General features: G+C 37.7%; 1 long non-coding RNA gene across 1 annotated transcript; it reads left to right on the forward strand.

Annotated features, from left to right (window-relative positions):
• The first annotated feature begins 319 nt into the window (after positions 1-319).
• LOC126640666 (uncharacterized) lies at positions 320-16,936 on the forward strand. Its single transcript, XR_007629112.1, has 4 exons — positions 320-500; positions 4,536-4,748; positions 7,180-7,356; positions 16,834-16,936. It is a non-coding gene; the product is annotated as an uncharacterized LOC126640666 (long non-coding RNA).
• Positions 16,937-72,089: the final 55,153 nt, after the last annotated feature.

Below are 72,089 nucleotides of genomic sequence, written 5' to 3' on the forward strand. Positions count from 1 at the left end.
ACAGTGGTAACAAAGCTGAACACGGTGCAGCAGCAGGCAGGAGAGAGCAAAGGAAGAAATGGGACATTCTGTCTGATCATGCCACTTTGGGGCCTGAACAAAAACCACCTCAAATAGACAAAAAGCAAATGCTATGTAATTAATAACAGGGGAGAGAAAAACCTTAGTGCATTTTAAAATATAAAAGAAAAATGTTCAGAAACTACCCTACTGGGAAACACAATTTCAAAACTGTTATCTAAAAAAATCTGAAACATGCAAGGAGTCCTTTAAACCTGGATTATTATTATTTTTAATCTAGCTGAAGGTGCATATTTTGTACTTGGCTTTGGGACAATGGGTGGAAGAGGAATGAAATAATTCTAAGTTGAGAAAAAAAATCTCTTCAGAAAGAAAAGTTTCTTCACATGCAGTAATAAACATGAGTGAAAAGAATTGTGAACCTGGAATTTCCAGCTGAATCAGTGACAGAGATGCCCTGAGAAAAGAAGATTGTAAAGGTAAGGTGTTTTTAGTGACATTTCTGATACAATTTTGCTACCATTCATCAGAGCTTTCTTTAACTTGATGATCTTTTCCAAGAAAAAATGTCAAAATTTAGCACTGTGCATACTGTGTTTTTTGGATGAACTTGAAATGTGCTGAGTAACTACAACTGAAGATGGTGGGAGTTGTACAAGCTCAGCATCTTTTGGGATCTGACTCTGTGTACACATTCACTATGCAAACAGCTAATCAAGTTTCAAGAGTGATAGAAAGAAAAGTTTATTCTCCTTCCTCCAAAAGCAGTTAATTTCCAAGGATCAATTGAATCAAACACTGTATTTATGACATCCAGTTCCTCACTTAATCAAAACTAAACACTAATTTTATACTTCATACCTCCAAAAAGGAGGGTGAATAATTTATAACGAATAATTTTATGAATTTGGCCTTTTTCTGTTCATGAATTATCCACAAGAGATCATGACTTCTCCGAAGTACTTCTGCTCAGATTGATTCACTGAGTAATTCTTGGTCCACAGCAATTTGTTGTGAGGTTTGATATTTAACATTCCAACTGTTCTGATTGGACTCATTGGGAGATATTATAATTGCCAATTCAGCTTGTAGATGTCCTAAAATGATGCTTTCAGGCTGACTCATTGCAACTGCTTCAGCACTTTTTATAACTTGATATATTTTTTGTTTGTTTGCTGTTTTTTAGAAAAATGCTCTCAGCAAGCTTATTTTTGGAGTCATTGGATGCAAAAGTGCCATAACCTCGATGAAATTATCTGTTAGTGATCTTGATGGAAGGCATAATAAGTCTGGAAAGTAGCTAATGCTTTGAAAGCCTCTCTGTAGGACAGGGCATTGTTTGAAGCTGGGGCAGAGCAGATCTCTCAGCCTCTTTAATACAACACTTGTGACTATCTAGATCAATATCTAGAAGGTCAGTGGGTGTGTCCCTCATCAAAGCTGTTCTTTAAATCACTTTGCAGCACGATGGGTTGTGGTTACCATAGAAGTAAGCTAGCAGATGCTCTTGTTCCCATAGGCATTCACATACTTAGGATCACCTGTGTTTACTGTGTTGGCTCCTTTGTGCTGCTGCTTATGACATCCTAATCCTAACACAAGTGTACAGTGTTTGGTTGTCTGTGAGGAACTAATAAAGGCTTTGACAGATGTCAAATTTCAAGACAAATGGGTGGCTCTTAATTCACATTTTGGCTTTTTATAACAGGAAGAATGAAAACCCAGTATATTCTGGAACACATTCTGGAACATATTTTTACTTCTACTGGCATTCTCCAAGTCCTATCATGTAATAAACCATCATATAAAACAGGTTGCTTAGATATATATATTGTTTTATTCTTTGCTCAATCCCTTTTGTGATATGAAAATATTTCTTAACAGGACTGCCAGAGCAACACAGTAGGTGATGGGGAGAATAGTTAATATAAGATTCTTAATTTGTTGATAAGCTCCGTAGAAACAGATAATCACCCTTGTAGTTGTTGAAGATATAATTACATATAATTTTTATCCCTAATGGAAAAGGCAAGGTTTGCTGATTACACACAGACAAAGTTTGTGTCAGACTTTTTCTTTTTAGAGGCTCAGCGTATGACTGAACTATGTGTATATAAGAAGTAGAGTCAAACCTAGAAAATTATGCAGATACCTCAACATCTCAGAACTTGAGGCCAAAGATTTAGACAGTTCCTAAAGGCTTATTTACATTAAGGTATCTTGGTCTTGTGCCTTCATTTATTGGTTTGCCTTTTGATCAGTTCCACGCACACTGTGTCTCACCTAAAAAATCCAATGTGCAGGCTGGAAGGTGTAAAGACCTTCCCCGGATCTTCGCTCGCGAAGACGGGCCATTATATAAAAAGGTTCTGTGTTAGAGTACCATACCAAAAATTCTGTTATGTACACCATATAAAACCTAAACTATATTCTAGATCATGATCTTGGCAGGCTTTCTGTCCTCTCTTTTCATACATTCGTAAAGCACTGCCAGGAAAACCTGTGGGTATAGATTTATGCAAAACAGTTTAGTGGGAGGTAGGAGGGTGAGTTCATGGACTAGACAACCTCCTTCAGCCTATTACTTTACGATTCGGTGAAATTAATCTAATTTAAACAGAATAAAACCCCAAGGAATCAGATCTTCAGTTTGTACAAATTAACATTTTTCCTGGTCCCCAATTTCTCTGTGTTCTGGAACGGTAGGAAAGGTTTTTTTGCTCATATGGAAGAGAATTCAGCTGTTGGAACAAATGCCTCCTCCTAAACTCTAAACCTACTGTGATTGTTTGAGTGTGATTGTCAGAGTGTGATTGCCCATGTTTAGAGCACAGGATTTCTTGGTACGGGAGCTGTTTGAAAAAAATGATATATGTACATGTTCATGCATATGAGTGGATGCACTCACATGTAAATGAGAAAGTCAGGGAGAATAAATTTGTGGTGTCCAGAGGCCAAAAGAGACAGCTTTGGATTAGAAGACCAAGGAGGTTTTAACCAGTTAATATTGAGAACAACTGATGTGTGGCAAAGTTAATGTATCTTATTTAAAATGGAAAGATTTCGTTATTATTATTATTATTACTATTATTATTATTACATTATCTTCTATAGATGGCTAATGGAAAGTAATATGAACAGAATTACAGTCAGCTCCCTGTCACTCCCAATACATGCACTCATATGCGTAAATGTGTGTGCACACATCAAAGGAAAGCCTGAAGACTGAGACCATGACTGTAACTACTGGGCTTTGGTCTGCACATGGGGAATAATGAAACTTGACTATTTTATGTCAAAAATCAAAGTTTTCCAAAGCATATGAATGGAATAGACCAGTCTGCCAAAACATCTAAGAGAACCGTCTCTGCAGAGCTATTATTTCTCTTTTTTGTTATCTGCAGACAATTCCACTGCACATGAAAAAACCCCTGACTCAGGGGCATCAGATCAGAGATCACCTTTTTTGCACCCAGCTGGTGAAGCTGTTGTAGTACTCTGGAGGCACACATTTAACCAAAGTAACAGGGCAATGATCACCGCAGAGATCTGGAACTTCCTTCTTTCTTCATTTAAAGAACTAAAGTTGCTATTGTTACAGTGACATTGATCTAATTCTTTTATACAGAAAGAACACTAAATAAGATAAAAATGTCATTTCTCCTTTTACAGAAGGGTCTGGTTCAAATAAAGCAGTTCAGCAAACTTGTTAAGTGTCTACAGCCTCAACAAACCTGAAGAGTGTGAGGCTGTACAAATCATCACATGGAAGTGTGTAATAGGGCCTGGCAACAGTGGTTTTTATTGTTTATAAGCTCTAATAAAATCTGGAAAGCAAATGTCAAAAGCATAAATAAAATCGTATGTAAATGTACTGGTGATAATATTAGGACATTAAGAATAGCACTTTAAATATTCAAGTAATTAGATACTAACTAATCCTCATAACACATCTGTGCATTGGGTGGATAAGCATTACATCTCTAGTGAATGTGAAAACTGGAGCAGAAACCAGAGGTGATTTGAGCAGAGGGTGGGATGTCAAGTTTTTCTGTTGCTAACCTTCCTTTGTTCTGGATCATGGTGCCTAGAGTGCAGGAAGATGTATGTTCTTCTGTGTTCTGGCATTCAGGCTGTGTGTAGGAAAGTTGTCTTGACAAAGGCAGTTTTTTCATGCTGTTTAAAAGCCCAGTGATGGTGGTATTCCAGAGTGCAATTGCTCAGATTCTGGTTTTGCTAGTCTCAAAGTAACCATAAGCAGTTTTAGTGTGGACTTCTAGTTGTCCCCACAACTTTTAGTATCATATCACGCATGGAAAGGATTATGAAATAGTACTTATCAAATATTTTCTTCACTTCTTACCCAAGCAAGTACACTTTGGTTTAAATTGATTGATGCAACTGAATTGTGTGTTGGGTCTATACCAAATTAGAAATCAAGAAAACTGACGAAAAATGCAGAGTGAGGAGGGAGAACCCATTTAAAAATCAACTTATCTCATTTTCCCCAGCAGGGCCGGTGGCTGCAGGGTCTGCATGCGGTGGATGTGCTCTGTGTACAGAAGTGACTACCTGTGGTTGCAGTTTGGCCCCATTCTCCTGCTTAATGTAACCATATCCTTTGCTTGGGTAGCGTCTGGGTGAACATCTGTAAAAGGTCAGGCATGGGATGGTTTCGGTCTATGCTCGAAGTTTAGACAACTCTTTTACAAAAATGGAGAATGCAGGTAGGATTACTTTTCATCCTTAAAGTCTTGCTGCAGAGTTGGAAAATAGATGATGTGCTGCTGTTGATTCCTAGCTGCAAATATTTGAAATGTATTTGGAAGAATATAGGTATTCCCTGACTGAATGTTAGCACTTAGCAAGCATGGATCATTCTCATAACAGGGCTTCCATTTTTAATTCTCAGTGAAAAGAAACTGTTATTACCACTGTTCAAGAAATATCTTGGAAGAAGAGTTAAAAACCTGGATATATTTCTAAGCTTTTAAAGTTGGAAAGCCTGTGGTTGAAACCTTATATATTAAAATTCAGTCCTTCTGAAAACCTTGCCCAGGGGAAAATTTGGAGAGAAATTGAGGCTCACTTCTGTATTCTTATTGTTTTTAGCATGGTTGAAGAAAACAAACTGCTTAGCAACCAACTATTTAAAGATGCAAAAAACTATTTGGTATTTACAACACACACATGAAGTCCTGAGTGTGAGTAGCTTTCAAAAATGTTTGGGGTTTTTTTGTTTTATTGGGGTTATATTTTTTATTTATTTTTTATTATAGTGATTTCTGATAAACCTCTCACAGACCTCTCCTAATGTAGGATTTAGATGAAGGAGGATTAGATGAAAACAGTGTTGGTTTTGACTAGTCCAAGAGATCATTAGGAATGACCTTTGCACAAAACAACACGTGGCAGAAGACTTTATATCAGAGAAAATAAGAGGAATACTGAAGAAATAAAAAGTATTGTGTGATGCCTCCAGACTTGAGACAAGGCTCCTGGACTCCATGTAAAGTGTAATTTAGCCAGTGCAGGGATTTAAAGTGAGGAGTAAGTAATAGCATTTTCCAAGAAAAGATATAATGGAGTGAGGCCTGGAAGAAGGAAGCTGTAATGATCAAGACAAGAGAATTGAAGAGAAATGAAAAAGTATTCAAGTGGAAAGAAGAAAACAGGAAAAAATAATTTCAAGGTTGCAAGAAAGAACAACCTTATTTGATTAAATAAACTTTTTCCCAACAATCATGTGCCCTGAGATTTCAGGTTTATTTTGCATGGAGTCCATGCTCTAGACAGCTCAGCTGCTTTTTGACCTTTGTAATATAATAAATGCCAACTATGTCAACTCGATTTTCTAGAATGTTCTAGAAACTTTTTTTTATTCTCCGTGTTTCCTATTTTTCTTCCCGAAACCTCTTGTTGTCCAATATTTGTTAGTAGAGAAGCAGTGGTTTCCCACCTCTTCAGCTATCTCTGGGTCCTAGTTATTTGGTTTTAAAAATATGTCGCACAACAGTTTGTGAGTAGTAGGGTTAGATGTGCATAGGACCAGCCAATGTGTTTTTCCTAGTCAAATGGTTCTGAAGTCTGCACCTGGAGTACAGGCAGAAATAACAGCTTGATGAACTCTACTCATCTTGTCAGAGGACACTGACTTTTTTTTCCTTTCATCTGTTGTAATATTTCATCAAAATGGCAATTGGAAAAATGTGCTTCACTATTTGCAAGAAATAAAAAAAGATGTCAAGGCTTGTTAATGTCATTGAGCAAAACTGTGTGGCTTTTAGGATTATATAGCTGCAAGTATTATGGAATTATTAATTTAAAAATCTATATATGAATAAAGCATCTGGTGACTGAATAAGAGTAATTTCTCTCACATGGATAATTTAAATACCAGCTGTCTCCATCCTAAACCATATTTTCTCATAAAAGCTTTTAAAGAGTCTGTCTGATGGTTGTGAAATTCCAAGATTTATAGGTAGTGTAAGGTCTGCCTATACAAGGATCTGAATCTTGGCTCATAACTAAAAGCCACCTCCAATGAACGGTTCAAAGCAAGTGCAAAAGACCCCCAGGAGAAAACAAACAATTAAGCTTTACAGACTGACTCCTCCTAAATGTCTTGTCAAAACTGTAAAAGGTTCATTTTAATATAGGGGATAAACTCAAAGGGGATAAAAGAAAATGTGAACATTTTCCTTTAGTTATCTGCTGGACAGGTGGAAGAATCTGACACTCTCTGAGATCATTAGAGTAAATCAATATAATTGATAAATTGCCATGTTCTTTTATGATGGCTTTACCTGTACTCTTCATCTTTATCCATTTTCTTTCTGATATTAGTGACAGACTAGAAAACTGGCCACGAGCTACTTTTGAATAGTCCTCTAACTGTCCCTAGATACTTTTTAATACACTTCAAAAGTACTTTCTTCTTTATTCTAACACACATTTCATACTGACTGTATGTTGAATTATTTTTCACAATTTGAATATTTCAAAAAGTCTAATGAAGAAAGAGAGAAAATCTTCAGATAAACCCAGCACTCTGTGGATGTCGTCTTTCTGAGATCCTTGTCAGACAGTATAAAGTGATGGTCTCTGAGAGCTTCTTCATTCAGCTCCTGAAGAATGGGTTTCTTGTGGTGCTTTCAGAATGCAAGAAAACACAGCTGGTCAGAAAACGAAATTCTCTTTGGGAAGTTGCATCAACACTTCGAAAATTTGTTTGGAATTATAGAATAGAATCATAGAATCATCGAATCAACTGGGTTGGAAAAGACCAGATGAAGGATTTGGGGTCCTACAAAACCACCCCTTTAGTTTTTTCAGGTGAGTATACCTCTGATGCAATACAAAAATGAGCCATGTTAGTCACCACATGCCATAGAGTTAAAAGTGACTATGATTCTAGGATTTGACTATCTTGCATCAGTAAAAGCCACTGCATCAATTTCCAGCTAGGTTCTGACCTCTTCTCCTTGTGTTTCTTCAATTTCTCAATATTTTCAGCTCACATGTCTGAGTTCATCATGCTATGAACAATGTCATTTGAACCTGAAATTGTTAAGTCTATGCACATTGTTCATAATACTTGACACACTATGTAATCCAGTGTGTTTCCAGTAAACAGGAAAAAAAAAAAAAGAGAAAATCTAACAGATTTCCTGCTAAAATATCCTGGTTTAGGATTAAGATTATTTCACTTTATCCTCCATAATTGTATTTCATAGTCTAAAGAAATATCTACTGACTAAAATAGCTAGTAACTAATTGTTGTGTGGATTTTTGCAGATTTTTTACTTTGCAGTACATGCAGAATTTTTATGTTCTCATTCAGAACAAAGACAAACCTTAAAATCACAAGAATCTGCTTTCAAATTGTAACTATTATATAAAATTAGAAAAGCGTGTTGAAATGTTACTAGAGACACAACCCATGTCTTTTGGGATCTTCAGTCATGATTTGAAGATAACAGGCATCAGAGGCAGAGCAACTCACAGTATGTATATGTGGTTTCAATTCAGCCTGCTTCCAGCAACATGCAAATTTATGCTTGATTTCTCTTATTTCTCTTCTAATTCTGAGTGGGGAACAGGAAAAAATTAAACCCAGAGGGGCTTCAAAAAGATTCTTAAGATTTTAGAAAAAGTAAAGTCTTGATTGATTCTCCTAACCACCTTGAACACAGAACTTCCAACAGAAGCCTGTGTGTTTGTACAGCATATCAGTTACAGCAGCACTGAATTTCTTTTTTGAGATGCTGATGTTTTAGCACGTAACTCAGAAGTACTTGCTCTTCCAAGTGTCAGTATTCAATGACAGGAAAGAAAATAAACTACTTTTCTTAAAATGTAGTGTTTTAATTGAATGCACACAAATGTTATGAACCATAATTCTATTGAATTTTTCTAAGTGCTTTCTGCAAATCATAGTGTAGTGACATTTGCATTTTACAAGAAAAGTGCATTAGCTGACTTTTATATGGGAAAGAGAGGTTAATTCAATTCTGGGCTGTAATGGAGGTTAAACATAAAGCTTTAATGTTCTGGAGTTCATCCCAAAATAATAATTCTGCTAATGAAATAACTCATTTGTAATTCAACCAGACTAAATGGAAGTGTTTTTAAGAATTGATTGCTTAACACTTATAATGCAGCTTAAATCTTTGGACAATGAAGCATGCTTTAGAATTGTGAGGGTGTTTCAATATCGTCCTAAACACCACATATTTAAAAGCATGTCTTCAAATTACTTTATAGTGCTGAATTATCATTTTTTTGATGGACCACTTATAGATCTAATATGTACCCTAAAAGTACATGGTATGATGACTAGCTAACGCTGAACAATCTTTCCTGAAGTAATTCTGATTGAATTGGTTATTACAAAAAAATATGCATTGCAGCTTCAGCTCTTTTTTTTCTTTTCACAAATCATTCGTTAAAAATTTTTGAGCACAGGAGCATATATATTATTCATAAATACTTATTGTATAGTCTCAATTAAAAAAGAACCATACTATAGATTGTCTGTGATTCATTGAGCTATTCAATAGATGGATTGTTTTGTGTCATGTTTTTTTGGTGGCATGTCTAAATCATGGAAGGCAAGTAGTATGTAACAAATCTGTTGTTCATGCCTAAAAGTCCTGACTTACATGATGTTAAGGGTATTAGGGTGAAAATTTGTCCCTTACTAAAAGCATCTGTGAGCAAAAACTTTTCCACAAAGTCGCAAATGACTCCTAATTCATGGAGAAAGTATATGCATGCCTGAATTTGACAGTGTTTCATTGTAGAAAGCATTCTTCAAAAACCTAAAAATATATATCTACCATGTCTCTCCCCAAAGTAAAACCCAAATCACCAGATCAGTTTTTTTCTTTCTGCCACTACCTACCTCCACATGCCAAAGTGAAACCCCCAAAACCAAAGTCAAACCCAAACCAAAGGCAGGTCAGTGCAGGTTATCACTCAAAGGTACAGACTGATGTCTATCTCCAAAAAAGAAAGTCTCTTGGACAAATCTCAGGACAATGGTGGTTTCATCAATGAGAAATGCTCAACACTTTACTAAGTAAGCGTCCCTCAAGGGAAATAACGTATTGCATAGGTAAATCTGGGATTGGAATATATGCATCATTAAGACCACAGCACTCCCTGACCATGCTGCTGGTGGTGCTCCAGGGAAGGAAGAGTCATGCCCCTGCTCTGCCATTGTGGAGCATCTGCAGCTTATCCTGGGCGAGAAACTAGGGCTCAGACACTGATAGCTGATGTCCCATTTTTTTTTGTCTGTTTTGTGAAAGATTAAAGAAATATGAGCATTTAAACCAAAATGCCTGAAAATGTTCAACTACTCTTCTAAATTTTCTGTCATCTGGGTTTTTTTTCCTCATTCCATAGACTGTCAGATATCTTTGTGACCAACCACCACATTTCTCTGTTCACAAGTCACATTGTACCTCTGCTCTTACTCCTTTCAGTAGTATTAGTGGAGATACACAGCTGTGATAAATCACTTCATCTCCCTGTAAGCCTTGCTACATTTGAATGGTATTTGAAGACTTAGATGTTAAGGGCAGAAGAACTTGTTAGGTGATCCAACCTACAAAGAAGATTCCACGTACCCAATCTGGATCCAGTTTGTGCCCACGCATTTTAGAGTACCTGATTAATCACCTTTCTAATGTTCAAGTCTAAACACTCTACCTACTCAATAGAGATCAGTGGAGGCTTTTCTCTAGAGGTGGTTTTCCTCTGCCTGGCTGTGAGGATCTGAGTTAGGTGACCAACCCTCCTTTCAAAAACCCTCCAAAGGTAATTAGATTTTTTTTTTTTTAATGAAGGCTGTGTCCATCTTTCTTATATTAGGAAGGCTGTTTTGTCAGGCTTGATTTTATACATAAATTTAGGCATAAGCTATAATATTTATGCTAGCTGGACCACTTTTGACTCTTAAAATGAGTGGCTTTCTGTATTTCTCATCATTCAAAGTTCAGTAACTAACTAGAAGGAAATCAAGGAGATCTGATCTTAGCAGCCATAGGACTAGAGCAGATTTAAAACCTCTTCCTCCTCCTGACTGCAGAATCTCTGCTCCCCTTGCATGGTGGCTGATCGATTGGCATCCTCCATGGGAAACAGCAGCATATGGCAGAAATCTCCCTCCTACAGACACAAAGCAAAGCTGGGCATTTGCCACTGTAGGAGCAGGGGAATAAGATTAAGGACAGGAAGACTGCTGCCCAAGCCAGAGAGCTGGCCTTTTTGAAGAAAAGAGCCTGCAGGCAAAATAGAAATTTCTTATGGATCTAATTCCCAGGCTGGCTATTAGCTAAATACACTGATTTAAAACCTAACTTCTCTGTCAGAGCAATGTGTTTCACAAAGTCATCTACTCATGATCGGAAGACATCAAGAGATGAAGATGGACTTTTCTTTACATTTTTTCCCAGTGGCTAATCAGTTTGCAATTACAAACTGGTGCATGATTTTATATTTGGCTTCATTTCTAGCTATGATTCTTTTTATATCTGTCTTTGTTAAAGAACCTTTTAGCACTTTCTGGTTTTTCCCTTTGAAAGTATTTAGATACTGCAATTATGTCACTCTTAGTCTGCCCTCTCAAAAGCTAAATTACTTGAGCTGTTAAATTTTTACACTTACACACATTTTCTTCAGCTCTCAAAGTCAATTTTTATGACCTTTTACTTCACCTTCTTCTGTTTTCTGATGTCTTTCTCAAAATTTGGCCCCTAGAACTTTCAGTGGCATACCAATACCAATACCAATACCAATACCAATACTAATCCTACTTCTGCTGCTTACATATTCAGAGATTATAACAGCCCATTTTCCTACAACAGTGGCCAAGTATTGAATTGCTTATCGGCTGTCACTGCGAAAGGCATTTTGGAGTGGTATCTTTCCTACTCTATGGATGGCATATGCACTCTTCCTTTCAGCCATATTATTTTGTGCTTGGATATAATTAAACATATTTTGTTTGAGTAAACCCAAGTCTTCTTGGGATTGCTATCAAGCATCCCATTAGTCTTTGCCTTAGATGACAATTTAATCAAGTGGCACTGTATATTTATTCCAATTCATTAATGAAAAAGTGGAATAGGATCAGACCTATTTTTAGTCATAGCAAGGCTCCTTTGGAAAAACACCCATCAGCAAATATTCATCATTTGACAAATACTTCTTGGTCCAACCTAGCTCTTATCCCACCTAATGTGTACCATATCCTACAGCATCAATTTTAATCAGAATGTTCTATAGTGCTACAGCAAATGCTACAAAAAAGCACCAAGCATCTTGGTCTCTGAAGCTACATTTAGTGATCAAACAAAAACCCCTCAAGGGAGGAAATCAGATTTCCTTGGTATTCTATTAAGTTATTTTTGTTGTCATTAAGTCTTTATTTCTCTATCCTAGTACTTTATCAGCTAAATCCTTTTTCATTTTTTTCTGTAATTTTCTTTGGGTTGGTGTTGTAGTATACTGAGGACAACCATAAAAATAAAACTGGGCACTTCATGATGATGACTTAAATTCAGCTTTTTATTGCTTCATCCAGAATATTACATCTTGTTCTCACACAGCTGCACTCACGCTCTGCCTGTAGAATCTTACATACCAACACTATTCTTAGCTTTATTATGTATATATTATTACCAGCCTTCACATATGATTGGATGTTCACTTCTTATTTACATTCTTTCCTTGCTGCTAGGCTCCACAGCCTTGCTGCATCCTCCAACAGGTTGGTGCCTGGCTAACTGATTTACTGAGCTCACCACTGCTGAATGGTTTTCCATTTGAACACTGATAAGCAATGTTCTTCCAACTTTGTTGTGTTGGAAGCACTCAGAAATTGTATTGCTTCAACAAAAAACTAAACCCCTTCCACAAATGAATGAAAAATACCCCAAACGCATGGAATAGATGTCTTTTTTGATGAGTCTTGTGCATATTTTCATCGAGGTGAAGATAATAAATAGATTATTTATATTTTTATTTTCTTTTGATCCAGTGCTTGTTCTGTTGGTTTTTTTGGCTTTTTTTTTTTAGTATGTGCTCTTTAACACTCCTCTTGGTGACCAGTATCTTGCAGAGTACTCCTTCCAAGTAAAGAACAGGAATATTTTGAACATTCCAGATTTCTAATGGTCAGTGCTTCCATTTTCAGCTTGGAAATATTACCAACTACTTCAGATTCTTCTCTTTGTTTTCGCCAAGAACAGATTATGGGTGCTGCCAAATCCATTTGCTTGACAGAGGCCACAGCTCCACGTCCCCAGGGCCAACTGGGGGGATGTGTTTCCTGTGGCTGGTTGGAAAGAACCCCCCTTACTGGGAAAAAACATACTTATGTATACAGACGTGAGTCCAGCAGCAAGGATCAGGTGCTCAGCCTGTCCTGTCACAGTTCATATTGTCCCTGGTCTCCTCTTGCCACATACAAACATACATGGAAGGCTGCACTCCCTAAAAGGTCCTTCCCAGAATCCCACCCTTGGCCCTTGCCTCTGGGGGTCCATTGGCTTTGTGAGGTGACCCCAAAGCCTTTCCTGTCAGTTTGTCTGGGGGTACACAGGTTGGCACCTCTCATGGGACAGACTCAGGAGGAGACAGGACAGGGGTTTTCCCAGGCTTTTTATCGAGTGCCCCCTCTAACCCCCACCATTGCTTCTCTGTGCTCACAAAGGTAAGTCTTAGTCTTAGTCTTTAGCTTAGAAGCACTAAAAGCTTCTGATTGCACAGCTGTTGATAGGCCTGGGTTCAATATTGCCTCTTCATTCTTCCTTTCCTACTTTCTGGGGTACCTTGTCACTTGCTACCTTTTTGCTAGCTATCTTCTCATACATATAGTATCCCAAATGTTTTGTTGGTTTCTTTACTATAAAGGTGAAGCTTTTGACTAATTATTTTTCAGGTACTTAGATTTTCACTTGTTCTGTTGCAGCTACCTTTCAGTTTTGTTTGTACTTTGTCTTGGCTTTTGGAAATTACCACTTTGGAAGTGCTGCCTGTGTTATCCGTCTGCCAATCTACAAAGCCCTTTGAAACTGTCCTCTTTTTGCCCATGTTGAACACAATTTGATTGCTACCATTGATCTTTAGATAACTGCCAACTATCAGTTCTAATGATTTGGTCATCTTCTTTGTTATACAATAGTTGCCTCATGTTGGGTTTAGAATAGAGACAATCATTAGATCAGAAACTCTACTGATGATTTACTGTAAGCTGATTGAAACCTGCAGCATGCATTTGGCAGGCTGAAGCTTCCAAAAATCACACCTCTTGCCCCACATCACTGATAAGTAAGGATGAGTTCATCCTATTCTGTAGTTTGATTAGGTGATCTCCAACAACTCCTCATCAGAACCCACTCTCAGGTTTTGTTAGTGATCCCATCGATCCATGTATGTTCAGGGTCCTGCTGTTCTGAGTTATCAATAACTCTAAAGCAAGTAATTGCCTTCTAAAATGAGCACATATCCAGCATCTTTTCCTTACATAGCCTTTCCCAAACAGGTTAAAGCTGTGATTTTATCATTCTAAACAAGAAAAGAGTCCTATCAGGTTTCAGTAATGCCAATTGTATTGAACTTCTTCTCATCAACAACAATTTTAAATTATTTTTGTTTACCACCCGAATTTCTACTGATGGTATAAAAATAAGAGAAACTTCTATTATTTTCATTATCTTTGCAACATTACTTCAAAATGTTTGGAATATTCTGGATTTAAGTTGCATGAATTATTTTCTGAATATCTTTCCTTGCATGTCTAGTTTTTTAATTGTTCAGATAGTTTCTAAGAAACAAATTGTTTACCTTACTTATGTGATAAAGGTAATCTACAGACTGTCTACTTCATTTGCACCTAGCAATATTCTCAACAATTTTCTACCTTTTTTTGCCCCTGAGTTTAGAAATATCTTGGAGAAGATCACTTGAGCCTATCTCTTTATCATCTCGTATCCCAGACTTGGACAATTTCCCTTATACGTGAGAAATTATATCTTACACTCTTTATTATTTATACTTATTATATTTTATACTATCCCTTGGACAGATGTCACCAATTTTTTGACTTCTAGTCCTCCTTACCTCTGAATGAACTGGACACCTTTCTCAAGATGATATCCCTGATGAGGGCTGTTTTCCTTTCTGAGCTGAGTATGCAATACAAGTACAGTCCAGTACAAACATTCCCATGTTCTGTCTCTTAATTAAGATGCCTAGATAGTTTGATTCAGAATATTTGATAATCTTACACTATGTATGAATTAGGTTGAATGCTTCCAGGGAATCTTTCTTTGATAACAGAGCTAGTAGATGTTCTCTTGCTTTATATAGTTTGCCCTAAATATACTGAATGTGTGCTTATGACATAATAGCTGTTTCGAAAGGAACAAGAAGAAATGTGCACTTTGGAAGACCACAAGAAATTTCACAACACAGACAAAAGAAGACAGATGGACTAAATGAGAGAGGGAGTGTGGTTTCTTAGATGAAACTGGAAAAAAAGAAAAAGAGAGAAAGAAAAGGTCCAAGATAGTTACTTTTTTATAATTATATTAATAGCTGTGGAGATCAGTAGAGATATGACTAATTTAGATTTCTATAGAAGGTGTTTGCATCCAAATCAGACACTCTAGGCTCCCTCTCTGGTTAGTGCAGATTAACAGGTACTTCTAGTGCATGATTCCTCTCATCCTAAGGCTAAAGTCTATATTTCATCAGGTGAGCTGAGTCTTAAAAGCACTCATTTCTCCCCATGGATACCTTAGTTGTGAACACTGAGGTTCTAAAGGTAGATGAGATGAATTCTACCTTCACTGATTAATGTCCAAACACTCAATTTTTTGAAACTGTGGTGCTAAAACCACAGTTGAAACTTGGTACTAAACAGCTCTTCCTTAAGCATTTAAGTTATCTAGGACCTTCGCCCATAGCAAAGCCTCACTTCAGTAGAAGTTGCTCAGCCACTGAGATAAAATTTATTAACAATACGTTATGTCTTTGTCTGTTTTCCAAATGACCATAAAGTTACTAATTTAAAACCATAAATTACATTGTAATCTCATGCATAGCTAATATTTTATTGATTGTTCATAATGCATATTGCACATTTAGATTGCTAATAAATTCCTGATTCGTACTAACTACATTTATTTTTCTAAGTGAACAAAAATGTCCGTAGGAGAGCCTTCAGACTTAAATTCTTCTAAATAATTTATAGCACCTAATTTTACTGTAATTTAAATTTTAGTTTCTGGATTTTACCTGTTTCTAGCCCATAGGTGAACTGTGTTCTGTGCCAGCTTCCTTATTAATTTATAAACATGAAGTCGGCAATGTCACAGAGACAAAGGATGCACATTAAAGTAATGTCTCACAGCAGTATGACTTCCAGCTGGGGAATTCAGTGTTAGAGTTGTTACAACTTCTTTCTGCAAAACTCTTAGAGCTCTTTCTCTTGAAGCAGCTTTTTCTACCTGTTACTGCATGAAGTGCTGCCTCAGTTAGGAGTCAGTAGGTTCCTCTTCTTTTCTGAGAGTTAGGAAAAGGACTCTTACCCTGGGTTAGGCAGCTCAGTTTAAATACAGGACAAACCAGTTTGTCTGTGGAGATTGGTCACTAAATTTTCTAAGACAGCTCACAGGGAAGAGAATGCATCATCTGTCAGCAGCCTGACATACCATAAGGATGTGATGAGAAAAGGCTCTAGGAAAGCCTGTGAGAATGAAAAGTATATTAGAACATGCCAGCAAAGCTGGTTCTTACTGTTAGGCTTTCCTCAAGCTAACCATACTCTGTTGACTTTTGATATGTTTATATTTCTCTGTTGGATTGCCCCTGGGGATTACTGTGGTGACAATGCTTCAAGCATCTGCTCGAGGGAAACCTTTTAGGTCCTTCCTGAACACTTGGGCTAAGGCTGTCCTAATCATCACAGAGTAAACTTGTGCTTACAAGTAAGGGCTCACCAGCTCTTGTTCATATCCCAGATTCATCTGTACCAGAAGCTCGCACAGGGCAGGGAATCTCATATACAGAGCTTTAGCCTCCTGAATGACTTTATGGCACTTGATATAAGATTTTTTTTGTGCTTCGTCTGGATTTCTGGATCCCAGCACACCAGCAGGACCCAAAGATGGCTTGGTTTACTCTTGACAAAAGAAAGGAAGAACAGAGTATAGGCTGGGACAAAGGCGGAGGGAAAGAGAGGTCTTGGAACAGGTACCAGCAACAGTAATAATGTTTTCTTCATTTCTTTTTCAGGTCATCTTCTCCATCTTTAAAAATTAACCCTCATCCAAAATTTATTAAAACACTGAAGAGGAACCAGTGTCTGGCATCCAATACAAGAGATCAAGATAAGGTCTGTTTCTGTATGAAGAGTATCCTGCTTCGGTCCTGGCTCCAGTGGGGATCTGCACATCTCTAACACATCTCTAGCATCTGCCCTGCTGCATGGTACTGTGATTAAGCAGAAGAAGCCTTGGAAGGCCTGTTTTGCAGATAATCCTGCATGGAAGTGATAGGCTTGTCCCAGCATCTTAGGAGCACTGAGATGATAGAAAGCCTTAAGTTAGGGACCTGCTGGACCTTGGTCTGACCCCCACCGGTGGTGATGGTGGAGTGGGCAGACAGATCTTCTCATCATGATCCTGTATTGAGACTCCTCTTCCTTCCTTCGGCCATCATTTTTCTGCATGACACTAAAAAGACACAGCAGGTTTCAAACAGAAACCCCATCTATGACCAGATAATATGACTGTATCTGCTCTCTCCTTCTTTGAAATAGGGTGTTTTATAGAAGAAGCGTAACAGGGTGAGTTTGAAGGATGCCGAGATTGAAAAACAAGACACCGTTGAGAACTCAACAATAAACCCAATATTTATTACAAAAGTGGCCAAGTAAATGGGAACCCGAGAGAAAGAGAACAATAAGAGAATATGACACCCTACTCATTCAGGTGCAACAAATGAAGTTATCTTACCCACTCCAAATATCATAGAATCCTCTACAGCAGCTGCATCCTTCAGAGGGGTAATGGCTCACACGTGCAGGCATCCCTGCTATACACAAGTGGTCCTTTGTGTGAAGCAAAAATCCCTCGCAAAAAGCCAGATGATTGCTTTTATACCATTAACTGATTGCGTCTGTCTGGGCAGATGTGACCAGTACTGCCCAGACAGAGGTTCTCAGTCCAACCCACTTGGTTATATAAGTGTACCCTTTCAGTGCACGTATGAATACTTTGGAATTCCCCTATTACATGTGCTGTTTAACTCAAGGGGGCTTATCTATTTGGGTCTGGGGGCTTTACTTCATCTTCTCTTCTTCAGTTTCTCCTTCAAATGTCCTCTATAGACAACATGCCAATCACAGAACACCAATTAAAACAGTTTATACAAGAAACTCTCTCTTCAAGGATGAAGCTCCCGTTTATCAGTGAACTTGGCAGGCAAAAAGCAAAACCTTCGCAGATTGCTGGGCCAAACACAGACCAAAAAATATCAACAATCCCTGATACAGGAGGGCAAGCACATAAACCAGGCTGAGATGCAGGTAAGTTGGCTGGTGGTAGAGATGGATCCTAAGGTGAAGGGAAGAAAAAAGGTGAAGGGATCTGTGTTGGGGAGGGTGTTTTATTTTCTAGTAAGGATTATTTCAGTTGAACACTCCTCTGCTAATTTATGGGAAATGTTTTAGGATAAAAAAACTTGGTTACAGCATGCAGACTGCTAGGATAGATGCTAATTGACTGGGTTACACATATTTATATTGTGCGTCATCTTGACTAAATGATTTGAGTCATTTCTGGGGACATACATCCAGTGTATCAGATGGAGCATCCTCTGAGCATCCCTGTGACTGACTGCTCCTGAGTCAGAAGGCCTGCAACGTGCTTTCTGACAGGGCAAGGTAAATGCCATCAGAGCAGACTGAGAAAGACTGTGAATAAATAAATACAGACTTCATAGAGTGTGTAGTGATATGTGTGTATATATATGTATCAGATAATGTCTGCAGTCTGTGTGCAAGATGCTTTTTCAGTTTTTTTCAGCTGTGTGGCTCTCTTCCTAGCTGTGAGACAACCTTTGGGCAGTGACTTTTCTTTTATGTGTTTTAATAGGGAACCTTAAATGCTAGCTCTGGTAAGAGCAAGAGGAGAAATGCACCCTCTGGGAGAGGTGAAATAGGAATTAGGCATCCATCAAACAAGAGTTCAAGGTGAGCTGAGCATTTGTGGATCATAATACTGAGGATTGTAAATGACTCACTGATTATAGTCCACTGCAATTGCAAGTGATCATGTAACAGCCATGAAACAGTCATTTTGCTGTTATCTGGAGATAAACTTGTAGATCAGGACTTAGGAGCATATGAAAAGCAATCAAAAAAAAGCAAAGTGTTTTTTACAGTCAGAAAGAAGGTAAAACACCATCAGTCCTCTGAATTCTGCTGTTCTATGATTTTGATGCTGCTAAAGAGCAAAACAGAAGCAATATTCTGCTTCCTGAACAGCCTCCACAAAAACTCTCTAGCCCCACTGACTGGAAGGTCAAACACTGGTACTCCCTGGCTGATGGATGGGGAATTATTCCACAGAAAGGAACTAGTGATGACACTACCTTTGTTTTCCTGTGTGTGGGTGATTTGACTCTCACAGATGCTACATTTGTTTAAGTGTGACTGTATGCAGGAAGGTGTCTTTCCTCTAGGACCAGTTGTTCTTGCACTTAACAGTTTTGGCTTGTGGTGACTTTCACTGAGACTTCTTCACAGAAGAAGGGATATCTCTAGTTTCTCCTAGGCAAGAGGCCAGGGCTCAGGATAAGATAGGTGGGAAGCTCATAGAAACATCTTCTGGTGTAGAGTCCAAGGCACAGGGAACAACTTTTATTGCACAGATGGTGTTTAGCTGAGCTTTCCTTAAGTGCTGTGTGAGATCTGGGAGAGGGTTTGTACCTGCCTGGTCACTTTGAAGAAAAGTGTGGGTGGGAGTTTGAAAGAAGCTCAAAATGTCTCTTAGAAGGACTAACGTTACCTATGTGTGTGAGGGCACTAGTATCTTTCCTGAGCAAAAATTAACATGAGGTGTTAACTGTAAAGATGTTAACTGCAGGACTTGAAACTTAGTACAAAATGTCCTGGCTAGTCCTATATAGCTTTTCTGTGTCATACATAAATACTTTGCTTAGAGAGTTTTAGTTTCTCACTAATATTCCTGTTTGAGCTCTGACTAATATTCTGCATACAGACCTATTCTTTCTTGATCAAATTTTATCATTACCAGAGGCGGATACTTATTATGCTGTGTCTGTTTTTATCTCCACACTTAATTCATCATATACTGTATTATTTTCTTATTTTTGCCATTTATATTCCATTGTGCATGGTAATTCAGGTTTTCTTTATATGACATGAATAGCTGTAAATGTAGGCTCTATGGACTTTTGCAGTGCAAGAGTAAAACCTAATTTCATTTCTATATAGCATGCCCTTTCTGAATTTCACATGAGAAATACTTGCTCTTGAGCTATCTAAATGAGAATACTTTGGTTTGAGTCACTGTGGCAGGTCACTTACTCATGCTACTTGTCAGCAACACGTTGATGCAAGCTGAAATGCATTGCCTTCTCATTTGTTTTTAACCTTAATGAAAACTTGTGTAGGAAAGGTATGCTGGCATAGCAATGAGGAATGACTCACTAACATCCTCTCCTATCCAGAAACAAAATGTCAGTGCAGCTGCTCAATCTTCATTTCCTTATATAACCAAAGGCCAGTCAGGTCTTAAAATTTTCTTTTCTATAGAAACTCTACTTTTCCAGAGCCTCTTTTTTGTATTCATGGGTGTGTGGGGATTATACGGCTTGAATTTCAGCAGAACAGCACAAAACTTTAAATCTTGCTCTCCTTTTCCCCCCTTACTTCCTCTCTGAGTCAGACAGACTAATTTATTATGGTGAAAGTAAGTGGGTTGTTTTCACCTGACTATTCATAAGGGCATATCATGCCAAAAGGAGCACACTCGACCATAATAAGAAATTACCAGCCTGTCCATTTCTGCATAAATACAGGTATTCATATTGAAACAAAGAGGGCATAAGTCATTCTGGCAGCTGAGACTTGCAATATACTGTGTGTGCTTATTGACAAAAGTATTTAAAAAAAATACCTCCCCTCCCCTGGTTTCTATAGCAACTGAACACTACATAATTCTAAAGCTAAAGGGTCCTGGATTTATCAAGTCTGGGCAGCTTAGGTGTCTTGAGTACTTTTAGTGCAAGCGTTGTAGTTACACACCTCCCCTTTCCAAGTGTGTATCTTAAAGTACTGCACAAACTTGGTGTCAAAGATGAGTTGAGGCTGTCACCCTGGCAGCCTCAAACTCCTCTGCCAGGATCTGTGGAGTGGATATGACAGCATCCCTATAAGCCTTTTCTTATTTTAATCCACCATCCTGATCTTTGGAGCACTACAATGAAGATCTGTGGCTTATATTCATCTTTCTTAAGCATCTTAAATTCTAAGTGTGTTTCTGCAGGGCTGGTAACACTTTTAATTTTTTTTTTTTTAATTCTAGATATGCATTATTTTGTTGGAGGAGGAAGGACTCTAAGTTTAGAGAACAGGTATATTTTTACAAATTTTAAAAACAAATAAGCTGCAGCTCCCACATTCTCAAATTCCCAGCACAGGTAACATACTACAGCTTGTTTTACCAGGGAAATAGTCTGCAGCAGAGATGTTAATTGTTCCCTGTCACGCACTGAATCACTGCTGGCAATAAAGTCTTCACGAATCCTGAAGCTTAGCAGAGGACTGTTCTGCTTTTGAATATATTTTGCTTCTAATAAATTTTGAAACTTTTTCCTTAAATATGTAGGACCTTTAGACATTGGAGCTTTACAATGAAATCAGTCATGGAAAGCATGAATCAACCAACATGGGGTTGATAATTCAAAAATCTTCAGCAGTTTCTTTTCAGTTCTATTTCATTGTTGATATTGTATGCAAAATATAAATATTTTATACAATAGTGGGAAAAAATAGATTTTGACAAAAAAAAAAAATCTTCGAAATAATTCCAGTGTCATGAACTGGCATTGAAGAGTTTTATGAAAAGAAAAAAAAATTGGAAACAAACAAACAAAAACGCTGAGAAAAATACCCTAAAGAAAAAAAAACCAGACTGATCTTAAGTCCATTATACTTCAAAAAAATTACTTCAAAGGGTTTGGATTAGATCCATGCAATTTTTTATTTTTCTTCAAGAGTTGCATGTGAAATGGCTAACTGAAGATGTGACCCAGGGCTTTGAGTAGCTTTGATTTTGTTCTTAAGCAAAAGAGGCTGTAGGTATTGAAAGTCAGATGCTGCATGCCTCTTGAAGATTGTGCTACTTTTCTGCATATCAGAAAAAAATATGCATATATCTGTGCAGAAATGTTTTTCATATTGAAACAGATCCTGCAGGCCAAATAATTTCAAGCTTTTTTGAATAAATCTTTAAATATTTCTTTCCTCTCCATTAATGTTGTAGGATTTATTTATTTATATATTTTCTTGTGTTAGCATTGCTTGAGAGAAATAAGCCTGCAGACAATATCCTAAATTTAGAAAATATTTAAATTTTAGAAATCATTGCATATGTGATAGGGTTAAATAATGAAATTCAATTCAAAATATAATGATGTACTTATATTTTTGAGTGTTTTTGAATAAAGTAATCTAGAGGGTGTCATAGTAAGGGAACTAGAAAATGACCACTGACAACAATAGAATGAGGTTAATAACAGAGTTTGGGGGAATTTTTTTTGGTAAAATTCTTCTTGTTCAGAAAATAAAGATTTATTAAAATGGAATTTATTTTAGGAAAATACTGATATTGGCAATGACTGTGTTGGGAAGGAGCGATCCCTGAATTTGCTGAGCATTCTGGTTGGAGGGAACCAGCCAGCTGTTCCTCAAATGGGATACAAGAAAGCCAGGTTTCTAGGTTTCTCATGTCACTAAGACCCTTGCATGATGTCTTTCAAGGTCTTCACAGAAGAAAACCACCTCTTCAAAATAATTTCAGAGGCTTTGGTGTTTTGCCAACATTAAAATAAGAATACATGTCACCCTAACATTTTTCGAAGACATTAAACTATTTCTATTTGAGTACTAGGATAACTGTGGGTGTTCCTAAGTTCAGTGATAGTACAGGTTGAGTTAAGGACCCAGAGGATGGGAGTGTTTATGGACTGACCAGAGCATCATTACTAGGAATTTTAGTACCCAGGGAAAATACACCACACACCTCTGCATAAATACCTTCTTTCTAAATGACTGTTGACATACCTTCATCTTTACAAGATGATATTTGGAGAATAGCTTTCATCTTGGTATTTCAAATAGCAGCCAAATATTCTCCACTGTCACCAGAGAGATCAGGGTGTTGCTTCTTTTTATCTAGAACCATATAAGGGACTGATGCCTGAAACAGGACATTGACCTATGGTCTCACATTTACTAGAAACAAGGTTTTGAAATGTCTGACTACAGTTTTGTTGGTAAAGAGATGCAACCATGTATTGGTCTATAAAGATAAACCAATTTTGATATGATATGCCCAGAGAAGTTATGGATGCACCATTCCTAGAGGTGTTCAAGGCTAGGCTGGTCGGAACTCTGAGAAACCTAGTCTAGTGAAAAGTGTCCTTGCTCATGGTAGGTTGGAACAAGTTGATCTTTAGGGTTCTTTCCAAACCAAACCAGTTTATTATTCTATGATTCTATGATATTGCAGCAACAGTGTACTCAAAAGAGAGGGCTGGCTGGAAGGGGAATTTAAATTGGACATGAATATTCAAATTTCTATCTGGATAGGTAGAAGCTGGTAGAAATATTATGGGTGGTGTGTATGGCAAGGGTGTTCAGTGGGTATGGTGTTATAGGAAGGAAGAAATGAAGACCTGTTGAGTGAACTAATTACATGAAGCAGAATTGATGGAAACTCAATAAGCAAATGCTCTGTGGTTGCCTTACATTGCTCCAGATGGGCCAAAAAGAGTCAAAACTTTTTTTTCTGATTTGTCTAGAAAATTTCCATTTAGAATAAAAATGGCTTCTTCCTGCTATTTTGATATGAGAATAGCAGAAATAGTAGGTTGTGATGTTGTCTGACTTACTCCAGGAAATACTTAGTCTTACAAGCATGCACATGGATAGACAAAAGCTATGTTAATGTTTAAGGAGAATATATGCATTTTTTTAAATAAACATTTACTACCCAGGCACTCTATATATTCTGAAATCGAGCAATCCAAATTCAAGAGATTCTTAAGACTTAGACTGTCCTTAAAAAGAAAAAAATATCCAAATTTGTGAATGTGGAATAACCAAATAGCTCTAATGATGCTACAAAGGAAAATTGTGTTCATGTTGGTAATGAAATGAAAAGGATCATAAACTGAGATGAAGAAAAAGTCGAAATAACATTTTTAAAACATCACTTTTCTCTTATCTGCATTTTAAACATTTAACTGTCACAATTATATTCATGTTTGTTTCATGATGTCACAACCTTACCATATGCACATATTAGCACATGTCTGAAGAATATGGAATAGCAAATAAACACCAATTAACATGTGAGTTAATCAGTATTCAATATGTAATTGTCCAATTTAACTCCTGCTGCTTATAAATCATCAGAATGTATTTTGAACATAGTTTTTGCATGGAAGCACTCAAAACTTAATGAAGCATACTTCAGCCTATGGGGTGTTTCTAGGTTATTTCTGTGGACTGTCATCAGCCATTTACTTATGAGTAATTGACCTTTTAAAATTGTATCCTATTCTTTTTCCTTCATGATTATGTGACAGAAGAGCTCTAAAAGGGAAGGTAAATAAGATTTCACTGTGGTTCTCCTGTGGTTTTGGCATATACCTTTTGGTAAGCAAATGTTACAATAATATTAGAAGTGTGTGAGACTTCTATTCCTATGAATGCATCAGTTGTATGAGGTATTTGTTGAAGTCAGTGAATATCTAGTCTTTATTTTAAGGAAATTTAGGAAAAATCTCTTATAATTTATTTACACATAAATATCAGTTCAAGAAAGTTTTGGTATGTTACTTTCATGTTCTGCAAGAAAATAACATAATTTTGAGAATTTCTTTTAGTAGGACAGGCCACGTATCTATATTTCTGTGTTTACTCTTGGACTTAAAACATCAGTTAACATCTTGTCAATTAACACACTTGCAAAGGACCCATTTATCAGACACATTCTCCTCAAATATTTAAGGGTGCAGAGTAAGGGGAGACCTGGTATGAGTATTTCTAATGGGCTCAAAAAGAGCAATAGAGAGATCTGAGAGACTTACTGCCCTCTAGTCATTAATAGGAGCTGGTACCAAGATAAGGTATACTTTCAGGAGCTGTACTTAAACTCGGCTATGTAGGCAATGTTTTACGTGGCATGAGTTATCTGTCTCTGTGCCTGATATGAGAAGAGAAAAGGGCAGCAGGATGATTTAATTTATCTATTTTTAGTCAGGAAAATGCCCCAAGAAGTGGCTTATTTTCTTCAGATCAGGAGTGCAGTTAAGTTTATGTAAGTACATATGAACATTTATGGATACTCTTTTTAAATGAGCCTTGTCCTTACTGCAGGTTTGTGATTCTCAGCAAGCCAAAACTTTCATATGGGACACCTGTTAACAGACCCCATGGTTTGGTTTTGTCAGACCTTATCTCATCCTTCTCCGTTTGAAAGGATGCAAATACTGCACAAACACCCATGTTTTCTGTCAGAATCAGATGCACAGCCATCTACTGCATTTTAACCCTCCTGTTGCCACACTTGTTGGGATGGAGGACGCTTTCATCTTTTTAAAGCAGGCATGTGTTGGAAGTAGGAGAACATTTCTTTGGCAAAATTGAAAGCAGGAGACTGAATACTCTGTCTGATGTGAATGTACAAGGTATAATACCTAATCTAAAATCAGTGTAAGGCCTATGAAATGTAGAAGTCAGCATTACCCGTAAGAGATTACACAACATACTTCTCAACATTGGAATTGCTCTTTAATGAAGCTAAACCAGCTGCCATAGAACCCCAGTTAATGAGCTGGTTTCAATTTCTTTTTTCTGTATTATTTTTCAGTTGTAACTGACAATAAGGGGGATAAATGTCACCTTTTTTATAACTATATTTATATCGTATTGAGGAAACAAAGGTATGACCTTTTTAGCTGACCTAAGTCAAACCTAGATCATCATCTTTCTGGACAGAGGAGATTGAAATATCATCCTTGTTCAATTTCATAAAAGGTACAGACTATCATCAATTGAAACATGACGTTTGTTTGGAAGGAATGAATATCAGGTCCAGTCTTTCACGACAAAATCAAGGAATTTTAATGTGACCCTTTAGAGATCACTTTTCCTCCAGAAAAATCACAGCTACTATGGAGTTGTGAGGTTGCAATGTGACTTTGTGCATGGGCAGCACAGCTATGTATCAGTAGTACAGCTGTGCATAAAGAAACGTTTTACAATAAGCAGACACTAATGCATGCTTGTTTTTAAAAACTACTGAAATTCCTATGGTAAGGCTCATTATTTCTATGTGGATGGCAAAAAGATTCCCAGAGATGAATAGCAGAACTGTGAATATTAAGGAAACAATTGTGTTTTGCTCCTATTATGAAAAGTGCTGGGCAACACACAGAGAACACACAAGTGTTCTCTGCATCAGCTTTTTCTAGATACCTGTTCCTGAACATCAGCAATTTGTTATGACAGTCTTTGCTATTCTGCAGGACTACAAAGAATCAGTCATTTGTCAATATACATTCATACAATTACATACTGATGCAGTCACTTAAAGTAAATTGTGTGATGCAGCTGAAAATTAATCTGCTATTTGACACAGTAAGTACTCCACACAGAGTCCATTGATGCAGCTTCCTTAAGGCTAAAAGAAACATTATCTTTTGGAGTAATGCACATTCATTTTGCTTCCTCCCATGGCATACATTTTAGAAAATGGTGTTGAAAATAATTGACATTCCTGTATGAATGCATGTAACTGTCACAAAGCTGATGCTTTGTTGGGACTTTTCCTAAGAAGGTGGCCACTCTGGGAAAGAAGATACAGAAACAACCCCTACTCTTTACTGTTACTCGCTGAGATAGCTTGACCTCAGGGCTGACAAAAGTTTATTCTATTTGCTGTGTTTCCTCTTCAAAAAGAGTTCCCTTTTTTCAGGGAACAAAAGGTTTGTGCACAGTGTTCTTGCTTCAACAAGTTCAGGAAAGGGTTTACAATTGAACAGCTTGGCAGAACACATATTTGTCTGGTTAGATGTAAATAAAAGACTGAAAATTATGGGACTATCAGAGCACACAGGCAAGCTGTAAAAAACAATTTGCTGACCTGTGAGTTTCTCAGTCCTTTTGGATCCTTTTCTATCTTTTTGGCATAATGACACAGCTATAGAGATGTTTAATCTCTGCTAATTTAGACGTCATTCAGAAAAAGGTGAGATCTGAGATATATTTTCACAATGTGGCAGTTTGCATGTTTTGTACAATCCTAATACAAGTAGAGTAACTAGGAAAAACATAGTGGAACATCAGGTTATCCTTTATGTTTTTCATTCATTACTGCAATACAGTCTTCATAGAAAAACTTCACCTTCTTATACTTACTGATTAACGTTGACTTTAATGGTGCTACTGGAATGTCTCTTCCGTGTTGTATCATTAATTGTGCAGGTTAAATAGAGTGAGCCTTCCACAGCTGGCTTTGTAGTTGCATTTAAAATAAAAACATATTACATATGTAATTGCAAGTGATTATTTTTACTGCAGATTACTAGAATCATTCACTTGTGGAATAGAGAGGGAATACTTATATAAGAAGGATTATAGGTAGGGTTGCAACATATGTACAATATTAATAAAAATCTTCAAAGGCAGAAGTTCTGTGAAGGTTATATGAAAGTTATCTCACTCTCTTTAGTAGCACTTTTGTAGTAAAACTTCTCAATCAAAAGAATGTTTATAGGAAAATTGTAACACTATATAATAATGAAAAGTAATAGGAGCAAGGAAGAACTGTGTGCCAGAGCTAGTGCCATAAATCCCTTTTGAATAGGGTTCTTAAGGTAAGAGCAGATATGTTAATTTAGAAAATGCATGTCATGAAGTTCTTCTAGCTTCATCTATTCACAAGATCTTGGATACAATTTTAAATTTCCTACAAGGGAAAAAACAATATGCAGGAAAGGACAGATGATGCCAAATTTGGGAAGTGCTAATGTAATGCCAGAAGTACACAAGTACTGCTAACTGTTTACTAAAGCTGAACATAAAGAAACATGGCATGATGTGTGATGTGCTACCAACCCCTAGCTGATATCTGTGAGGCTGGCAAGTTGTAGTGGTGCTGATATCAAATGATAACCTATAGTGAAATGATCCATTCTTTAGTATAACTATTGTAGGGCTTACAGTCTTGATGCATTCTCTAGGGTCCCACATCCAGGCAGAAGTTACCTTTTTTCACTGTGCAGTCTCATTGCCTATTCAATTCGCTACAAATCTATATGGTTTGTAGTCTCATTCCCTATTAGGTTAGATGAGGATTTAGCCTATGCCTAGAAACAGAGGTAAGAGGAAAACAGCTAAGAACAGAGGACCAGTAGGGCCACATTATGGAGTTACTGTGTCTCCATAGATTCTTGTTTTAAGAAGAAAACAAGCATAACTGAACTCAGATGAGATAATTCTCTGCTGTCCTGTGGGTCTAAGGAAATGAAAATGTGAAGAGTGTATATGTGCTCTTACAAGGATTAGAAACCTTCATCTACAGTCAAATTACAAGAAATAAAGTGATTCTTGAGATTTCTATACTTTTTTATTAGTCTTCCCATTTGTAACAGGAAGAAACTATTACAGCAGAGGGGAGAGCACAGCTGAAGGGGGAAAAAATGGCATTACTCCACTGCTCCTCAGGGACATCACATTGTAGATGTGAATGTAGTGGAAATATTAAAAATAGAACTGTTGTACAATCTGTTAAGAAAGATAACATAAAAGCACTTTAACTTCAGTAAGCACACAGGACAGAGATTCATGTGTTTTCTTGTACCTTTATTTTCACAGAATCACCGGTTCATCACTGAGGGTGAATAATGCTAAAGTAGACCCTATTGCAAGGTTACCTATAATAGGTGGGCACTTTTACAAGTTCAGTAGACCTTTTCTCTGTCCTGAGAAACATGCAGACCTTTCTAATGTGTTTTTCAGGCTCTATTGATCATTTTCAGGCAATATTCAGAAATAAGCACTGACTGTCTGTTACACAAGACATAAACGAAGAGGGAGAATTTCAAATGCCAGGTAATAACATTATTCCACATGAATTTATTTTTTTAAGGTTCCCTCACGAGAAAACACTGTAATAGTAAGAAATAAACCACTCCGACATTTTAACTATCTGCATTATACTGATGTTAGTCACAGTTTGCTTTGGTTAAGATAAGACACCAGTTTCCATTCTAAGCCTGTGGGATTCAGTGGGGTTTTTTTCACCCTATTGTAGCCTAACAGAAAGTTGTTTCTTTCTGTGTAACTTTGTTCATATGCTGCAAGAGGTGCAGATGAGTCTCTGGGCACAAGCCGTGCTGATTTGCTCCTCAGAACCCTGAGCACATCCAGCTGTCAGGATCACTGTCAAACTGTTACAGGAAAAACTGTGAGCTGGAAAGAGGGATGTTCTTCCTTTATTTTTTCATCAAAATGTTCTGTTAAAGTGTTTGTGGAAGGGGTGAAAAGTACACAGTTATCTTCTGAATTTTGTTCATTGACCTCTGCTGAATGGCTGGCTGGAAAGGCATCTAGTGACCTCAGGATGCTTTGTGAAGTTAAGGTAGACAGCCTTCTAATGAAAAAGACAGAACCAAACTGAAGAGCCCATCTGCCTTTGAATTAAAGTTAGGCAATGTTGGTTGGTAGGGTTTTTTTTGTTAAAGAGACAAATGGATTCCTCAAGCAAAAATAAATTAACAAAAATAACACACAATCCCCCTCAAAAAACCCCAACCCAAACATGCAATCAAAAATACAAATGGTAAAGATTCTCAAAATATTTAGCTTATTTAAGTATTAAAAAAGAGGGTTTTTTCAATACATTTCAAAATAATGTTAAGAATTCTATAGGAATAAAGGAAATCTACTATCTGTTATTTTCATTTGAAATTTTCTCTAGCATGCACTGAAAAAAAATACAATTTTTGAGTATTACTTGCCATTTTAGGTTTCTAAACTTTTAGATACTGGAGACCTACCACGTCATAGATTCTGCCTCCAGCTCCAACTACTAGAGGAGAAAGTTTATTTCCCTAAAACTCCTGCATATGTTTTGATTTCTTTTATCAAACAGAAATTAGTTTCCTTTGTACAGTGATATTGAAGAATGTAATGCAATAATGTTACTATTTCTATTATTTGACTTACTCTTTCTTATGGAGGAAAATCCAGTCCCAGTTGCCATATGTCAATTTTGGGATTACCACAGGGTGGTTGCCCTTGTGCTGATTTTAGTTGCAGCTATGGATAATGATTATGGGCCACATTTCTCATTGATTTAATTGCCCTCGTTTTGGTAGCTTTATATCAGGTCTTCATGGATTTACTGTGAGACTTTGCACATTTCTGTGATTTATATTAGAGAAGTCGATAGTTCCGGAAAGTAGTAATTTTACCAAATATTAGAAAAATATGAAGTCCTTTTGATTATTGTAACACAACATTATGGTAAGGGCTAGAGTTTTTTTATACTCATATATACACCAAAGCATGTCCCCACTGAAGACAGACATTTTTAGAAGCTGGTAGAAGATCATATACAAATGTTGTCAGAGCAACTTTAACAAAGGAAAAATTGCGTTATTGAACAAGTTTCTTCCAAATATCATAGGAAGAGAATGGCAAAAGTGTTATCCCCCCTGCAATGCAAGTAGGAAATCTGTCTCCCAATTCAGTAACTTTCTGATCACCTATGTGAAAGGCAAAACTAGACAGAAAATGATGACTTTAAAACTTCTCTCATTATTTACAGTTTGGCTGATGTCTTGAAATGCGATGTGATTGAAGAGCTGGTTAAAAAAATGTTTTATGAGTAACTGTTAATTTTGGGTACAAATCTGAGTGCTGTTTCTTGACGTAACCGTAGCTATAAACCTATGAACTAAGAAAAGGACAAACTCCCCCATATTACCAATTGCTTATTATGCTTCCATAATTTATGATGCTGAATCATTTCTGTAACATAGTGAATAGAAAGCACAACCACCTGCAATAGATTATGTTGATTCGTTTTGCTGGCAGATGTGAGAGAACATCATTGCTCATTAGATGGTAAGCCTAATTGGTTTTCTCTAGAATTACACAGACAATAATCTATTAATCTGTTCACACACAGGGTGCTTAATTTCCAAATCCCTGAATTATTGTTTAATTGTTAACATTTTTTTCAGATAGTAGTTATTCTCTGGGGTTGATTTATAATAAAAATGTGGCTTTGTCATTTATGTGGGAGGGAATTATGGATGAAAAGGTCACATGAGAAATACCCACTGTGACCTGCCTCCTCCATTTGGATTCAATACTCTTCTTGCCTGAGAATGGAGATTTTATAGACAAGCAAGTGATGGGGAAATTCCAGGGAGCAGGAAGGAATTGGAGAGAAGGGTCAAACCCAGTCCCAGAGTATTCAATAACAGCTGACTAGAATCAGTGACTTGAGATTACCCACCTCACCTGGTTTCTGAAGTATCCTGAAGCTGGGGGACCTTCTAACACAGAAGTTAGATTCTTAGCTACTCTAAGCTCCAGTTGAGCAGGGACTGTTTCAATGCTCAAGTTCCCTCACTTCCCCTCTGAAATGCTGACCTGTGGTGAATGAGTATCCTTGCTGCTGACTGGAGGCAAGCCCACACCGAGGGTGAGGCAGGAGGTGTAATATCACCAAGGTCACAGCTGTAGGGCTCAGAGAAACTACAATCTCCCAAACTTTTCTGTGAGGCTCTGGCCCTGCTCATTTCTCTGCTTGGCTGATGAAGCAGCACACAGTCTACATGCTTCACATCCCACTCCATGGAGCAGTTCAGAAGTGGTACTTGCTGAGAGCCATGTGGGGATGACGTTCTTTGAGGTCAGTGTGGAAGAAAAGGACTTAGGAGTGGGATATGCCTTCCTGTCTTAGTCCTGTAGTAACAAGAACACAGGACTCAGAGGGATATCCCAAACCATCAAAGTCATTCTCCTGACACCAGATGTGCTCTAATAAACAAATCAAACTGCTTCTTAAACCAATGACACAAGTTGCTCTTGCTGTGCTTAATGAGAAGTTCTTGCAGAACCTCACTGCCTGAGCAAACATTCCCTGAAATGCCTGTTAAAATATGCTCTATGCCATTGGGAAATTAGGTAGCCTGTGTCTCTGCTGTTATGGATGACTGATCTTACTGTAGGATCTTTACTTTTCAAAGAACTCTGAGATCCTTTTAGAAGACCATTTTCTCAAGAAACACAGACTGTACTATGTTTTTCAGGGAGGTCCACGAGTCTGTTTCTTACTTTTGTAAATGGGGTATTATAATGTTTTCATTTGCTTCTGGTGGAATTTTCTTCCTACTTTCTAGAGGTTCTAGTGGAAGTCCATTGTAGTAGGAGTCAGCTTCTATTATTGACTGTGGTATTTTTTGCAGCAATGGATGCAGAGTATGTAAAATAACATGAATCACCCAATAACTTTAAACAGTGTGTAACAATTCTATATCACAAAGGAAGAATCTATAAAACATAGTTTTTTGAAAAGAATTCCTTGGCTTTCCAAAGCAAGTCCTGAGAAATTTCAACTCACTTGCATGCTAGTTACCAGTTAACTTTAATGGAAAACTTACTTTTAAATCCCTGAGGCTGCTCTAAGCATTTACCTCCTATCTCCCCTGCTTCTCCCTTACACCTCCAACCCATGGTTCTCTGGCAACAAAAAAGTAGCTCAAATTTAGATGTTGAGTCTGTATTTGTCATGGGTATAGTTCCTTGTGTTCTCTCACACCAAGTTGGGAAAAAATCCTTCCAAGCTGGAGAAAAATATGAGGATATTTTTTGTTAGAGAAATAGTGTTTCCAAATAGAAATGGGAAACTGGATCAGATATTTGGATCATATGAAATCACCTATCAGTGCTTTTTTCCAGTTTGTCATTGTATGATCTGACTAGGTCAGAGACTGCTTTGGTGAATAGATTAGAAAATAGTATTATCAGGTACAAAGGACACAAATAATTAAAAATATCACAATTTTCAGAAGAATGTACAATGGAAAAAGTGGAGCAGCTCCTGCACTGGAGTAAGAATGGTTTATTGGGCTTTTTCAAAGATTCATACTTAGGACCACCTTGATTGAGCTCAAGCAAAATGCCAGAAGTTTGTCATAATAGCATCCAAGATAGCCATTAAAATAGGAAAATGAAACAGAATAGACAAATGAGAAATGTGCTACAGTTCTAAAAAGTTATTTTTGCAAATACAATTCAAGCAGATCCTGCCAAATATTGAAGAATAAAGCTCAGAACAGGATAGACCCCACATTTTAGGGAAGCAAAACCAAACTCTTCAGCTTACCAGGACCTTAGAATTCATGAAGGTCTCAATAAGAAAGCACAGTCCAAAGAACTACAGAAATCTTTGTTAATTGTTTTATGTTGCAAGCCTGCAAATAAGGATTGATACTAGAAAATGCCTGAGTAATTTAATTGGTTAGACTAGTGCCTTTCTGCCAGCTGGCCTGGCAGGATACAGAATTTTATGGAACAGCTTGCCATGCCATTTGCAGGACTGTTCTCTACAGATGTCGACACCTTAGGTGACATCAATGTATCAGCTTAGAAAATGTGTAACATGTATGCATAATATGTGTTCGTAAAGGAATCTGAAGTCCCAATAGAAGCAGAAGAATTTCAGCCATTTCATACTCACTATGAAACAACTGCAAAAAAAACTCCACGTGATTTCCTGACTTACTGTTCCATATTTCTAACAACAGTCCCTACCTTAAACCAATCAACTGCTTGCTTTTGGTTTAAACTTATTTTCACATTCAAAGGAATAGAAAGGCTGGATCCAGATTACTGTTTTGGTTTAAAGCAACAATGTGCATGCCCTGGTTGTATGTGGCACTGCAACCCCTGTTGAGCAAATCCAAAGCAGATGCATACATATTAAATCAAATGTATGGTGAGATGTTCTGTTCAGGGGACCAGACTAAGGTTAGCATGAGGTAAAAACTTTCTATGGGGGGCATCAGTACCAATGGTTTTGATTTATGGATCTATCCTTATTATACCAAAGTATTTGATAGTGGATGTAGACAGAGTCAGAACTGATTGGTGCAGTTCATTTGGAGCAGTAATATCAGGTTCACTAATCACTCACTGGTAGGAAAATAGATTTCTGAGGTCTCATACTCCTTTGCCTTGTTCTAAGAGACTACACTGCCCTGATGTTATTAATGGTTAAATTAGAGGACAAGTGTTAATTATTTAGATAAAATCCATAACTGTACAACTGAAGCTGACTTTTGAGTCTTGTGCAAAAGGACTGACAACACCTTTTTCTTTAACAAACATACGAACAGAGTACTGTAGCTTACTGCAATAAAACTTGTTAATTAGTATGAGAAGAAAAAAATCACAGCCATACAACAGACATAACACTGCCAGACTGAAGTATGAGGGGGTTTTAGGGACTTTAAAATAGAAGATTAACTGAAAACATGAAACATCTTGTGATCTTGATATTTGCTTTCTTGATTAGAAAATACTTAGTATTATCAGGTTCAAAGGAGACAAATCGTAACAAATATCACAGTTTTCAGGAATGTATTATGGAGAAAACAGAGCTGGTGTGCACTGGATAAATCATTATGGTCCATTTACTTCACAGTTACTATCTTTTCTCTAAAATTATGTGGCTTAAAATTCTATTTTTCTTAAAGCAAACAAATAAAAAGTGATGTTCTCTTGTTTGTGCTTTCAAAAAGATGCTAATGAAAAGGCCAAAATCCTGACAACACTGGAACCAACTCAGCAGTATCATGTGGTCTCAGACTGGAATCTGTCCAGTGCCCTGACCTCATATCCCAGCTATAGCAAGTTACTGTAGGAAAAAGCTCCTTTTCAGTGAAAGTAACAGTTTGTTCAAGCAAATAATTCCCATTGAGAAAGAAAAGGGGTAGATTATGTAAATTGTCCCCTCTACATAAAGCTCAGAAAACTTTTCTGTGTGGGAGCAGTCTGCATGGACTGAGGTCAAGAGCAGCATTTGCAGCAAGGAAGCCTGTTGGAAAGGTGGGCAGTGATCACACAGCTAGCATGTGAAAATTACTCAGGATGAAGAATCAGTTTTACATTAGACTTACTTTATTATTTACCTTAAATAATATTTATTACCACCCAGTTGCTGATACATAAAATGTTCTGCTCTCTTTCCTGGAACAAAGGTCCAAGTAGAATTATCCTGGCCATGTTCAAACCCATGTTTGTGTTGATGGAGTGGTAAAGGCTGCCCAGCTACCACAAAAAGGCTCTATTAAGCCCATTTACTCTCCAGCACACTTGAATTAAGCATAAGTGCTGGATGACTTGTCGGTGAGTGAACCCAGACTCCCCAGTGACCCTCACTGTTACAGTGATAGGAAGCAGCTGACACCTCATCAGTGTGCTCACAAAGCTGGTATTTGGAGAAGCAGATCGCTACCCCACTGTATCCTGCTTCTGCAGCTTCACCAGGGATCTGGATGGCCAAGTAGCCTGCACTCCTGAGGGCAGTTAGAGGATTTACACCCTGGAGGAAACACCTTCCTTTTTCCATAGAAATATGTGTAGGAAAGGGATGCTGCACTTTTAGAAGAAGAGAGTCAGCTAGGGGTTTGTGGTAAGTAATTCACTTTGACTTGTTTCCTCGTATATATGTTCTATATACTGTTTTTATTTTAACTGGAAGAGTGGTGTTCCCACTGAAGTTGAACTGTGATTTTGCTCAACTGCGAAATAGGAGGAAAAAGTATCACTTCAGGTTTAAGGGTATTAAAACCCTGGAGTTACCTGAAATAACCATGGTAACAAGCTCTGAAGTAATGGCAGCTGCTCATATTACCATAGAAACAGGAGTTAAGAAGTGGAAATTACCTATAATTTATCTCTGTTGCTTACAGTGACAATAATATAACTTTTATTTTATGAAAAATACATGTGTTTTGCCTATAGTAACTGTCAAGAAGATACTAAAAAATTATTTAAAGATATTTAAATAGAATTTTTTATTATTTTGTCACCATGGTTATTTCTTATTATTAGTCTCCACAAGAGTGACATGCCAAAAAGAGGAACAATTTCAATTTCATAGGTTTTGATATAACACAAACAAATTATAAAGTCAGATTATGTTAGTCTTAAATAGGCCAAAAACGCTTGTTGAAATTCCTAATAAATAGTTCCATATCTGAGCTGCTGTGTATTCTTACTGCGTACCTGGTGAAGTGGTGATAGGTGCAGCAGAACACAAGTTGATGGTACAAGTCCTAGATAGGTACAGGCCCTTTCCTTGGCTGGTGGACAGGTGTGGGTAGAACAGGGAAGAAAGTGCAGCGTAGTGAAGTCAGAGAAGTGAAAATGAAGCACAAAGCCCCTGCTTTGGGTAAGATCCAGCATCTTCTTGTTCCTGTGTTTTATTTGAGACATAGCTGGTGAACACTGAAAAGGAAGATGTAGTGATTCGTCTGGCAGCCTGAAGTCATGAGCTATCACACTCTTTCCTGCTTGTGATAGCATAAGATGTTAAGACCTCAAAGTCACAGTCATTCAGGCATTAAGCTGATTTCAAAAACTGGGAGAATAATTTTGACCTGTTGGTCTGTTCCCTCTGTTTTACATGCCTCAGAGCATAGATTCTTCTTTGTCGTGTAATGTGCTACAGCCAAATTCCTAGATATTTTTAATTTGGGTTAGGTGCTCTGCATGGTTTGGGATGTTTAAATCAGAAACATATTTTCTTTCTGAGCTTTTATTAATACAGATTAGCAATTTCACTAATGAGCCTTTCTTTTACATCAGGGACACTATGATCTGCTATTTATATCAGCAGAGGATAAATTTAGCTCTTTGTTGGCTGAAGTGAGAGCAAGCTGAATGTGTGCGTATCTGGCAAGGCTGGATGGCAATAGAGCTAGTGGGCAGAGGTCACTGCGAACACCAAAGAGGGAGGACCCCTGGGTAAGTGCACGCTTGTAAAATGTTGGAGGATCAGCTCTAAATGTTGATGAACTACTTCTCCATTAGCACAGAAGAGCCCTATTCTACAGAGGAAATCTTAACTGAAAAATTGAACTAAGCTAATGCCTCTGGACTGCTGTAATAGTCTTTGCAACAGCATGGATTGAGGTGAGGTACTGAATGAAAAAGCCAGTTCTTGTTGTGCAGTCTCAGGCACTTAAGGAGAAAGTTTGACAGAGATCATATCATACACAAGGTCTCTATGGTATGGACTATATGGTGTGTTTTTTTCTTTAAAAGCATACAAATCACACCTTCCCTGCTGATCCTCCACTCACCCCAAACAGCACAAAACAGAAAATCCCAACCACCAAAAAAAACATCTGCCCCAAGTATCTAATGTCGTTGGTCATCAAGCAAGCATTTATGGTCACGAGCATACCACAAAGGTGTTCCTTGTTAAGCTATGCTAATACTGAAAACTGTATAATTAGGAACCACTGATTATTAAGATTATTTAAATCTTAATAACAATAACTGGCTAGGAGAGCAAAATTTCACTCTTCCTATTAATGTATACAGATTTGGTGTTAGATCTAATTGAATTCCTAATGGGAAGAATAATTAGCAATTATTCAAATTCTTTAAACATACTTAAAGAATACCATTAAATAAATATACGGCAGCAGGAAAAAATAGTGACCAAAGCCCGTATTCATTTTAGAATAAAAGATTCTGCTTTGATAATTCCTCTGGCATTTTAAAAACTGCTGGTATTTATGCAGTAATGAAAAAATATAAACCAGCACATATTTCATTGCAGAGGAAATAAATGAAGCCAAGTCTGAGGAGGCTTGTGTTTAATCATAAAATGCACAACATTTGTCTGTAGTGAATTAGCCATTTGTCTTACTAATGCAAAGCCTCAGAAGAGCTAGAGGCACAGTGGACAAATTCAGTGTTTGTGCATGTGTGACCTCTAGGGACCTTGCACAGACACAAAAAGGTCTGGTTTCAGAGTCCCTCCACATGTGTCAAGTGAATGTGATCCTGAAGTTGCAAGCACACCTCCCTTCCCTCCTGTTTCTTTAGCATATCAGTCAAAGAGCACGGTATGATATTGGGCCGGAAGAAAATGAATAAGGCACAATGAGGTTTTGTTGTAAGGTGATTTGTCATATGGCTTCTGTAGATAAGAAATCCATGCTTATCAGACTTGCAGCATATCTCCTAATCCATAGTCTCTCCTCTGAGTGTTTAATAGGGTTTGCTTTGTGGTAGGCTTGTCTTTGTGTAATAAGGTTGGCTAAGGGAGGCAATATTTGCTGGGCTTCAATATCTGAACCATCAGAAAACTTTTTTTTTTCCCCAAAAATGAATATTTTGATTAACTCATTTCTTCTTTCATTAACACAAATTGTACCAATCAAATCACTTTTGAAAAAGGTGTTAATATTTGAAGCCTCCTTAGATAAGAAGGCTGCTGTGATATTAATCTTTTCATTTGTATTATATCACTTAAATTACCAGCTCCATCAGGTTTTCCAGATATCCACATGTGCTGTTCATGTGTCCTAGCAGTACCAGTTCATTTCTGACTGCATCAGGAACCTGTGAATTCAGTCTTGTGGACTGAATTCCTGCCTACTTGATTTTGGTAGGAAGAGAATTTCTGCCCAGATGTGTGTCCTTGTTTTTCTCTGCTGCAGCTGATTCAGCTCAGAGGTTGCCTTTTGATTTCAACTAACACGTTAATTTAACAAGAGCATATCTTTAGGATGGGAGTGCAGCCATTATCGTGACTTTGTGACAGCTGCTGAGAATAAAGAGATCTGGAGTGCAGGTACAGTTTGGATGGTGGAATTGTTCATGTTTCAAGTGTAAAAGCTGGGAAATAACCAAGCTTTTATCTATGGAGCCTTTTTTGACAGTGTGTAGAGTTGAATTACTGAGAGTTGTGAGTCTTGAGAACTATGAGAATTAGTTTTGTGTATAAAGGGGTCTCTTACCTGTGAGGCTGCTGGCGTTGCAGGGGATAATTGCATGACCGTGGATACAAGATACATCTTTGCCTTCCACCCTTGAATGATGCATTCTCTAGCATGTCTAGAGAATTGCTGGGTGCTTCGTGCCCAGGAACAACATGTAAGATTCATTACCTCTGCATGTTTGTATTAAAGAAATTGCCTGTTAAATTAATATAAAATCTTGTGGTGCATTGGGAGGTATTTTATTAAATTTTTGGGTTTTGTAGCCATGCAATGCTGTAATAAATGTAGCCATAAATTCTGTACTGAACTTATAGTGCCTCAGGATTGACATTTGTCAAGGTTGCTGGACTTTCTTTACTTGCCTGCAGCTTTCTTTTGTTTGGTTTAGCTGTGACAGTGATTTCCTTAACTGGTCAGTTGTCTATATCTAATTTTTTAAAGACTTCTATCTTTATAAGATACAAACTTCTATATGAATAGGATTAATAAGCAGTTATTCTGTGCAGAATCAGAAACTTATAGCTGATGTAATGTTGCAGTGTAAAGATGGGGCCTTGACAACTGGAGATGCAGGAGATGACATAGAGGAAGGAGTACTGGCAGTAAGATGTGGGTAATAAGAGATGTGGTTTGGCTAAGAAGACCCAACAAATATTAACAACTTGACAATAACTGGTTGAAAGAGCACAGAGTTGGAGCTAGACAAAACTGGTTTCAGAGGTAAAAAAGGGAATAAAGAAGTATCTAACATAGGTAAAAGGCACAGTATATGGTAAACTTAGAGATGATGTCAAGATGCTGACTGATGAAGGAGGAATAAAGGAGTAACACCATGTTAGCAGGTGTATAAAAAGTACTACAAACAGATCCTTGTGTGACAAAGAAAAAACCCATCAAAAATGATATTCCCTCATATCCTCATAGGTTGCTATAACACCTTTGTCTCCACGTCCTCCAAGCCCAGGGTTAAACCACAAACTTTAAGACTCACAGCAGCAGTGTAGGATTAACATAATACCAAGAAAAGAGTACAGACAAAGTACTCAGTGCAAAACATTTAGTGTTACAACTATTATTGAGGCTTTCTCTGTATTCTAATGGTATTATTATCTTTTCCTTTTTTTGTAACAGCCAGTTCTGGCCTGACAGTGATCCCATTTAAAATTTCAGTTACATTAACAATAAATTCTTGGCTTTAAACAGAGGATTTAAACATAGGATGTGCTTCCTCATTATCCATGAACAAGATTTTGAGCTCAACAGAAGTTCCTTCCTGCTCTCAGAAGTGTGGGAAAAAGCTTAGTTTTTGAACCTGTGGGCAGATTTTTCAAATACCTGCTGCTGTTCATGTTGAACTCTGACAATGCAGAATCTCAAGTCTCCACTTAGCCTTCTGAAGGTGACTTGAATCACTTTTGTTCAAAATCTTCTGCCACCAAACTAGTTTCTCCCTTAGGTGTCTTAACTTAATGTGAATAAGTCTTTTAGGAGGCACAAAGCTGCATAATGCACACCTGCATGAATTTCTGTGTGGAAAAATATAAGTCTTTAATCTGTGAGAATATTGTTCATATTATTTGCTTAAAAAGTATTTCCTTGGGGCAAAGACTGAGTGCTGGTTTACATTATTTCTAGTACTGCTGACTGATAGGAGCCATCAGCAAAATCACCAAGCAAATATGTTAATCTACATAAGGAAGACTTTTGTTTGTTGGGAGGAAAAGACCTGACGGTAACCACTTGTTAGTACTGTCTCAGAGATAATGATACCTATCCTTGTTAAAAAATAATCTTGTTAAAAGTAGTGTAATTAAAATTGAGTAGGTATTTAAAATAATCCACCCTGCTTAGATTGCTATTAAAATACTAGTGATTAGGAGGATAATTAATTAAACCAAAAGATTTTTCTATTGGCACCTTTGAGAAGCTCCCATAATCTATGTAGTACAAATTTTCTTCTTGCAAGAGGCCAGGCAGAGACAAAAACAAGCAAATTAAGGAAACAAGAGTCTATGACCTGACTGGTACCCACAGGGCCAAACAATATCCCAGTATTCAAGACAGGTTTCCAAATCTTCTGATCCTTTGGCCAACCCCTCCTTCAAAGTAACTTCCAGAAGATCATGGTCTGCCAAAACCCTTCAAGTGATATTTGAGTTTCTAAGAATAATCTTTAGAAAAACCTAAATGAAGCATGGATTTTTGTGGTTCCAAATCTTACTCTGTTCTGAGCCAGCCATCAGCAGCAAGGTCTTGGGGGTTCTCCGTACAAGAATATTTTACGTGGATAGAGAGCAGTGCAGAGCTGCTGATCCTGTGCAACTTTAAGCAGGGCCTGCGTGCCTGTGAAACTCAAGTAGAGCAATTGAAAGGAGATTACCAGAAAGCTCATGGTAAAAGGAAAGGGGCAAAGGGAATCCAAGAGGATGAGAACTGAAAACAAAGCAAAAACTTAAGATATGACAGCCTGGTCCCATTCTTATATGCCTTGATATAGAGTCAGCATAGCTTTCCTGGCAATTAATTTAATTAAAATTTAAAATTTGGATTGTCATATATTCATGTGTCTCAGAACGACATCCCTTCCTTGCCTCTGGTTGATCCTATTTCACACCATTTGACCTGCATATATGAAGGAAAACATTTGGAGGAGAGTTAGAACAACAGGAGGAAAGAGAAGAGGAAACATATTCTCTGTGAACAAATTCTTGCTTCAGTAATAAAACTTCATTTCAGACAAGCAAAAAATGTGGTACATATGGATACAAAATAGTATAGTGAAGCTCTGTGGCCTAGGTAAAAGGCAAGATAGGTTTTTGAATACTTGCTATAACCTTTTTCACTCATTCTGTAAATAAATATTGAGAAGAGGAAGAGAACAAAAGCTGTCTGCAACAGATACTTTCAGTTACTCTTGTATATATCTGGCCTCCACAGACTGGGTGGTGAAAACCAGAACAACGTGATGTAGAATAATCTCAGAAGGTTTTTATGCTTTGGGATTTTTTTGATTTGTTTGTTTGTTTTTACTGACTCTACCAGAATCTTACTGAAAACAGGTTCTCATTAATTGGCATTTCCAGCAGGATCTGGAAATAGATTCATAGAATAATTTAGGTTGGAAATTACCTATAAGATCATAGAGTCCAGCCATGAACCTACCACTGCTAAGTCCACCACTAAACTGTGTCCCAAAGTGCCACATCTACTTGTCTTTTAAATACCTCCAGGGATGGTAACAACCACTTTCCTGGACAGCCCGTTCCAATGCTTGACAACCATTTTGGTGTAGAAGGTTTTCCCTAATATCTAATCTAATTCTCCCCTAGAACAACTTAAGGCCATTTCTCCTTGTCCTATTGCTTGTTACCTGGGAGAAGAGACTGATACCTACCTTGCTACAACCTCCTTTCAGGTAGTTGTAGAGAGCAACTTGGTGTCATCTGCAAACTGGGCTGGACCAATAGTCATTACAGATGATTTAATTATGCTTTCTTCCCCTAACTTCAAACATGGAAAAGAACAAAAAGATGGTTTTGCATAATGTAGGGCATGAAGAAGATGAAGGGGTAGGAACAGCTGTCCTATGAGAAAGATCCAGTAATGTTTGGAAAAAAGGTGCAAAGAAGATTGAACCAGGCTCTTTTCAGTTATGTCTAGTGACAGGGCAGGAGGTAATGGGCACAAACTGAAACACAGGAGGCTGTCTCTGAACATCAGGAAACACATTTTTTTGCTATAAGGGTGATTAAATCCTGGCACAGGATGCCTTAGAGAGGTTAGGGAGTCTCCATCCTTGGAGATGTTTAAAATTGTCTGGTGTTGGGCAGCCTGCTCTACCTGACCTGGCTTGAGGAGGGAGGTTGGACCAGATAATTTCCAGAGGTCCCTTCCAACTTCAACGACATCACAGTTCTGTGGTTCTCCTTATTTATCATGTTTTAGGTGGCCTTGGAGAACAGGAAATGCAGATAGAAAGTAAATTTCTTCAGTTGCTACTCCTCAAAGCAGTTCTGATCAAGGGCAAAAGCACTGGTTTGCCAGGAAGCAGCAGCCTCTCACTGAGCATCTCTACATATCACAGTTTAGGTGTGAACTTTGAAGTTCCTACTAGATATTTTGTATCTGATTCATTACTAACATAATGTTTTCCTCTAACAAGGGAAAAAGGGAAAGTGAAGGCACAAAAAAGGCAAAGTAGAAGTGGCAGGGGTGAAAATATGAAATTGTTGAAAGAAGATGGTTTCCTCTGCAAATGTCAAGTGAACATATTTCTGTGGGATGCTTTGGAGATGGAAGTTGTGCAGAGTACTTTAATTTTAAGACTGTGGCATTTGGAGGTGTGGGGTGTGGGTTTTTGGTGGCTTGTTTGTGAGATTTTTGGTGTGCATGGTTCTGTTAGCGTAAGCTGTTTCCTACCAGATTGGGGCTAGGCAAAAAGTCTGTTTAGAAAGAAAAAAATAATTCTGTCCCCTGTAAGGGAAGTAAAATTTTCTAGATATTAACCTCAATGAAATGGTCTCAGGGAAGTATCTTGTTCAATACTTGTTTCCATATTCACAGATGAAAATTGGATTAGTGTCTAGGAACCTTTAAGGGGCAAACTCTTTCATATTTCATCTGTTTAGTATTGGAATTGAACACCAACACCACTCCAGCCACAGATCCTATAGCTTTGAACTGCTGTTGCATCAACCTACCAGTTTACAATATAGTGGTTAAATAAATGCAGAGAAAAATAATTTCCACCTCCATATGGAAAGGTGTTTAGTGTCATACACTTTCCTGAAAACCACTTTTGCCACCTGGAGGCAAAATATCAGCCTGAGTAGCATCCTTATTAGACTCCAGCACTTTCTGTGAAAAGACAAAGCAGTGGATGTTCTGTCCGATAAAGTCAAAAGGACAAATTTTAGTAAAAGGAGTTGATCCAGCTCTCCCTTCACTTTGGAAACAGAACCTGAACTTTAAAAATCTGAAATCTCTCTTTAGATCCATTCTTGGTGTCTTAAATTAATTTCACTCTTCCCATTATAAAGCACCTTTGTGACTCTTCCTGGTGCCTGCATTTTTCCCTCTGCTGGGCAGTAATTAAGTTATTCAGAATTAGAGCAAGTGATATCCCAAGTGACAGACTGACTTTAAAAGTGGTGGCAGGTCTGGGGTGACCCTGAGAAGACCCAAAACCAGCAGCAGTTGTTGTTTTATGGACCCTTCACCATCCTTGCTTTGTTTTCAGACCTTGATTTGACCAGAGCTTGACTTACCCTTAAAGGGTTGATTCACTGCTGGTATCCCCATATGTCCATAGTCATTCTCTTAGCTGACTTTTCAAGCAGCAGATGGTTTGCGTAGTTGTTGCATTCATATACCAGATTTTTTACTACCTTAATGTTGCACATTATCAGTGGAAATCTGGTAAGTGAGGACGATGATCTCTAGTGATAATTGGAAGTGAACTTCTGTGACTTGCTGCAACTGCAGTATGTGTCTAACTTCCAGAGCATTTTTACCTTATGTTATTTTCTGTCCCTGTTCTATTGCACCAGAAGTACAGGCTGTAAAGTCACGTTTCTATTATTTTCTGCCAGACAAAAATAAACAAGAACAAAAATATTTTGTTTGCAAAACTAAAAGAAAACTCTCCATAGAAATATATAATATGCATCATAGTACTGGAAATTTTGCTGTCTTATTAGCCCCTCAATTTCCCGTACTTTAGTTGTGGAAAGTTGTGCATTAGACTCTCTCTGTTCAATTTATTACATGTGGGGAACATTACTTAGATCTCCTTTACAGTTCAATATTGTGAAGAATGGCATTTACGCTTGTGTTTAACTGTGCCACAAGTCTGTTGCAATGGATGCAAGATGGAAGTGGATTTAGATGTGCTGTATCAGAATGTGTACACTACAATTTACCACATTTGTACCACACACTGTGAGACTCACTGCATTTGCAAAGTTTATATGGTCTTGGGGTGTGTAAGCGCTACACCTAAACATGCCAATTCAAAGCACTGATGACCTCTTAAGAACTCAGCTCAGACTGTTCTTGTCCTCACTATTCCAAATATCTCTGTTCAAAAATCATTATTCTCTTGCATGAGATTCTTTCACTGACACAGGCTACTAGACAGGTATGGATCTAAAATATGACTTTGATCTCCCGTGATATTTTAAAGTTCTATCCCCAGTCAAGTAGTGGCAATTAATATAGAAATGTGATTACCTTTCGCAACACTTGGTTTTGGTCTCAGGGAATTAGTCTGTTTAGATGTCATTATAACTGATGACAAAAATTATTTCAAATACTTTTATACTTTAAAAAAAATACTTTGATAAATTTCTTTAGAAAGGGTCTGAGACCGGATATGTTTCTTGGAAAAAAAATCAAATTCTATGTATCAATATTTTCTGATGAACCCTCAGAAAAAGCTGGCATTGGCATTGTTCTTTCTTTAACTCAGCTAAGAGAAGTGTATGTGACTTTCCAGTGTGTCAGAGTCAGGTTTGTATGTGCTTGCTTGTAAATTTGTTAGATGCTGTAGCTATATGTAGTTCTACTCATTATTGTTACATAGTGTGACCTGTTTAACAACCTCCCTTTTAAATCTTTTACATAAAAAAGCAGATTTGTTATAGAAGAGACATGCTAACTATAAAATCAGAGTTTAGTTTCAAATTGTAATATTTTAAGCGATTTTAAACAACTTTGTTTAGTGTGTCTCTTTGGTACTGTGTATCATATTTAAAAATGCAGTAAAATAATCAGTATTCTGAGTGTCTGAGTTACAGTAGAGCATTTTAATATTTAGTGAGGTTGAATTTGCCTTTACAGCGATAAAGATGGAAACCATCTGAAATTCAAACTAGGTGTAGCTGGTAAGTGGGAGTCAACATGACAATAGACTGGAGCTGTTTGGGTCAAGTAGCTGACTGAGGCCTTTCTGTCTCTCAGTTTTAACAAGTTGATGAATTTCTATAAGGGTGCTTTAGAGGGTGAGGAGAGAATGTAAACTGGCTGAGATGAATCTATGAATATTTTGCCTAGAATTTTGCTTATCTGTGTGCATATTCTCTTAAACAGGCTGGCATCTCCCAGTTTTCCCCTGCTTCCCCTACCAGAGGCAAAAGCTGCTATTCAGTGCAGTCTTGTGTCCATTTTTCATGAAGTCTGAGACAGTAAGAAAACATTAGGACTAGCAGGCATTAGGGTTCGTTGTCCTACATATACAAGAAAACTGATTTAAAATCTGTATAATGCGAAGAAGTTTTTACATTAGTGAGAAAAAAACCCCAAACCTTATTCACAGAAAAACCTGCATTTTGCACCGATTATACAATAGTCTGTTATAAAGGTTTGGATTTTTGGATCAAGAGGAATCATGTAAAGAGATAGTTTTTTAATTTGGTTGTGGGGTTTTTTGTGCCTTTTTGGGGGAGTGGGGGGGGGAAGGAAGTTGGTTTGTGTTTTGTTCTTTGGGTTTTTCTTCCTCTGGACCTCAGAGCAAAGGGTGTTGACCAATAATTGAGAGCATATAATCAGTGATATATATCTGAGAACAGGTTCTATTTGAACTCTGATCTGGTTTTTATAGTTTTATTTTGCATTTTCCCACTTGGCATCTAGATATTAGAAGACCATAGGTAGAGCCTTTGTTCTATTGCAACTAGAGAGCTGTTACTGATGACTTTTTTACACCTTGTTTGGTTTTCGTCAAAAAACAAACAAACAAACAAAACAACAATCTACAGGCCAAAAAGATCACAGCTGTAGAAGTATTTATCTAAAGTAGATGAAGTTTCCTTATGGTACTATTTTTAGACTTGACCAATACTATTTGTACCCTTCCGTAAAAATGGCTACATTTTCAAAAAAAAAAATCAAATCAGTATTTGTCCAGATAATTACTCTTACACATTCCATAAAAACTCACAAGAAACTATGTATTCTTTTGAACAATTCTTTCCCTTAATATATTTATTCATTCCTTAAATACCTACGGAAAAGCCTTCTTGAAAAACGAAAGTTTTGAAGCTCCAGCCAAGTATAAATTGTGGCCAACAGATCTTTGATTCTCATGTCTTTGAACTCAAGAATCTACTATTTATAATACCTCAATCAAGGCAATTATGGGAGCTATCTTGATTCTATTTTTGTTTCTGTTCTGTTGTTTCGTGGTTTTCTTCGAGGGATGTGTTTTGATTGTTTGATGGGTTTTTTTTATTTGTACAGTCTAGCAGGGCTGAGACCCCTTAACTGTCCTGTTTCTCTGACCCTGGCAGAGATCCTTCAGAACATGACAATACTGGAATCTTGTTTATCTAATAAGTAGTCAATTTCATTTCCACTGGTGAAACTGAAATCTTATTTATAAGTTGATGTCATTTCATGATTCATTTTGAAAAACTGACTTAAACAGGAGGAATTATACTACAGTTTATAGCAAATTTAAACAATCTCGAGCTCTAATACCAGTTAAGATATTCAACATATTTCTGGTTTTAAGTTTTTGCAGAAGTCTGCATTTTTTAACTCTTAATGAATTCAGAAAATTTGGTTAATTTTTTTTTTTTTTTTTTTTTTTTAATGAAGAGATGTATAAAATGCAGAATTTTTGGGTAAAGCAAAAAATTCTTGTTTGGCCTGTGCTTAGAAGTATGACTTTGAGTTTTTGAAACTACATGTTCACTTGTAAATTTTTAGAGTTTCTTTATTACATTTGGGTAAACGTTTAGTGCATGAAGCACTACAGATGATTATCTACAGAAAATTGTTTTTTCTTCTTAGGTGAAACTGGCCATTGCTCTGTTTTCTGATTAGGGTTTTGTGGAATGTAACATAGTCTTCTTTCCATCCATCTTGATACTTCCTTTTAGTTGTTTCTCAATATGGAAATTCTTTCAAGCAGCACTACCTTGCAGAAAAAATAATATATATATATATATATATATATATGTAACTTCTTTATAAAGTATTGTTAGCCCAAACCTTGAATATTCACTATGGTTGCTTTGAAATATTTAAAGGTTTGTCTCCTATTTCCATGATTACTGCTTGAATGGGTTCTAAACTCCTGATTCTTTCAGGTCCTTATTTCCAGAAAGTGGCAAATGGTACAGGTCTAATAGACAGATGCTCCATGTAATATTGAATTTTATATCTTTTTGATAAAAAATATATTAAGTTTTTTGTCTAGATATATTTGGCTGTCAATGTATAGTAGTACACATTGCTTTAACATAAATTTTGATGCTGTATTCTTTAGGTAACTTTTTTTTTTTCCTTCCTTTTTCTTTCAACCTGTTTCAGCAAGCAAAACCCTGACTAAAGCCAAAGTGTTCAGTAGTGACATGTTCTGTCCTTGGCCAGCATCCTTGCATCTTCAAACTGCAGGAAAGGAAGATCTGAAGTGCCTTTTGTAGAAAGCTGCTAGGGCCAAAGTCATGGTAAATAGAGGAAGAAGATGAACTGCATAATAAATTTCTTTCACCACTGAGTCTTCATTGAGTGCTATATTTTGGAAGTCTACAGAAATAAGAAATTTAGTCTGCTGCCATTGGATTAATTAATCATAGAAGACTGCTAGCAATGATGTAAAGGGTCATTGCTAGCAGGAAAAGCAGTCTGTACCAATTAAGAATTTACCTAAATGAATTCTCATAGCTGTAGAGAGAATCTGAAGAAGTGACTAGATGGAGGAGATTGTGTATTTGATTTGTCAAGTCAGTAACTTGTGCTGAGAGGTGTCCGCAGAGTTTGCTTGTGAAGTCTGTTGAAGTATTTAATTTGAAGTGAAAAAGAAAGAAAACAAAACCAGAGTAAATGTTTTTAATACACTGAAATTATAGCATTTTGTTTGCTTCCTATGATAAGTCAGTAAAATGAAATCACTGATGAACACGTGCAAATGGAATTCTTTGTATAGGAAAAATCTCTCCCCTATCCCTTTCTCCCTTGCCCCTTTCCCTAGAAAACAGGTCACTATTCCCCATGGATTATGAATAAGTTTTGCAAAATGACAGCTGAGTTAGTCTCCTCTAATACAGGATATTACTTTTTATTATTGTTGTTTTATAATCTTGCATCTGGAGAGATGTCTCTGCATGGGGTACTGAAAGTAATCTGTAGAGAGTGACTGAAAATAAAGTGGAACGTTATTTATGTAACCAGGTACTGAATAGCAGCATTTCTAGCATCTCCAAACCCCAAAACACACTGTAGTCCATTCCTTGAATCAGAAAACCTTTACTCCTCCCCATGCATATCCTTTTCTTTCTCTTCCTTCTTTTAATATGCTTCTAGAGCAAGGCCTAGTATCTGTTATTTTCTTGGTACAACTGCAGCCATGATCTTGTGTTTTTGTATTTCTCCAAAAACCTTTCCCAATGGAAAAGCTAATCTATGAGGTAGGTTGAGGTTTTCTGCGAGGACGCTAGTGTAGCCAACCCCCCTGTTTGCAAGAGAAGGTGGCTGAGCTTCCTTTCACGGGGAGAAGAACTGAGACGTATCCTTATGTACAGTTTTATGAGGAACTCCTTTGTTGGTGCTGATAACTAAAATTGCCTTTCAAAAAATATCTGTTAGCTAATAAAAGTTGCAAAAGAGAGTTGAAAGTGGGAGACACACAGGTATTTCATTCAACTAGCAAACAGCAAAGGGAAGGGAATATTGTAGACTGTCCTGAATTAGGAAACTAATTTTTGAGACAATTCTGAAGGGAATTTGTTGTATATTTTGAGTATTCAAACATAGTAGGGATGAGGCTTTTTTACTTGTTCGATAAGAGTTAACTTTGGATTCAGCTGCAGCCCTCTGTTATTTCTCCCTACTGTAAGGAGGTACCTGTTTCTGCAATCCAAGAAGGTAGGAAAAATAAGTTGTTGCCTATCATGTGTTATTTGATTATTATTTCTGTAGGCCAGTGGAGCACTCAATCAGGGAGCTGGTGGCACCTAAAAAAAAAGGCAGAAGTAGAAGCTGGGAAATAGTCTGTTAATTTCTTGTGTGCAATTTCTTCCCACTATATGATGTCTGGGGCATAAGCTTGCCAAGCTAGACTGTTTCCTCAGTAGACAATAAAGAACAGGGAAGATAAGTTTTTTATATGCAAAAAGCTGTGAACGTTTCTTTAGGCTAACACAATTTTATTTGCTAAATTGTCATGTTTGAAGGAAGACATAGCCCTGAGATGGAGTGACTAGAGACTTTGTATAGGTTTAATTAGCCCTCTAAGCATAAAAATATTAAGCGCACCTGAATACTGATAAGTGTCAATAAATAATTTGGTCAATGAAAATGTCTAAAGGAGACTTGTTTCCTGCAGAACAAACAACTTCATCAGGGTCCTCAGGTATTTATGCTGCCCAGTAGAAGAGACAGGCACTTTAAGTTACCTTTTGGTGGTGGTTTTGTTTGGTTGGTTTCTGGTTATGTTTGTTTTGATTTTGTGCGGTGGGTTTTGTCTTTGATTTTTTTGTTTTATTTTTGATTGGTTTTTTGTTTGTTTTTTTTAACGTGTCTTTTTATTATGGGTGGGGTTTTTTGTTTTCTCTTTTTGTTTATTTCTTTGATTTTTTTTGGTTTTATGCTTTGGGGTTTTTTGCTGGAATGTTCTTTCCTTTTGGGTGGAGCTTTGTCTCTATTCTTGTGCTTCAAAGCAGCTGGGGGACAAAAATCTGCCCCAGAAGTTTCAGTTCAGTATCAATGGGTATGCTTGAGTCTTTCAAGATGTCTACTGCAGGACTAATTCTTTCTGATAGCCTCCTTTGGTACGAATTCTTGGAACTGAAAGGCAGTAACTTGTTCAAAGGCAATAAAAGGCGTATTCCATACTTGAGTAGGACGGATAATTGCAGCCGTTTTAAGAACTGCCTGAATGTTTCAAAGTGGTGACTCATCACTAGGTTCTTCTGCACAAGTGGTATATTTTTCTATTGCAGCTATCTTGCAGCTAGGACATTATAATTCTGTTTATATTTGTGCATGTCTATCCCCTGTATGGCTTAGCCTGCCTTAACAGTGTGTAAATACTGCTGAGTAAATAACAAATGAAAGGTGAGCCTGGAAAGACACTGTTCTATCAGTCATTAAAAAGCTCAGACAGCTGGGATAGAATTTTCATGAATCTCTTTTCCAAGAGACTTTCAGTGAAGGGTGAATTTCAGTCATCTAGAATGCTGATGTGATAAAAGTTTGGATCCATTTCAGATATTTGTCTGCAAATCAGACTGAAAATGTTGAATTTGGAAGGATGGGGAAATAGGTTATTTCAGGATGTTTGAGTATCTCTACTTATATTCTGGTTTAATGCTAATGTAAATCATTTTTTTCTGGTGACAATATGATGACTCCCCTCCATCCCACCCCACTCCACCCCCACAGATATCCTGGAGGTGACAAGAAAAGGGAATCCACTGAATATTTTGATCTTTCTGAAAAGGATTTTGTTGCTTCTTTTTTAAAAAAATATTTTATTGAAAAAAAAAAGTTGAAAGTATATGTATTTATCTATTCCCCCGTCTTCTCAGACAATCTCAATTGCTTTTAACATACAGCACCAGACTAAAAATCATAGAATAATTTGGGTTGGAAGGGACCTTGAAGATCATCTAGTTCCAATCATCCTGCCACGGTCAGGCACACCTCCCACTAGACCAGTTTCCTCAAAGCTCCATCCAACCTACCCCTGAACATAATCAAGGGTGGGGCATCTACAACTTCTCTGGGCAATGTGTTCCAGTGTCTCAACAGTACACAATTTCTTCATAATATCTAATATATATATATATCTTTCAGTTTAAGGCCATTCCCACTTGTCCTATGACCTCATGAAAAGTCCCTCCCCAGCTATCCTGTAGGCTCTTTCAGTTACTGGAAGGTTGCTATAAAGTCTCCCCTGGGAGCCTTCTCTTCTCTTCTCCAGGCTGAACGGCCTCAGCTCTCTCAACTTGTCTTCACAGGAGAGGTATTCCAGTCCTGTGATCATCCTGATGGACCTCCTCTGTGTTTGCTGCAACAGGTCCACATACTTTTTGTATGGAGGACCCCAGAGCTGGATGCAATATTACAGAGGGGGTCTCACAAGAGCAGAGTAGAGGGTGAGAATCACCTCCCTCGACCTGCCTCTTTAACGCAACCCAAAATATAGTTGCCTTTCTGGGCTGCAACTGCACATTGCTGGGTCACATTGAGGTTCTCATCCACCAGCACCCCCAAGTCCTCCTCTTCAGGGCTGCTCATGATCCACTGTCTGCCCAGCCTGTATTTGTGCCTCACACTTAACTTCATGAAGTTCACATGGGCCCACCTTATTTAACACATTCAGGCATAACTTCTTTGACTGCAATAGTGTTCCCCCTAATGCTTTGTGGAATGTCTGAGAAGATGATGGAATGTTAGTATTGCTGATTTAATGTACTTGCTTTTTTTTATTAATTCTTGCTCAACATAACCTACTTTGTTGATTCTATACATCTGTATACATTCCCAACCTCTCCTTAAGCTGCTTTTCTTATACTTCTTCAGCAATATCTAGCATTGTTTGAGCAGGACATCTCTGCTCCATTTCTACAGCTCCTGTACAACAAACTCTGAGTTTTAGTGACTTTCAGTTGCTACAAATGCTTCAGAATAATTATAAAAATAGACCAGACTTTTCATTTGCCTGAATGAAACTCTAGGTTCATGTGTTCCTTAGGTTTTGTTAGTGTTATAAAACAGATTTGAATTTTTTTTTTCTTTAATGTAAGCTTTGCAACTATTTTAATATCCAGTTACAAAATCAGGAGCTGAATTATGGTGGTAGAAGTCTCTTGACATAGCTGTAATGCTATTTGAGATTAGCTGAATCTGTCTGTGTTTTCTTATTGTAGATTTTTCTTCTCCCTGTTTTTGGAATAAAACTGAGGCTCCAGAGCAAAGCGGTCTGGGAGGAGCAGCTTGCTTCTCTCAATGACATCATTTGATAAATGGAGTGATAGTAGGCTTCAGGGGAGTGCTCTGTCAATTTCAAGAGGAATAAAGTGTGTTTAATTAAAGTAATCTCTGTTTAGATTAAAATAAATCATTTTAGTGCCAAGGGTAGTTTTTTTTAATGACTATGGGATGCCATTCAAAGGAGAGACAGGAAGCTGATATAGTACTTAGGACTCTATTTCCTAGACTCATGATCGATCACTTAGATGATGTACTCTGCCAAGAAAATGATGTTTATTAAACAGTATTCCACCGCACACCAGTAATTGGTAGGAGATGTAGCACTGAGGAAAGAGCAACAATTCTGCAACAGAGAAGTTCAAACAGACAGAAATTTTCCAATGCATCAGAGGACTGGCTGTCTTAAAGTGACTGTCCATGGACCGTAGGCTGTCAAATCTAGTCAGCACTGTAATAGTTGCCAAGAGAATTGTCCTGCAGTTAGACTCAAAATATTAGGTCTACAGATAACATTTAGAAGTATAACTGCTCTTAATGAGCTTGGGGGGAAAAAAAGATCCTATCTTCAGTTGTGAGGGCAGTTTTACTGGTGTTCTAGTCTCTCACTTTGGATTTCCTTTCTTCTCTACTTTTTCTTTTTTTTTTAGCCAGTAGTTTGGCTCAAATGCATTTTCCCATCCCAATTTATTTCTATGTCTGTCTTGCACAGGAGAACCTAACATTATGTGAGCTCTGCAGTGATGGGAGCACCTGCTGTCTCTGAGCTTTCTACCATGTACAACTGAACATTGCCTGCACTGAAATGCAGTGGAGAAACAGCTGAACAGCTCGGCAGAACTGATGAGGTGATAGTTGCTTCTGGGAATAGGGGAGTTGTAGCACAATTTAACAGAAATAAGCTTTGAAGGACTAATTTCTCATGGAAAAGGTGTTGATGCATGCAGTCATGCCAGGTAGTAAGGAGCTGCAACTTAGATTTCTACAGAAATGCACAACTTGGAGTTAGGTGTCTTGGCTTTCCATGTTCAAGGAACATAGGCAACAAAACAAAGGAGGCTGGCACCTCATGATAATACTTATTGCTACTTGTCAGGAAGATATGGCTCCTGGTTTTGTGACTGGAGATCTACTTTTTTGTCCTTGACTCAAGGCCAGACTTAACCCATTGACTTTTCTAACATTTATATAACCTAAAATGGTTCATATGTCTGGTGAGCTAGAAGGTTTTTTTCATCCAGGTAATGTCCCTGCTGAGGCTGAGTCCTGTAAACTTCTGCACTGCTACTATGATAATAAATGCAGAGCTGCTGCTTCTTCTACCCTATGAAGAATTTCTAGGACAGGTACCATTCTGTAAGGGTTTGGTAGCTCTCCTTGGCTTCATTCAGCACTGAAGAAGCCACTTTCCTGTTGGCACGTAGCACCTGCTGGCAAAATGTTACAGTGAACAAAGCTGAACTGCTGGGGTGAATGTCTTCTGCTCTGAGGTGTGTGTCCCAGAATTGGAGATGCAACACTAAAATGAATTTGGCTGGGCTCCTAGTGTGCTCAGTATCTCCGAGAATTGAGTTATTACATATGAAATACTTACGCATGTTTTGTCCTGTGTGCTTTGTTTCCAGATGTGGGTTAGTATCCGGTGCTAACTGTAGTGAAAATTTGGCATTTTTTTAAGACAGAAGGTAGGACAGTAGTGCTGGGTTGTGGGATTGTTTTTCACAGAGAGACTTCTTCGGTTGTGTTGTTCCCTGTCATGGTTTAGGAATGGCATTCCCCAGTTTAGTTCTCCCACCAAGATTCTCCAAACCATGCTGCTGCTCACTCGCTCCCCTTCCCCCTTTTCTGCCACCCCGGGTGCCCAGACAACAGAGTTGGAAGCACAAAAGGCAAAGATCACGGGTTGAGATAAAAACAATTTACTGGAAGGAGCAATGACATAAGGAAACAAACAGTTTCAGCAACAATATTAACAAAAGTGTGCAAAACAGAAGTGATTCACATACAAAATTCTGTCTGCCATGCTTGCTCAACCAGAAGGAACTCCTTCTCCCTGGGAAAGAGTCCTTTCCCTGCACCACCACCACCACACCCCCCGCCCCTGCCCTCCACAACAATGTGAGGTAGTACAGAATAATCTCCATGTCTTAGAAGCCACAACCCCTCACAGCTATTGCAAAAAATTAAACCTGTCCTGTTTGGAACTACGACATTCCTTTTTCCTCAAACATCCCAAGCTGTACAAGGGATAAGTTGGGGAAACACAGAAGTGCCTAAAATAGCAGTCAGTCACACTGATGTGTGTGTGACTGGGTCCCTTTCATGAGGGCCTGCCTAACGCACATGCCTTGAGGAACCACAGTAATGCACTCATCTGATAGCACCTTTGACATGTGGATGGTCAGACTAAATGACCTGACGCCTCCAAGGAGATATACTGATATTTGACGGTTCTTTAGAACCACAGATTAAGAGTAGGGAAACCTGTTTATTGCCTTTTGTACAATAAGAATATATGTATGTATCCTTCCTCTTCCAGCGAAGAGCTGTGAAATCTAGTGAACTCTCCACTAATTCTGACTATATAAAAAGCTGTGTATTTTACACTTTTCATTTCCTTATATGAGAATTGTGCTCTTATGCTTTTACAGTAACATCATTCTTTACAGAGGTATTGTACAAATAGCTTATCTCCTGAAGAACAAGGTAACAGTGAATTTCTTTTAAACTCTAGTGATAAATACATGCAGTTGTGACACTCTAGTGTTAAAGCCAAAATGGCAAATGTGATGGTGGACTGCTTTCATCCAGAGCTCACGCTGGTTCTGACTTGACAGTAAAGCACTCCAAGATGATCAATTCACAGTAATTTGTTTTCTACAGACTGGTCCACACTTTTCCAAACCTTAAAGCCAGTTTCATAGTTTTGGGGATAAAAAGAATGTGCGCTGGATATTTCTATATTAGTGCCCTCAGGGGTTCCTTGGTAGCAGGAAGCAAGTGTCATGGTAACTGAAAGAAAAGCCTGTTTTGAAGCTGCCAGCCCAGCATGGTTCTCCATGCATGGCTCTTGCCACTCTGAACTGCTACTAAGAAAAGTGCTCCTTTGGGGTTTTGTTTGTTTGTTTGTTTTCTCCCCTGCAGCAGTCTTCAGTAACTTTTTTCAATTCCTGCTACTCACTCTCAAATTGAATACAAATCTTAAAGGTAAAAAAATGGTGGTGAAATAAGAGATGTAAGCAAATCTTAAAAGCTATGGTTTTGACATTGTAGGAAAAAAAAAAAAAGAAACCATGATTTTCTGGAATCCAGTAGGAAATACTGTTTTGTTTCTCAAAAAACTCTCAGAAATTTATTCAATCTAGAAACTTATTTACAAATGAACTCTTTCCATTTTGTCCAGGCAGAAATTGAACCAACATGAATTCTTTCAATTTCTTAAAGCTTTTCTTTAATGTGAGTCTTTGCCATATGCTTGAGTGCCAACCCATTCATCTATGTTTCTTTAACAACTTTGCAAGAAAATATTCAAATACCAGAGTTGAAAGCAAGACTGTGTAGAGCAAGTCACCATAGATAATGTTAAGTAATACCATACTAGCATGTTGCCAACCCTTTCTGTGGCTCTTTGGGTCAATTTGCATTGTGCTGTTTGAGTTCTCTGTTAAAAAACTAAAGCTCAGAGCAGAAGGGGGTTTGAATGGGATGTTTACATCTGATAAATATAACTTGAAAAAGCACCACCTTCACAGCAACCTTGCTAATTTGCTTATGGTTCAAAGAGTTAAGGGGAAGGCACATCTGAAAAACTCCTAATGTTAACCTAAGTGCAATGAATTCTGAGTTGAATGCATAAACAATCAAGCAGGCTAGAAGCACAGTGTAAAGCTGTTGCTTGATCATGCGGTTCTGCTGAGTTTAAAGACATGTTAGAGTGCTGTTTACAGTCACAGAGACTAGATGGAAAATTTGATTTGTTCAGCATGGTTAGAAGCAGCTGTGAACACTTCACAGAACTGACTGCTGAATTGGAGAGCCTTTGTCTTGTCAGCAAAATTTTTGGATGCTTCTACAACTTCAAGATCTGCTTGCTGCAAGACTTTGCAAATTTGCTCAGTTTTGGTGAAACGCTTTTGCAGGGTGAACAGGTAAGAATGAACTGAGCTTCTGTTTTGATATTCAGTAACTAGATGTCTGCCCAGCTTCTGATTCTTCCCAGGGTGAACTACAGAATCACTGAGGTGGGAACATGCTTCTGGAAATCATCTGGTCCATAGTCCACACCTCTCTTCTCCCCTGTCTCAAAGAGGGATGCTAACCTACAGGATGCTGCTTCAGCCTGTATCCAATCTGATTTTGAATATCTCCAAGGATGGACATTCTACAACTTGTTTTTGTGTTTGATCATCCTAAGAGTAAAAAAGTGCTTTCTCAGGTTTAAACAGGTTTTCCTGTATTTCTATTGTGCCAGTTCCCTCTTTTCCTCTCCACCTCTCTAGGAAGCCTGTTAGTGCTTGACCACCCTGTCAGGAAAGGAATGCTTCCTACTGACCAGTCTAAATCTCCCCTGATGGCTGCATCTCTTTACTGTTCCTGTCCATCCTCTTGCTGGATACCAGGCAGGAGAGCTCAGCTCCATCACTGCTTTCCCTCCTTAGGAAGCTCTACAAAGCAACCTCCTTTTTTCCAAAGTAGGCAAGGCCAAAGTCCTTAGTTACTCCACATAGGACATTCCTTCCAGCCCTGTCACAAGCTTTGTTACCTTCCTCTGGTTGCATTCGAGAACTTTCTTCTTAAGTTGTGAGTCCGAGCACTGCACCCAGTACTCCAAGGTGGGACCTCACCAATGCTGAATACAGCAGGATAATCACCTTTTTGGACTGGCTGGTTATGCTGTGTTTGATGCACTCCAGGATATGGATTTCCCTCCTGGCTGCCAGGGCACGCTGCTGACTCATACTGAGCCTGCCATCAACCACCACCCCTAGGTCGCTTACTGCAGGGCTGTTTGCCAGCCCCTCCTCTCATAAATCACACTTGCACCTGGAACTACTCTGTCCTACATGCAGAATCTGACATTTCAGCTTGTTAAATTTCATCCCATTAATCATAACCCAACAGCTTCAGTCTATCTAGGTCCTTCTGCAAGTCCTCCTGTCGCTCAGTGGAGTCAATGGCACCTCCTTGTTGGATGTTATCAGGAAACTTACTAATGGTGCGTTCAACTCTGCATCCCAATAACTGATAAATATATTGAACAGAATTAGCCCTAGAATTGAACCCTGAGGAACATCACTGGTGACCAGTCACCATCTGTATGTAACTGCATTGATTACAACACTTTGACCTTCACCCAGTACACTGTAAGCCTGTTTATCCCATATCTGCACAATTTGTCCAGAATGATACTGCAAGGGACAGTATCATAAGTCCTACTAAAATACAGAAAAACTACATCCACCATGTTCCCTTTGTCCTCTAGACAGGTGACCTTATCATAGAAGGATATGAAATTAATTCAACACAACTTTTCTTTTGTGAACCCATGTTGACTGTGCCTTATGATTGCATTATTCAGTAACCATTGGTCCAATATTTTCTTTAGACCTCATCTCCCTATTATCATACTTTTAAAAGCCTTTCTTATTAACTGAAACAACACTGTCCAATTTCAATTCCAATTGAACTTTGGCCTTTTGTACCTTCTGCCTGCATAAACAAGCCACAGCTCTGTACCCTTCCTATGAAGCCTGACCTAGCTTCCAGAGATCATAGTTTCTTTCTCCTTTCGAGCTATGTGAGGAGTTTCCAGTTCAGACAAGCTGGTATTCTCTCTTGCTTGCTTGACTTTCAAAGTGGAATTGCCTGCTTCTGTGCTTCTGAAAGATGGTTCTAAAAGGCTGATGAGCACTCATGAACTCCAAAGACCTCAAAAGGTTCCAAAGATACTCTGCTAAGTAGCTCCTTGAATAGCTTATAGCTAGTTCTTCTGAGGTCTGGGGTAGAAATTCTGCTGCCCTTCTCTTTTTCTTTTTTTTTATTACAGTGAAAATTTTGAACTCAACCATTTTGTGATCATTGTGACCAATACAACCACCTGCCATCCCATCCCCAAAGTGTCCCTTTCTGTTCACAAACAGCAAGTCTATGAAGACATCTATCCTAGTTTACTTACAGAGTACCAATGACAAGAAGTTATCTCCCAGAAACTTCAAGAATTCCCTACACTTGCTTATCACAGCAGGGTGATGTTCCCAGCTGATGTCTTAGAAGTTGAAATTGCCTGTAGGGACAAGGGCTACAGATCAGAAATTTCTCCTAATTGCCTATAGAACATATTGCCTATATCATGCTCCAAGCTTTTAGCCATCTTCATGGCTATTCACTAGAATTGTTGCAGTATGTCCAGATCTTTCTTGTACTGAGGAGTCCAGAATCAGACCCAATACTCCAAACTTGTCTCAGCAGTGGCAAATAGAGAGGAAGGATCACCTTCCTTGACCTGCTGGTAATGTTTCCTTAATGCAGCTCAAGATACTCTTGGCCCGCAGAAGCACTTTGCTGTTATGTGTCCTACTTGTCCTTCATTACACTTAGTTCCTGTCTGTAAAGCTGGTTTTTATCTGGTCAGACCCCAGCATGTTCTGGTGAATGGGGTTACTCCTCTGTAGGTGTGGGATTTTGAATTTTCATTTGCTGAAGTGCATGAGGTTCCTCTTGACTCCCTTCTCTGTTTTGTTGACACACTTCTGCATGTCATCTCAACAGCCTGATGTATCAACCACTCCTCTTAATTCAATGTGATCTGGAAACTTGCTAAATTTGCACTCTTTTATATCATTTATGGAACCTGTCATGAAGGTATGCTCAATTGTATTGGTCTCAGTACAAATCTCTCAGGAACACTGAACTGCCTTCAATTGGACTTAGGTGTCACCGATGACAATCTTGTGAATCCAGCAGTTCAATCAGTTTTCAGTCTACGTCTCTGTCCATTTAGTCATAATTCATCAGTTTGTCGATGATATTATGGGAGATAGTGTTAAAGCCTTATTAAATTTTGTATAAGTAACATCCATTACATCTTATTCTCTCTGTCTCCTTATCCAGCAAACCAGTCACCTCGTTGTAGGTTGTCAGACTGGTTAAATGTGATTTTTTTCCCCCTTGTAAATCCTCGCTGTCTATTCCTCATCACTTTCATGTGGTTGGAAACGATTTCCAGGAGGATTTGCTTCATCACTTTCTCAGGATTAAGGTGAAGCGTACTAGCCTGTAGTTCCCTTCTTGCATATAGAAGTGACACTCACTTTCCTCCACTCCTCAGGAACCTTCTCCATTTCCCATGACCTTGCAAAGATAATTGGGGTTCATCTCACAGTGATGTTGGCCCACTTCTTCAGCACTTATGGGTACATCCCCTCAAGTCAACTTGTACCTATTCGGCTTGTTTAAACATTCACGAACTTCATCCTTGTACCTCAAAGATATGTCTTCTCTGTCCTCATAAATTTGTTGGTAAGACTGGCATTTCAGAGGAATTGCTATGGAATATCCTTTGCCTTTTCATTGATATACAGTGTCCAGTTCTGATGCCCATTAAGCTATGAGACTCTTTCCATCTGGATCAAGCAGCTTTCAGCTGAATGCTCTGAAATTTCAGAAATGTATTTCAATGAGAGAAATAATGAATGCGTTTACACTTATTCCCTACCCCACTCCCCAAAAAACTCTCCAAAGCAATAATTTTTAGGTCCACTCCATTCAATTTAGATTAGATTTTTGGACAGTTATGGTGGTTTTAGTTGATGATTGGACTGAAGGCTGAATGAGTCTAAATAAAGCTAAACTAAGGCAGTAGAAGATTGTGTTTTGGAGGAAAAATATTAAATGTGGGGGATATGTTAAAATGTAAGTACTACCAGTTAGAAGTAGGTGGACGGAGTGCTCTGACTCAAACAATCTGCAGAAGAAGAAATTAAATTCACTGTATACTGCCTCAGGCTCGACAGGAAGGTCATCTACATCTTGCAAGATTCTTTGGTTTATTTTTTCTTTGTCATTACTCTTCAGTTGAGGAACAAACAGTTAACTTAAATGTATGAACTGGGAAGTCCAATAAAGCTCTGTCTGCAGAATTAACGAAGTGTAATTCTGTTAAATCTGCAGTTTACTGTGAAAAGTGATACTCCTACATGTTAAACTCTAAATCCAGATTAGAAGGTGCTCATGAATATTGAACAAATCCTGCTAGAATCATCCTACCCTGTTTTACTTCTCTGGAATTAAACGGGTAAATTAATCTCAAAATCTTACATAACTTTGCTTCTGTGAATAAACGGCAGCTTGAACAATGGTAAACCATTGCAAATGCTTTTTTTTTTTTTTTTTTTAAATGTGTAATTTTGTTACTGTTTGTATACCTTTAGTCATCTACTATGATCTCGAGCTTGTTGCTGCTGGTATTTATGTTTGGTTCTGTGTGTAGCAGTAGACTTCTACCAATTTTATGAGTGGTTTTGTGTGAAGTTATGCTTATCAAAACTGCCTCAGGATATCATGAGGGTGATGTTTTGGGGCTTTGGTTTTGGTTTTTCTGATCACAGTAATGATAATAATAGTTATATATTTCCTACTAATGATGTTATTAGTAAATTGCCTCTACCAGCTGATCTATTTGATCATACAAGTCCCTACACTTATTAGATCTGCGTTATTTTGTCTGGGTATGGAAAACCAGTTTGAGCTGCTGTTAAATTATTGAAAAATCTGAACGTAATGCAGCAGCAATAATAAGCTCTATGGTAATTCCATAAGTGACAGGTTCTCTGTCCATATCTCCTGTGTATAGTTAGTTTCTTCCCTCCTTTTTACTTTATTCTTTGGTCTAAATGTCTGTAGCACAAATAGTTTAGACTGCTGACTGGAGTATGGACATGGAAGAACTGTATACAGACTACTGACATGGCTGTGATCTTCCTGGTGTGCCCTTCAGTTTTCCCTTTGACTTGGATTTTCCACTTAAAAAAACAATAAAAAGTTTTTTTAAAGTATTCTGGATGTTTGCTTAGCATACAATAACTAGTGTATCTCACATTCAGCTTGTTCTCTTAGCTTGAAGAAAAAGAGTTTCAGAAGGAACCTTATCACCCTCTCCAGTGCCCTTTCAGGTCATTGTAGCAAGGTGGAGATCACTCTCTTCTCCCAGGCAACAAGTGACAAGATGAGAGGAAACAGCCTCAAGTTGCACCAGGGAATGTTTAGGTTGGATATTAGGAAAAATTTGTTCACTGAAAGGATGTTCAGACATTGAAACAGGCTGCTTGGGAAAGCAGTGGAATCACTATTCCTGGAAGTGTTCAAAAGGCATTCACATTATGGCATTTGTGGGGTATGATTTAGTAGTGAACACAGTGAACTGCTGGGTTAGCAGTTGGACCTGATGATCTTAGATGTCTTTTCCAACCTTAATCATCCTACAGTTTTACTACAGTCACGTTATTCTTAAACAAAACCCCCACAAAAATCTTGCTGGGGTAAAATGCATTTAAGATGAGGGGTGATTAATGGTCTATTCTTCCGGTAGACTTATGTGGAGATATGCTTCCCTTCCCCTCCTTCAGGATGCCAGTGAGGTGAGGCTGGCTATATGCCATTCAGCTAAAGGCTACTATGCTATAATCAGCCAGTCATGGAGCTGTATATGAGGCACTGAGTGTCCACTGGGATTCCCAGACAAAGATGAGTATTTTTTTTCTTCTCTACTAGGCTGCTGAACTTATCTCCATCTCTTTAGTTAGCTGGTGCTGTTTTCCTTCTCCCCTGCTGCTATCCTTCTCAGCCTCTGTTTAACAGTGTATTTTTAACCAGTTCAAGGGTGTTGTTCATAATACACACACAGCTTTCTAGTTAAAATTATCTTCTTTGAAACAACCAAGAGTAAGAGCACCTTGATTTATAATTTACAGAAAGTGTGTATTTGTAGGTGTGCTGATGAATAGCTTTTGAGAGCATAAAAAGTATTAACTTTCACACTGAGTGTTGTCTTTGCTAATATAAGTACAAATACACTTCAGAAAGTGTGCTTTTCTATTGTTTCCTTAATTAAAATTAGAAAAAAATCCCTTGAGGAGAGAGAAACATAAGTAAATCCAGCTAACAGAATGTCTTCACTTAGAGCACATCTAAACCATTCTTAGGTACCCAGTGATGTCTGAATTTTACTTCATTTCTTATAACATAGATGACTTTATAATAATTACAGTAGCTGAGAGGATGGCAAATGCACCAGGTATTGTAAAGCAGAGAACATAAAAATGACAAAATCTTAAAATTAAAATATCTTCTTCTCATGGGCCACAAGAAATACTGTATTGAGCTGTGGTATTCCTCCATTTCAAAGTCTGTGTGAGGAACCAGACACATAATAATTATTCAAAAATTCTTAATTCTTCAATTGAGATAAACTGAATGTAGGCATATGGAGGTGGGGCAAGGGAAGAAAGCATGATAAGAGAAGGGTGAAATCTGTTGCTCCATCACATGGTTTGAGTAGGGCGACCTTACTTTGCTGCTGCCAAGCTGTGATGCTGGTACCCACCTAGTTTTGCCTGTCAAATTCCTCTTCTGATAATCTGCAACAATGCTGGACTGCCACAAAAGGGCATTCTCAAATTTCTGTCCCTATCTTTTGTGCCTCAATTAGACAATCCTTTTTCCATGGCTGACAATGGAAATATGCAGCAGTTGAAGTGGTACAGCTTTGCTTTGCTGCTGTCTTTCTTCTGTCAAATATTTGTTATTTGTAATAGAGTTGCAATCAACATAAAGCACTCTGAATCATGAACAATTAAAACCATGCTATATTTAAACCACAAATCCTGACTGTGAAATTGTCCATGACAGGTTACAATGGCCATACCTTTTATGCTGTAGCAACTAATTAGGTTTCCTTTTTTAAAAAAAAATTAATTTTATAATGACTGTTATGGGTTGTCTGAAAGTCAGAGATTCTGCTGTGCAGTGCTTCACTTTACTGCCATAATCCATGTCATCCTCTAATAAGATAGCTTCACACCTAATGAGAACCCTTGACTGGAAATCTCATTAACCCCCTCTCTGCCTCGGGTGCTTATTAAGCATTCTCCTCTTGTATGAGATACAGAAGCCTGTTGAGATACAGAAGTGAGAGAAGGCATTGCAAGGGAGTGGAAGCTGGTGTAAAAGTGCTGTAGTGAACTTTTTTTAAAACTCCTGACTGGGAGGAAAAAATAACAGATGTCGTATCTCATTGCATCTTTCGAAACAGGGGAGTTGTCAGTGCCCTGATTTATTTTAAAAGGGAGAAAATTACCTGAGCTACAGAAATGTGTTGCTGACATAAGCTACCATCTAGAATAGACTATCAAAGGATGAATTAATGGAAATAATGTTATTGGACAACTTACCATACAGCCCTTGATCTGAAAAATGAAATTAGGCAAGGAAGAACATGTGCAGGATGGAACTGGAATGCAAGCAACTTTGTGACTGCAGGAGAGAACAACCTTAAACATCATGTCCCATGGTTGGAGAGTGGAGTTTGGGGGTGGTGGAACAGGGCAGAAACAAAAATTCTTGATCCCTGAGAAGGCCGGATATCTGTATTCCTCATGCTCGATGTGTTATCAGTATTTGTCAGGCTTGTTTTTTCATCTTTAATAAGATATTGTGCAGTGATGATGGATCATCCCTAGCCTCATACATTATGTGTCTGGCTTTGCTAAATGGTTAGTTGAGATGGCACATGATACCACAAACATTTGAACCCTGGAATTTGAAATGCTACAGAATGTTTCTTCAGTTTTCTTTGGCTACAAAGGGCATTATCCACTGTCTGATATATATGTCTCTTTCATCATCTATCTAATGCTTGCTGCATTAGCCATAACAATTTTCCATATTATATGAGAGAAAATCGAAATTGAGCTCTTTCAAACCTGTGCGGGACAAATATTTGAATTCAGAGGATGAAAAGCAAAATCCTTGTAGAAACAGAGTTAAAAGGTAAACTGTGTTCTGACTTTATAATACCATTCTTCCTGTTGATTATTGATCTTTTATTTCCCCCTGATTGAAATCTGTGGTTTCCTGTATTATTAATATTGTTGTTGGAGTCTATGCTATGTTGGGATCTATGTTTCATCTGTCCTGCGATGAGACAGTCCTGTGTGAAGTGCTTTTGTTTCAGATGTGGTGCAGGTGTATCACACAAGCAATCACATTTGAAATCCAAATCAGTCTGTGTTTGGGCACACTAATCTGTGAAACGGGTGCAGTACTTAAGAACAACTCTTTGGAACTCGTGTAGTATAGCAATAAGAGGAGAGAAATGCCAAGTGCTGTGATGGCAGTATACAGGAAAATATTTTCTTAGTTTTGTAGCTATCCTTAACTGTTCTACAAGATTTCCTTGATCAACCTCTATCGTTTTTGGATTATGTCCTTTTTCATTTATTTATAAGCATTTCTTTATGCTCATCACCATTAATTAGATAGAAACTCATTGTAGCCAAGAATCAATTTATCCAGCAGCAATTTATCCTGACTAAAGCAGAAAAAAAATTAGGAGTGGAAGTTGTATTTTTAAGCACCAGATGATTTAGTTTCAGAGGTCTTGATCAAATTAAATGGAGGATCAAATTAAGTGGCAACTGGTGACTAAATTACACTGAAGACACTGTTCTTGCAACTAGTTTCCCCCATGCAAATGTTTATGAGGTGAAAATGGCTAGTTATTCAGAGCTGTAGCAGCTGTGTCCCATATTTTGACTCTTTCATTCATCTGTCTCTCAGTCACTTTAGAGGCAATATTGCTTCTCCAGAATAAACATTCAAACTGTCCTAATGCAGCAGTTCAGTTCCTTTCCAAGAAATGCCATACAAACAATACAGTCACTCTGATTGCTAACTGTGAGGCAGTAACTAAAGAAAACAAGCACATCAGAACTGCCTGTATATAAGCTATACAACTGGCAGTATTCAAAACACAGCTCACCAGAGGCACTGTATAGCTTTGCCTATGAAATACTGCAAGAATCTCTTGTTCATATTCTTAATACACTTAGTTTTAAAGCAATGCAAATTTTGTCAGATAATATTCTTCATTCAAAAGTGTAATTGATTTAAGTACAGTATGGAGTTCTGCACCTTTGCTGAGAGAGGGAATAAGCAGAAGAAAATGAAGTGTGGTCTCATAATGTGAGATATTAAAACCAAAGCTGCAAATAGAGAATAAAATATTTAATTGAGAAATACATTAATGTTCACACTGTTGGTTTTTCTGCTATAGTTGCCCACGAGGCACCTCAGGCCAAATGCCATCCATGATGCTCCTTCCTTTCCTTTATGCAGTCATATAGGGTCAGGCACAGTCAGTAATTAACAGTAAGTCCTGGCAACCATTTTGAACCAATCACTTTAGACAACTCTGTGCTCTATAAAACCTTACTGAAGAAAACAACTGAACCTACTCTAATTTCTCTCCTGTTTGAGGACTTTCAATAGCACTTCTCTCTGAGTCTAGTGGCAGATTTGTGCCCCCATAGATGCAAAGTGTGTGAAAGCTTCCTTCTAGTCTCCCATGACTTCTCATTTTTCTGTGCAAGCAGCAAATCTTTCTTGTAATCCTGTGAATTAGCTGGATCAATGTTTTCAGCCTCCAAAGGTGACTTCTATGCCCTGATCTGCTGATTACTTGGGGAAGAGTATCTTGCTTGTAAAATGGCTGAGATGGAAATTCCACTGCAGTGTTTGTGTGCCCCTTGCTTTTAACTCTCTCTTAGAAAGTCAAAGATATCACATTTATGGAGGAGAGGGCATGACATTTCTACAAAGAAACTTTGAGTGATGCAACTTTGGTCCAAGGGCTAAGTGTAACATATGCTAGAGTGTGATTGACACAGAAGTTTGCCTTTAAGATGAGAATCTGATGACCAGTGTCCTCTCTCTGGTAATCTTTTGGAATCCAAGATTTAGGTCTGGCATTGTTTGGATGTTCATTCTCCACACAGGGGGTTCATCCAGTGACCATGGAGTTCTCAACTCTTCTTGACTGTCCTGGGCTGCTGACAGTGCTATTAGAACAAGCAGCCAGCACGCATGAGATTGTCTGTGTTTGATCAAGGAGATTTCAGATAGGAGCCACTGTTCCCTGCTGACATAATATGTGCGTTATTTGGACCCTACACGTGGTGATTAAGAAGAGCTTGGGAGAGAATGGCTAGTAGGGTAAATAGAGAGCAAGGCTAAATCACTGGGGATTTGCAGCTGATGGTGTATTGATTTAAGGAAAAGAATGTTGAATTTATTGTAAAAGATGACAGCATAAAAGCAGGATGGAAAATGAACGTTAGCAAAACTAATGGGATGTGTAATGGCTTAGGAAAGAGAACAGTGAGAAGAGAGGTGGTAATTTTTCAGGTACAAGGTATCTTGCTTATGTTCTCGCTCAGCTTACTGTGATAGCTAATTATAGTTTGGGATGTTCTTGGGTTATTTGTGATGAATCTTACAGTAACTGGTCATGAAAACTGTAAAATACAAAAGGGTAAACATTTTAAAAAATACGTATGGCAACTCTACTATTGCTTCACTCTTCTGGAGTCTGTATTCTAGTCTTTACCCTATCTATTAGGAGAATATGTACAATAGCCAGTAGCCTTATTTAATGGACAAGTTTTGCTTTACTAAATTGTTCTGATGATTTACTTAGCTCTATTATGCAAGTTATAACATGTATTGCAGATACCTGCAGTGTCTTACAAAAATGTACTTTCTTCAGAGATAGTGGCAAGGGGACACTGCATTTTACCCGTGAACAGCAGCTGTTTAGTAGTACCTTTCCCTGGTCTGTGTAGTACACCTATGATAAGGTTTCAGTCCTTTTACGAGGAGGAGAGATCAACTGCTTATGGGTTTTCATGTTCCTCACCAAAATCTGAATGCAACCCTGAAAGGACAATCAAATTTCACTCTTGTGCCGTGTCACTCTGTTGTAGATTTAATACACATTGTCACTCTCTCCAGGCACCCAGGACAGCCAGTGGGTTAAATCCGAGGAAAGACATTTTTCCCATAATTTCTTAGATTTTTGGCGTTGCTTCTGAAATGTTGGCAATAGATAGACTGGTTTTTCAAACTGCCGACTCTCAGCAGACATCCTGCTACAAGATGGCCAGCTGTTAATCATTACTCAGGGCTCTCATTAAAGCCCAAATCTGCTGGACTAATCATTACACTCAAGCTATGGAGTGTAATGCAAATTGGAGTTCAAGTAAAAGCTTAAACTTTTGTTAAAGTTCTTAAATTTTAACCAGGCTTCTTTACAGATGAAATAACACATTTCATCATATGCTAAGATTTATTATGATTTTTTACTTATTTATTATGATTTTACTGAAGATTAACATCAAATTATCTCTTAATTAACAGTCATAGTTGTTTTAATGTAGTTACTCAATTACACTGACTTGAGAGATAATAGTAAAATAACTGTATTATACTGTTTATATTACTGATTATAGATTTTTATAGTAAGAAATCAGCGAAATCTTAACGTATGGATTAATACCACTATATTAGCATAGACATTATGGAAGTGCTATTGTTATGTCTGTGATGTTATTGGTAAAGCTAAAGGTTGTGATTATTTGTCATGCAATTACCAAAAGAACAAACTGTCTGCAAGGACTGTAGTAGGGGGACAAGGTAGTCAGCAACTTCTTAGTGCTCTGGGGAGATCAGGGTATTTCGATTGACGTTGGACAGCATAGAGAACAGTAGGTATGAATTAGTCTCACTTCACTATATACCAGGATCGTAAACATTTTTGGATTTTGTAAAGTGTTGCAAAAACTTGCATTAGAATATCATTTGATTGGTATTTTGCATTGAAACAAAACCCAAAACAATCAAAAAAAGAAAATGTTATTTTGTGTTCCAAACCCATGTGCTATAAGTAAAACAATTGTGCTGAAGTCAAAGGGCCTCAGTAGCATCTGAGGCTCAGTTTGCCTAGGTTTGTTGGGTGGGTGCTTTTTGGTTTTGTTTTTGGTTTGTTTTCTTTGATGTTCACACAGCATAACTGTCAATAAGAAAGGAAATAGCAGTAGAAGCAGTCTAATATTTGGGGGTTTTGGTTTCTGTGCTATTTAAACTAATTCCAGTTATCTTCATTGTTCCATAAATACATCTCTCATTCTAGTCTGAACATAGCCAGATAAAGCTGTAAAGTGCTGTGGATCTCATAATTTCTTTGTCTGCTCAATTGAAATGCCTTTTATCAAATTGCTATTTTGTGTATAGGTTGGAACACAGTAGAAACAAACTTCAGTATTCTGACAGTTAAATACCCTGAGCTCCTTTGAGTATTCATTATACAGCATGTTTTTGAAGCCTTTAGTCATTCTTTAGGCTATTTTTTAAACATATTTTGCCACATCCTTTTTTGGTAAATGTCAAATCTGCACTCTTCTATAATACTTATTACACTGGTACATGGGATTTGGGTCTTTCCTCCATATTTCAGAATTGATTCTGTAAAGTGTCTCCTTCCACAGCAAGTTTCATGAAAACATTTCCTGACATATTTAGATGTCTTGAACTCTGAAGCAAAGGACTTTAGACTCTGGGAATAGAGACTGTGTGGCTGTGTCTAATACCTGGCCCAGAAGTCTGTATTTTTACAAGATGCATAATCTTATGCTTGAGAACTGGGAAATGCTTAGATTCTGTTCAGGATGATTCGAATGGGTTCCTGTCCACCATCTCTTTTTAGAGGTACATAAATGTAAATTTATTGCTTAGAATCTGGGATGCTTCTCTCCTCCCCTGAGCGATCGATTTAATATCTAGGAAATATGTTAGGTCTCAGAACATGTCTCCAGAAATGCTGCTCTTCAACCATGGCTCTACATTTAAACCAACATTTTAAGGTCTATTACTTTGGGAGGTTTGAATTTGTGTAATGCATGTCATGCTGATCTTGCATAATTATAATTCATTAATTAAGGTCAAATCTAATACTTTACAGAAATCTATTACGTTAACAAGTTTACCCTCCTATCAGCAAAAGCTCGTTTGAAAGCAAGATTTAGATTTCATAAGCCCGTGTTCATTGTCTTTGATTACATTGCATTCCTTTTAATGCTTAACAGTGCCATAAATTAGTCATTTCATTATTTTGTTGGGATTGGTGCCAGGTCTACTGATTGCTGATGTTAAACCAGTCAGCCCATTTGCCTTTGTGAAGTATTGTTCCATCACTGCTTTATTTTCTTGTGCTGCTAAACTTTTTTAGGCCTCCAGAAGCTATTGAAAATCTACTTTAGTGGTTCAGGTTACTTCTCAGCCAGCTATTTCTTGTATGATTATAGATTTTTTTTGGCTTTTTTTGTTTTGCTTTCCTGAGAATTTATTTTTGAAATGTTAAACTGGTATTTACATTTCAACAGTAACTGAAGATGATGAAAAGTATTTTGTTCTCTTTAAAGAATGCAAATTCTTTTCACTTTTCCTTCACAAAATTCAGGAGAAAAATATTTAATACATCAACCTTTTTTTATATTATCATATATAACTTGTTAGTAATCCACATGTACTATTACTGAGATCATTTTTGTTGTTATGCTTAAAAACGTTTGAGTGCTAGTCAGAGAGTTACTTTTATGTCTATTATTTGCTGCATAAAATTTCTGTTCTTTCTAGCTTTTAATTCATATTCAGTGTTATCTTCTGTTGTCTTCTCTGTGTGAGTGTGTGTGTGTGCATTGACAGATTTTTCTTGTCTTTAAAAAAGACCTTTCTTAGTCCACATGATTTTCATTTAGAGCAGATGGATTGCGACTTTTGGGGACAACTCCTAATTGTTTTAAATGGTCCTTAACTATTTTAACTATAATTTGCATTTTTTTTTCCCTTCTCCAGAGTGACTAGAATCGGATGTTTATAGGCTCAACAAAAGAATATGTACTCTTAGATTAGTAGTTTCACTTTTATGCCTGTATGCAACAGGATAGTGATATCTGACTCTAAACAATGGTTCTTCTCATGTTTTGGGAATGTTTCATCTGCCCAGGTGATGGCTGATGTAGAACGACCATGTGTTGGATGTGGAATAGTTGTGAGGTTTTTATTTATTTATTTTTACAAATACAAATTGCAGAATATTTTGGTAGTAATATTCTGACACCTCCAGTTTGTGTTTCTCTGCTACAGACAACTAACTTAATGACAAGCCTATGCTGTACTCCAGTGTACACTGCTGGTCTATAGCAGATGCCATCTAGTATCTGAGATGGTGACTCTTACCTTGGGAGCTCTTGCTTCGGAGATGAGAAGGACTTGGAGAGAAGCAGTACTCCCTCCTTTCCTTTACCCAGGTGATTCCTACTGATTGTCTTCAAATAATTACACTTTAAAACATTCCAGTTGTAATTCACTGATTTTTAATGCTAACTAGTCTAGGTCAATGCACATGAGGAATTCGTTTCTGTAAATGGGTCCTTCACTGGTAGTGTAGCCATTACATACTCACTTTCAGGCCATATCATCAGTACAGTGTTCCACTGTGGGAAATTTTTGAAACATCTTGTGGCTCTTATTTTTCTTCCAAGAAGTTCCCTGAAGCGCATATCTGTATTTCCTGAGTATTGCAGAGTAACATGGACTCAGAGAGGAAAGAAAGTTAACCCCAGGGGCAAAAGCCCGACTGATATAATGGAGAGAGAGGATTTATGAGCTCTTGGTATGCTTTTGTCCTTGCAGGTTTTCTGTGTGCAAACAATAAGAGGAAATTCAGGAGATTATATTTGTTCAAGTAGATGCTGACTCAGACAAGGACTTAAGTGTGTGCCTCATCCTCAGAATTCAAGAAGGCTCATCTCTATTCAACAACGCTTTCATGTCACCTCTTAGAGATAGTCACGTGCTCAAGTGCTTCACAGAAATAGAAATGTAATTATTTTCTGTGCATTGACTTAAACACTGTGTTTAGACTGGCACTTGTCATGTCTTCAATAATCTATTCCCCATTACTAAACAAATCCTTCTGTCCTTTTCAATGAAGAGTTTAAAGCTGAGTTTTATAATACTCATACCTGTCTCTGTGTCTGCAATAGTGAACTAGGTGGAGAGCTTGGGTGGGGGAAGTGCTTGGTTTCCTTTTACCTGTTTAATCAAGTTTAATATCAGACCTGACTGATTTTCTATAT

This window comes from Myiozetetes cayanensis, unplaced genomic scaffold, assembly GCF_022539395.1.
Source record: "Myiozetetes cayanensis isolate MyiCay16 unplaced genomic scaffold, myiCay2020 scf2-11, whole genome shotgun sequence".
NCBI classification, from domain to species: Eukaryota; Metazoa; Chordata; class Aves; order Passeriformes; family Tyrannidae; genus Myiozetetes; species Myiozetetes cayanensis.